Raw genomic sequence first — 71,518 nt, 5'->3', positions numbered from 1 at the left:
TCGTAAGAGGGTCGGGGATTTAATAAAGGGGCCGTTCCTTGTAGCTGCACCTGCATAGCTGGTACATTTGGTCTCAGAGGTGCAGGAAAGTTGGGTGCCGCCTCTTTAATGACGGGACGGAATACATTTTCTGACAGATGGGATCATTTACTGCTGATATTTTTGTAATTTACAGTAAAGTTGCAGTTTAGTCTTCTGCGGCACGCAGAGATCGCTATCACCAGCCGACTGTTAGAGATGTAGGATAACATCAATCTTCTTAGAACCATTATGGTACAACATCACGCTAAAGGCTCGTGAACACGGAGGACACGTGAATACGCAGTACATACAATGGCGGCATCCAAAGACGTGCCGGTGAGATCTTTCTCCTCAGTCAAAAATATTTGAAAAGTGGCAGATAATGTATAATCCTTCTGGAATGGAAATCCCATCTCGGTGCGCTGAGCCCGTGCTCAAACACAACAACCAGCCTAAGCAAGCAGAGCTGCGGTGTAAAGCATGGGGGAGTAACAGAGCAGCAGCATGAAACTGATGGAACTGGAAGGGAATGCCAGGTTACCCCAAACTCCAATGGACAGTGCCACAAAGCAGGAGCCAAGACTGGAGGACATACATAGCAGGTAAGTACTACTATAGGAAAGCTGTGAAATAACGACTTACAGCGGAGAATGAGGCCAGGGGCAACCGAGACACGGAGGATCCAGAAATAAATCCCCTCCCCCACTAATAGACGGGCGCCAGCGCACGCAAGTGAGAAGAAGGAGAGGCGTATATGGTCCCGTCTTACGGTGCGGCCACAGACCCCCCCAATATTAGTGCGCGGTCACAGACCCCCCCAATATTAGTGTACGGTCACAGATGCCCCCATATTAGAGTGCGGTCACAGACCCCCATATAAGTGTACGGTCACAGACCCCCATATTAGTGTGCGGTCACAGACCCCCATATTAGTGTGCGGTCACAGACCCCCTATATTAGTGTGCGGTCACAGACCCCCCCAATATTAGTGTACGGTCACAGATGCCCCCATATTAGAGTGCGGTCACAGACCCCCATATTAGTGTGTGGTCACAGACCCCCCCATATTAGTGTGCAGTCACAGACCCCCATATTAGTGTGCAGTCACAGACCACCATATTAGTGTACGGTCACAGACCCCCATATTAGTGTACGGTCACAGACCCCCATATTAGTGTGCGGTCACAGACCCCCCCATATTAGTGTGTGGTCACAGACCCCCCCCCCCCCATATTAGTGTACGGTCACAGACCCCCCCCATATTAGTGTACGGTCACAGACCCCCATATTAGTGTACGGTCACAGACCCCCATATTAGTGTGCGGTCACAGACCCCCATATTAGTGTGCAGTCACAGACCCCCATATTAGTGTACGGTCACAGACCCCCATAATAGTGTGCGGTCACAGACCCCCATATTAGTGTACGGTCACAGACCCCCATATTAGTGTACGGTCACAGACCCCCATATTAGTGTGCGGTCACAGACCCCCATATTAGTGTGCAGTCACAGACCCCCATATTAGTGTACGGTCACAGACCCCCATAATAGTGTGCGGTCACAGACCCCCATATTAGTGTACGGTCACAGACCCCCATATTAGTGTGCGGTCACAGACCCCCATATTAGTGTGCGGTCACAGACCCCCATATTAGTGTGCGGTCACAGACCCCCCATATTAGTGTGCGGTCACAGACCACCATATTAGTGTACGGTCACAGACCCCCATAATAGTGTGCGGTCACAGACCCCTATATTAGTGTGCAGTCACAGACCCCCATATTAGTGTACGATCACAGACCCCCATATTAGTGTGCGGTCACAGACCCCCCATATTAGTGTACGGTCACAGACCCCCATATTAGTGTGCGGTCACAGACCCCCATATTAGTGTGCGGTCACAGACCCCCATATTAGTGTGCGGTCACAGACCCCCCATATTAGTGTGCGGTCACAGACCCCCCATATTAGTGTGCGGTCACAGACCCCCATATTAGTGTGCGGTCACAGACCCCCCCATATTAGTGTACGGTCACAGACCCCCATATTAGTGTGCGGTCACAGACCCCCATATTAGTGTGCGGTCACAGACCCCCCCATATTAGTGTGCGGTCACAGACCCCCATATTAGTGTGCGGTCACAGACCCCCATATTAGTGTACGGTCACAGACCCCCATATTAGTGTACGGTCACAGACCCCCATATTAGTGTGCAGTCACAGACCCCCCATATTAGTGTACGGTCACAGACCCCCATATTAGTGTGCGGTCACAGACCCCCATATTAGTGTGCGGTCACAGACCCCCATATTAGTGTACGGTCACAGACCCCCATATTAGTGTGCGGTCACAGACCCCCATATTAGTGTGCGGTCTAAGACCCCCATATTAGTGTGCGGTCACAGACCCCTATATTAGTGTACGGTCACAGACCCCCATATTAGTGTACGGTCACAGACCCCTATATTAGTGTGCGGTCACAGACCCCCATATTAGTGTGCGGTCACAGACCCCCATATTAGTGTACAGCCACAGACCCCCATATTAGTGTACGGTCACAGACCCCCATATTAGTGTGCGGTCACAGACCCCCCCAATATTAGTGTGCGGTCACAGACCCCTATATTAGTGTACGGTCACAGACCCCCATATTAGTGTGCGGTCACAGACCCCCCCCATATTAGTGTACGGTCACAGACCCCCATATTAGTGTGCGGTCACAGACCCCTATATTAGTGTACGGTCACAGACCCCCATATTAGTGTACGGTCACAGACCCCTATATTAGTGTGCGGTCACAGACCCCCATATTAGTGTGCGGTCACAGACCCCCATATTAGTGTACAGCCACAGACCCCCATATTAGTGTACGGTCACAGACCCCCATATAAGTGTACGGTCACAGACCCCCATATTAGTGTGCGGTCACAGACCCCTATATTAGTGTGCGGTCACAGACCCCCCCATATTAGAGTGCGGTCACAGACCCCCATATTAGTGTACGGTCACAGACCACCATATTAGTGTGCGGTCACAGACCCCCCATATTAGTGTGCGGTCACAGACCCCCCCAATATTAGTGTACGGTCACAGATGCCCCCATATTAGTGTACGGTCACAGATGCCCCCATATTAGAGTGCGGTCACAGACCCCCATATTAGTGTGCGGTCACAGACCCCCCCATATTAGTGTACGGTCACAGACCCCCATATTAGTGTGCGGTCACAGACCCCCCCATATTAGTGTGCGGTCACAGACCCCCATATTAGTGTGCGGTCACAGACCCCCATATTAGTGTGCAGTCACAGACCCCCCATATTAGTGTGCAGTCACAGACCCCCATATTAGTGTACGGTCACAGACCCCCATATTAGTGTACGGTCACAGACCCCCATATTAGTGTGCGGTCACAGACCCCCATATTAGTGTGCGGTCACAGACCCCCCATATTAGTGTGCGGTCACAGACCCCCCCCATATTAGTGTACGGTCACAGACCCCCATATTAGTGTGCGGTCACAGACCCCCCATATTAGTGTACGGTCACAGACCCCCCCCATATTAGTGTACGGTCACAGACCCCCATATTAGTGTACGGTCACAGACCCCCATATTAGTGTGCGGTCACAGACCCCCATATTAGTGTGCGGTCACAGACCCCCATATTAGTGTGCGGTCACAGACCCCCCCATATTAGTGTGCGGTCACAGACCCCCATATTAGTGTGCGGTCACAGACCCCCATATTAGTGTACGGTCACAGACCCCCATATTAGTGTGCGGTCACAGACCCCCATATTAGTGTGCGGTCACAGACCCCCATATTAGTGTGCGGTCACAGACCCCCATATTAGTGTGCGGTCACAGACCCCCCATATTAGTGTGCGGTCACAGACCCCCCCATATTAGTGTGCGGTCACAGACCCCCCATATTAGTGTGCGGTCACAGACCCCCATATTAGTGTGCGGTCACAGACCCCCCTATATTAGTGTGCGGTCACAGACCCCCATATTAGTGTGCGGTCACAGACCCCCATATTAGTGTGCGGTCACAGACCCCCCTATATTAGTGTGCGGTCACAGACCCCCATATTAGTGTGCGGTCACAGACCCCCATATTAGAGTGCGGTCACAGACCCCCATATTAGTGTGCGGTCACAGACCCCCATATTAGTGTGCGGTCACAGACCCCCATATTAGTGTGCGGTCACAGACCCCCCATATTAGTGTACGGTCACAGACCCCCATATTAGTGTGCGGTCACAGACCCCCATATTAGTGTACGGTCACAGACCCCCATATTAGTGTACGGTCACAGACCCCCCATATTAGTGTACGGTCACAGACCCCCATATTAGTGTGCGGTCACAGACCCCCATATTAGTGTGCGGTCACAGACCCCCCCATATTAGTGTACGGTCACAGACCCCCATATTAGTGTGCGGTCACAGACCCCCATATTAGTGTACGGTCACAGACCCCCATATTAGTGTACGGTCACAGACCCCCATATTAGTGTGCGGTCACAGACCCCCATATTAGTGTGCGGTCACAGACCCCTATATTAGTGTACGGTCACAGACCCCCATATTAGTGTACGGTCACAGACCCCCATATTAGTGTACGGTCACAGACCCCCATATTAGTGTACGGTCACAGACCCCCCATATTAGTGTGCGGTCACAGACCCCCCATATTAGTGTGCGGTCACAGACCCCCCCCCATATTAGTGTGCGGTCACAGACCCCCATATTAGTGTACGGTCACAGACCCCCATATAAGTGTACGGTCACAGACCCCCATATAAGTGTACGGTCACAGACCCCCATATTAGTGTGCGGTCACAGACCCCTATATTAGTGTGCAGTCACAGACCCCCATATTAGTGTGCGGTCACAGACCCCCCATATTAGTGTGCGGTCACAGCCCCCATATTAGTGTGCGGTCACAGACCCCCATATTAGTGTACGGTCACAGACCCCCATATAAGTGTACGGTCACAGACCCCCATATTAGTGTACGGTCACAGACCCCCCCCATATTAGTGTGCGGTCACAGACCCCCATATTAGTGTACGGTCACAGACCCCCATATAAGTGTACGGTCACAGACCCCCATATTAGTGTACGGTCACAGACCCCCCCCATATTAGTGTGCGGTCACAGACCCCCATATTAGTGTGCGGTCACAGACCCCCCATATTAGTGTACGGTCACAGACCCCCATATTAGTGTGCGGTCACAGACCCCCATATTAGTGTACGGTCACAGACCCCCATATTAGTGTGCGGTCACAGACCCCCCATATTAGTGTGCGGTCACAGACCCCCATATAAGTGTACGGTCACAGACCCCCATATTAGTGTACAGTCACAGACCCCCATATTAGTGTACGGTCACAGACCCCCATATTAGTGTGCGGTCACAGACCCCCCCATATTACTGTGAGGTCACAGACCACCATATTAGTGTACGGTCACAGACCCCCATATTAGTGTGCGGTCACAGACCCCTATATTAGTGTGCGGTCACAGACCCCCATATTAGTGTGCAGTCACAGACCCCCCATATTAGTGTGCGTTCACAGACCCCCCCATATTAGTGTACGGTCACAGACCCCCCATATTAGTGTGCGGTCACAGACCCCCATATTAGTGTACGGTCACAGACCCCCATATTAGTGTGCGGTCACAGACCCCCCCATATTAGTGTGCGGTCACAGACCCCCCATATTAGTGTACGGTCACAGACCCCCCATATTAGTGTACGGTCACAGACCCCCATATTAGTGTGCGGTCACAGACCCCCCATATTAGTGTGCGGTCACAGACCCCCCCATATTAGTGTGCGGTCACAGACCCCCCATATTAGTGTGAGGTCACAGACCCCCCATATTAGTGTGCGGTCACAGACCCCCATATTAGTGTGCGGTCACAGACCCCCATATTAGTGTGCGGTCACAGACCCCCCATATTAGTGCGCGGTCACAGACCCCCATATTAGTGCGCGGTCACAGACCCCCCATATTAGTGTACGGTCACAGACCCCCCCATATTAGTGTGCGGTCACAGACCCCCCATATTAGTGTGCGGTCACAGACCCCCCATATTAGTGTACGGTCACAGACCCCCATATTAGTGTGCGGTCACAGACCCCCCCATATTAGTGTACGGTCACAGACCCCCCATATTAGTGTGCGGTCACAGACCCCCCCATATTAGTGTGCGGTCACAGACCCCCATATTAGTGTGCGGTCACAGACCCCCCCATATTAGTGTGCGGTCACAGACCCCCATATTAGTGTGCGGTCACAGACCCCCATATTAGTGTGCGGTCACAGACCCCCCCATATTAGTGTGCGGTCACAGACCCCCATATTAGTGTGCGGTCACAGACTCCCCCATATTAGTGTACGGTCACAGACCCCCATATTAGTGTGCGGTCACAGATCCCCCCATATTAGTGTACGGTCACAGACCCCTATATTAGTGTGCGGTCACAGACCCCCCCATATTAGTGTGCGGTCACAGACCCCCCCATATTAGTGTGCGGTCACAGACCCCCCCATATTGGTGTGCGGTCACAGACCCCCATATTAGTGTGCGGTCACAGACCCCCATATTGGTGTGCGGTCACAGACCCCCCATATTAGTGTGCGGTCACAGACCCCCATATTAGAGTGCGGTCACAGACCCCCCATATTAGTGTACGGTCACAGACCCCCATATTAGTGTGCGGTCACAGACCCCCCCATATTAGTGTACGGTCACAGACCCCCCATATTAGTGTGCGGTCACAGACCCCCATATTAGTGTACGGTCACAGACCCCCCCATATTAGTGTACGGTCACAGACCCCCATATTAGTGTGCGGTCACAGACCCCCCCATATTAGTGTACGGTCACAGACCACCATATTAGTGTGCGGTCACAGACCCCCATATTAGTGTGCAGTCACAGACCCCCCTTATTAGTGTGCGGTCACAGACCCCCATATTAGTGTGCGGTCACAGACCCCCCCCATATTAGTGTACGGTCACAGACCCCCCATATTAGTGTACGGTCACAGACCCCCATATTAGTGTGCGGTCACAGACCCCCATATTAGTGTACGGTCACAGACCCCCATATTAGTGTGCGGTCACAGACCCCCATATTAGTGTACGGTCACAGACCCCCCCATATTAGTGTGCGGTCACAGACCACCATATTAGTGTGCGGTCACAGACCACCATATTAGTGTGCGGTCACAGACCCCCCCATATTAGTGTACAGTCACAGACCCCCATATTAGTGTGCGGTCACAGACCCCCATATTAGTGTGCGGTCACAGACCCCTCATATTAGTGTGTGGTCACAGACCCCCATATTAGTGTACGGTCACAGACCCCCCCATATTAGTGTGCGGTCACAGACCCCCATATTAGTGTGCGGTCACAGACCCCCATATTAGTGTACGGTCACAGACCCCCCCATATTAGTGTGCGGTCACAGACCCCCATATTAGTGTGCGGTCACAGACCACCATATTAGTGTGCGGTCACAGACCCCCATATTAGTGTACGGTCACAGACCCCCCATATTAGTGTGCGGTCACAGACCCCCATATTAGTGTGCGGTCACAGACCCCCCCATATTAGTGTACAGTCACAGACCCCCATATTAGTGTGCGGTCACAGACCCCCCATATTAGTGTACAGTCACAGACCCCCCCCATATTAGTGTGCGGTCACAGACCCCCCCCATATTAGTGTACAGTCACAGACCCGCATATTAGTGTACGGTCACAGACCCCCATATTAGTGTACGGTCACAGACCCCCATATTAGTGTACGGTCACAGACCCCCCATATTAGTGTGCGGTCACAGACCCCCCCATATTAGTGTACGGTCACAGACCCCCATATTAGTGTGCAGTCACAGACCCCCATATTAGTGTACGGTCACAGACCCCCATATTAGTGTGCGGTCACAGACGCCCCCATATTAGTGTGCGGTCACAGACCCCCATATTAGTGTACGGTCACAGACCCCCCATATTAGTGTACGGTCACAGACCCCCATATTAGTGTGCGGTCACAGACCCCCATATTAGTGTGCGGTCACAGACCCCCATATTAGTGTACGGTCACAGACCCCCCCCATATTAGTGTGCGGTCACAGACCCCCATATTAGTGTGCGGTCACAGACCCCCATATTAGTGTACGGTCACAGACCCCCATATTAGTGTGCGGTCACAGACCCCCATATTAGTGTACGGTCACAGACCCCCCCATATTAGTGTACAGGCACAGACCCCCCCCATATCAGTGTGCGGTCACAGACCCCCATATTAGTGTACGGTCACAGACCCCCATATTAGTGTGCGGTCACAGACCCCCCCAATATTAGTGTGCGGTCACAGACCCCCATATTAGTGTGCGGTCACAGACCCCCATATTAGTGTGCGGTCACAGACCCCCATATTAGTGTACGGTCACAGACCCCCATATTAGTGTGCGGTCACAGACCCCTATATTAGTGTGCGGTCACAGACCACCATATTAGTGTGCGGTCACAGACCCCCATATTAGTGTACGGTCACAGACCCCCATATTAGTGTGCGGTCACAGACCCCCATATTAGTGTGCGGTCACAGACCCCCATATTAGTGTGCAGTCACAGACCCCCCCATATTAGTGTGTGGTCACAGACCCCCATATTAGTGTGCGGTCACAGACCCCCATATTAGTGTGCGGTCACAGACCCCCATATTAGTGTACAGTCACAGACCCCCATATTAGTGTGCGGTCACAGACCCCCATATTAGTGTGCGGTCACAGACCCCCCATATTAGTGTGAGGTCACAGACCCCCCCATATTAGTGTGCGGTCACAGACCCCCCATATTAGTGTTCGGTCACAGACCCCCCCATATTAGTGTTCGGTCACAGACCCCCCCATATTAGTGTGCGGTCACAGACCCCCCCATATTAGTGTGCGGTCACAGACCCCCCATATTAGTGTGCGGTCACAGACCCCCCAATATTAGTGTGCGGTCACAGACCCCCATATTAGTGTACGGTCACAGACCCCCCAATATTAGTGTGCGGTCACAGACCCCCCATATTAGTGTACGGTCACAGACCCCCCATATTAGTGTGCGGTCACAGACCCCCCCATATTAGTGTGCGGTCACAGACCCCCCCATATTAGTGTACGGTCACAGACCCCCATATTAGTGTGCGGTCACAGACCCCCATATTAGTGTACAGTCACAGACCCCCATATTAGTGTGCGGTCACAGACCCCCATATTAGTGTGCGGTCACAGACCCCCCATATTAGTGTGAGGTCACAGACCCCCCCATATTAGTGTGCGGTCACAGACCCCCATATTAGTGTGCGGTCACAGACCCCCCCATATTAGTGTGCGGTCACAGACCCCCCCATATTAGTGTACGGTCACAGACCCCCATATTAGTGTGCGGTCAGAGACCCCCATATTAGTGTGCGGTCACAGACCCCCCCAATATTAGTGTGAGGTCACAGACCCCCCATATTAGTGTGCGGTCACAGACCCCCATATTAGTGTGCGGTCACAGACCCCCCATATTAGTGTGCGGTCACAGACCCCCATATTAGTGTGCGGTCACAGACCCCCCCAATATTAGTGTGAGGTCACAGACCCCCTATATTAGTGTACGGTCACAGACCCCCATATTAGTGTGCGGTCACAGACCCCCCCAATATTAGTGTGCGGTCACAGACCCCCATATTAGTGTGCTGTCACAGACCCCCCCAATATTAGTGTACGGTCACAGACCCCCATATTAGTGTGCGGTCACAGACCCCCATATTAGTGTGCGGTCACAGACCCCCATATTAGTGTACGGTCACAGACCCCCCCATATTAGTGTGCGGTCACAGACCCCCATATTAGTGTGCGGTCACAGACCCCCCCATATTAGTGTACGGTCACAGACCCCCCCATATTAGTGTACGGTCACAGACCCCCCATATTAGTGTGCGGTCACAGACCCCCATATTAGTGTGCGGTCACAGACCCCCATATTAGTGTGCGGTCACAGACCCCCATATTAGTGTACGGTCACAGACCCCCCATATTAGTGTGCGGTCACAGACCCCCATATTAGTGTACGGTCACAGACCCCCCATATTAGTGTGCGGTCACAGACCCCCATATTAGTGTGCGGTCACAGACCCCCATATTAGCGTGCGGTCACAGACCCCCATATTAGTGTACGGTCACAGACCCCCATATTAGTGTGCGGTCACAGACCCCCCATATTAGTGTGCGGTCACAGACCCCCATATTAGTGTGCGGTCACAGACCCCCCATATTAGTGTACGGTCACAGACCCCCATATTAGAGTGCAGTCACAGACCCCCATATTAGTGTGCAGTCACAGACCCCCATATTAGAGTGCAGTCACAGACCCCCATATTAGTGTGTGGTCACAGACCCCCATATTAGAGTGCAGTCACAGACCCCCCATATTAGTGTGCAGTCACAGACCCCCATATTAGAGTGCAGTCACAGACCCCAATATTAGTGTGTGGTCACAGACCCCCATATTAGTGTGCGGTCACAGACCCCCCATATTAGTGCGCGGTCACAGACCCCCCATATTAGTGTGCGGTCACAGACCCCCCATATTAGTGTACGGTCACAGACCCCCATATTAGTGTACGGTCACAGACCCCCCATATTAGTGTGCGGTCACAGACCCCCCATATTAGTGTACGGTCACAGACCCCCCCATATTAGTGTGCGGTCACAGACCCCCATATTAGTGTGCGGTCACAGACCCCCATATTACTGTGCGGTCACAGACCCCCATATTAGTGTACGGTCACAGACCCCCATATTAGTGTGCGGTCACAGACCCCCCCATATTAGTGTACGGTCACAGACCCCCCCATATTAGTGTGAGGTCACAGACCCCCATATTAGTCTGCGGTCACAGACCCCCATATTAGTGTACGGTCACAGACCCCCCCATATTAGTCTGCGGTCACAGACCCCCCCATATTAGTGTGCGGTCACAGACCCCTCATATTAGTGTATGGTCACAGACCCCCCCATATTAGTGTGCGGTCACAGACCCCCATATTAGTGTACGGTCACAGACCCCCCCATATTAGTGTGCGGTCACAGACCCCCATATTAGTGTACGGTCACAGACCCCCATATTAGTGTGCGGTCACAGACCCCCCCATATTAGTGTGCGGTCACAGACCCCCCCATATTAGTGTGCGGTCACAGACCCCCCATATTAGTGTGCGGTCACAGACCCCCATATTAGTGTACGGTCACAGACCCCCCCATATTAGTCTGCGGTCACAGACCCCCCCATATTAGTGTACGGTCACAGACCCCCCCATATTAGTGTACGGTCACAGACCCCCATATTAGTGTACGGTCACAGACCCCCATATTAGTGTGAGGTCACAGACCCCCATATTAGTGTGCGGTCACAGACCCCCATATTAGTGTGAGGTCACAGACCCCCCATATTAGTGTGCGGTCACAGACCCCCATATTAGTGTACGGTCACAGACCCCCATATTAGTGTACGGTCACAGACCCCCATATTAGTGTGCGGTCACAGACCCCCATATTAGTGTACGGTCACAGACCCCCATATTAGTGTACGGTCACAGACCCCCATATTAGTGTGCGGTCACAGACCCCCATATTAGTGTGCGGTCACAGACCCCCCCAATATTAGTGTACGGTCACAGACCCCCATATTAGTCTGCGGTCACAGACCCCCCCATATTAGTGTGAGGTCACAGACCCCCATATTAGTGTGCGGTCACAGACCCCCATATTAGTGTGCGGTCACAGACCCCCCCATATTAGTGTACGGTCACAGACCCCCCCATATTAGTGTGCGGTCACAGACCCCCATATTAGTGTGCGGTCACAGACCCCCCATATTAGTGTGAGGTCACAGACCCCCATATTAGTGTGCGGTCACAGACCCCCCCATATTAGTGTACGGTCACAGACCCCCCCATATTAGTGTACGGTCACAGACCCCCATATTAGTGTGCGGTCACAGACCCCCATATTAGTGTGCGGTCACAGACCCCCCCATATTAGTGTACGGTCACAGACCCCCCCATATTAGTGTGCGGTCACAGACCCCCCCATATTAGTGTGCGGTCACAGACCCCCCATATTAGTGTGCGGTCACAGACCCCCATATTAGTGTACGGTCACAGACCCCCATATTAGTGTACGGTCACAGACCCCCCCATATTAGTGTACGGTCACAGACCCCCCCATATTAGTGTACGGTCACAGACCCCCCATATTAGTGTGCGGTCACAGACCCCCATATTAGTGTGCGGTCACAGACCCCCCCATATTAGTGTACGGTCACAGACCCCCATATTAGTGTGCGGTCACAGACCCCCATATTAGTGTGTGGTCACAGACCCCCCCATATTAGTGTGAGGTCACAGACCCCCATATTAGTGTGCGGTCACAGACCCCCATATTAGTGTGCGGTCACAGACCCCCATATTAGTGTACGGTCACAGACCCCCATATTAGTGTGCGGTCACAGACCCCCATATAAGTGTACGGTCACAGACCCCCATATTAGTGTGCGGTCACAGACCCCCATATAAGTGTACGGTCACAGACCCCCATATTAGTGTGCGGTCACAGACCCCCATATTAGTGTGCGGTCACAGACCCCCCCATATTAGTGTACGGTCACAGACCCCCCCATATTAGTGTGCGGTCACAGACCCCCATATTAGTGTGCGGTCACAGACCCCCCATATTAGTGTGAGGTCACAGACCCCCATATTAGTGTGCGGTCACAGACCCCCCCATATTAGTGTACGGTCACAGACCCCCATATTAGTGTGCGGTCACAGACCCCCATATTAGTGTGCGGTCACAGACCCCCCCATATTAGTGTACGGTCACAGACCCCCCCATATTAGTGTGCGGTCACAGACCCCCCCATATTAGTGTGCGGTCACAGACCCCCCATATTAGTGTGCGGTCACAGACCCCCATATTAGTGTACGGTCACAGACCCCCATATTAGTGTACGGTCACAGACCCCCCCATATTAGTGTACGGTCACAGACCCCCATATTAGTGTGCGGTCACAGACCCCCATATTAGTGTACGGTCACAGACCCCCCCATATTAGTGTACGGTCACAGACCCCCCCATATTAGTGTGCGGTCACAGACCCCCCCATATTAGTGTGCGGTCACAGACCCCCCATATTAGTGTGCGGTCACAGACCCCCATATTAGTGTACGGTCACAGACCCCCCCATATTAGTGTACGGTCACAGACCCCCATATTAGTGTGCGGTCACAGACCCCCATATTAGTGTACGGTCACAGACCCCCCCATATTAGTGTACGGTCACAGACCCCCCATATTAGAGTGCGGTCACAGACCCCCCCATATTAGTGTACGGTCACAGACCCCCATATTAGTGTGCGGTCACAGACCCCCATATTAGTGTGCGGTCACAGACCCCCATATTAGTGTGTGGTCACAGACCCCCCCATATTAGTGTGCGGTCACAGACCCCCCCATATTAGTGTGAGGTCACAGACCCCCATATTAGTGTGCGGTCACAGACCCCCATATTAGTGTACGGTCACAGACCCCCATATTAGTGTGCGGTCACAGACCCCCCCATATTAGTGTGCGGTCACAGACCCCCCCCATATTAGTGTGCGGTCACAGACCCCCATATTAGTGTGCGGTCACAGACCCCCATATTAGTGTGAGGTCACAGGGGGGTCATCGGTTGCTGGTGATCGCAGTCATGTGACTGGCAGGGTCAGAGGTCAGGCTGATGGCGCCGGGCTCTGGCTGATGGCTCGCCCCATCTCTGACCTCCGGACTCCCGGCTGTCTCGGCTCTGACGGTCACTTCCAGGCGCCCCCGGTTCCCATGGCAATAAACCACGGTAGTCAAGGGACTGGTCACTTCCGCTGACGTCAGCAGGGACACGTGGATCCAAGATGGCGGCCGTTGCGGTAAGTGCTGGGGTCGGTGTCTCCGGCAGCTCCGGGGCTCAGTGTTGGAGGAGAGATGGCGGAAAGGGGGAAACCGGGGCTGCAAGAGAGAACCGGGGGCGGCACGGAGCGCTGGGGGGGACTAAGCGGAACCGGAAGTGGAGCGGAGGGGCTGCTGTCCCGGAAGTGGGGAGCACAATAACCCCCCAATCCTGTAGGGGGTTATATATAAGGGGGAGCAGCTGCCGGCAGAGCCTCCACGGAGCCCCCGAGGGGGTAGTATAGGGGAGACCCCTCTAGTTCAAAGACATACCCCACATACTTCCAGAGACCCCTGGACTGCAGCGACTGACCCCCCCAATGTTATACGGAGACCCCTGGAGTGCAGCAACCGACCCCCAATGTTATACGGAGACCCCCGCAGTGCAGAGACTGACCCCCAATGTTATACGGAGACCCCTGTACTGCAGAGTCTGACCCCCAATGTTATACGGAGACCCCCGCAGTGCAGACTGACCCCCAATGTTATACGGAGACCCCTGGACTGCAGCGACTGACCCCCCAATGTTATACGGAGACCCCTGGACTGCAGCAACCGACCCCCAATGTTACACGGAGACCCCCGGAGTGCAGCGACTGACCCCGAATGTTATACGGAGACCCCCGGAGTGCAGCGACTGACCCCGAATGTTATACGGAGACCCCCGCAGTGCAGCGACTGACCCCGAATGTTATACGGAGACCCCCGCAGTGCAGCGACTGACCCCGAATGTTATACGGAGACCCCCGCAGTGCAAAGACTGACCCCCAATGTTATACGGAGACCCCTGTACTGCAGAGACTGACCCCCAATGTTATACGGAGACCCCCGCAGTGCAGAGACTGACCCCCAATGTTATACGGAGACCCCTGGACTGCAGCGACTGACCCCCCAATGTTATACGGAGACCCCTGGACTGCAGCAACCGACCCCCAATGTTACACGGAGACCCCCGGAGTGCAGAGACTGACCCCGAATGTTATACGGAGACCCCCGCAGTGCAGCGACTGACCCCGAATGTTATACGGAGACCCCCGCAGTGCAAAGACTGACCCCCAATGTTAAACAGAGACCCCTGGAGTGCACCGACTAACCCCCCAATGTATTCCGGAGACCCCCGGAGTGCAGAGACTGACCCCCCCCATTATTGTATGGAGACCCCTGGACTGCAGCGACTGACCCCTGTTGTTATAGGGAGACCCCCGGTGTACAGCGACTGACCCCTGTATTTGACTGACAGCCCCGCTAAATATTACATCAGTGCCCCCCATAGGAGACCCCTGTGAATTACAGTCCTTACAGCAGCCTCCTCTGTATAAGCCCCGCCCCCTCACTCAGGCCGCAGAGCCCGTTTTTCTTTACAGCACGCGGTGGTGAATGTGATGTTTCCGCATCTTTCCGGAAAGATTTGCGCTAATTTCTGGATGGGCAGCGTATGAATTTGCCGCGTGTTTCCTCCGCGGTCCATGTAACACTTTGCTGTGAATCTGCAATACGTTTTTTCCTGTTATTCCTGCGGGTCGCCGGACGCCACGTTCACGCGGGATTTTCTGCACGAAGCGACCCGCAGCGCCTCCGTGGGAAAATCCTCGTCCGTTTCCACAAGACAACGATAGGCTGCAGAATATCTGCACGGATCCGCAGAGGAAAATCCGCATCCACAGCCGCAGAGTATCCTGAGGGGATGGAACCCGCTGCGGTCGCTGACTCAAGACGGATTCAAAATCCGCCGTGTAGGACAATTTCTGCCGCCTTTTTTAGTTGCACGGTGTGTGGGCGGGGCTTATAAAAGGTGTGACCGCGGCGGGTCCGTCCGGTGTGACCGCGGCAGAGCTCGCCTTATCAATTTAGCATCAAAAACCCGCATCAAAATCTGCGGCTTTCTACGACCGTTTTTGGCGCGGTTTTACACGTGGATTTAGTTTGTCGTTGACCAAAACCCGCGTGTAAAACTGCTGCGGAGACGAGCGTTTCTGCGTCGAGGTAAGACGTCACTTTGTCTCGCAGAGATCTGTGGAAGCTCCTCAGGACTCCTCACTTAGATTTTGTCCTTTCACAGCTCTAAATCCGCGTGTGAAACCGCGCCAAGAGCGGGCAGAACATCTGGGGCCTCCACCGCTAAAGACCGCAGGAAGTCACAGTTTTTAGGGACTGAAGTTGCGCAAAAAAACTAAACCGTGCGTTCTGCCGTGTGACCGCGACCAATCAGTATTATCACACGGAAGTCGCTGCAGAGCTTTCTGTGCGCATTCTGCCTGAAAATGCGCAAAAAACATATATTTCTGTCTCGGATCGGCTCGCGGATTTATCCCTGCCAATGCGTAAAATTTGCGTGTGGATTTCTGCCACGTTTTCACCTCCAGAAGCCACGCGTCAAATCTTACTGAATCCTAGAATGGTAGAGTTGGAAAGGTCCTCCAGGGTCATCGGGTCCAACCCTCTGCTCACTGCAGGGTCACTAAATCATCCCAGACAGATGTCTGTCCGGCCTCCGAAGACTTCCATTGAAGGAGAACTCCCCACCTCCTGTGGTAACCTGTTCCACTCATTGATCACCTCACTGTCTAATATCTAATCTGTATCTCCTCCCTTTCAGTTTCATCCCATTGCTTCTAGTCTTTCCTTGTGCAGATGAGAATAGGGCTGATCCCTCTGCACTGTGACAGCCCTTCAGATATTTGTAGACGGCTATTAAGTCTCCTCTCAGCCTTCTCTTCTGCTAAACATTCTCAGATCCTTTAACCGTTCCTCATAGGACATGATTTGCAGACCGCTCACCATCTTGGTAACTCTTCTCTGAACTTGCTCCAGTTTGTCTATGTCTTTTTTAAAGTGGGGTGCCCAGAACTGGACCCAGTATTCCAGATGAGGTCTGACTAAGGAAGAGTAGAGGGGGATAATACATCCCAGAATTGTGTTTGCCTTTTTGGCTGCTGCATCACATTGTTGACTCATGTTCAGTCTGTGATCTATTAGTATACCTGTCTTTTTCACATTTGCTGCTGCTTAGCCCAATTCCTCCCATTCTGTATGCGCTTTCTTCATTTTTCTTGCCCAGATGTGGGACTTTGCATTTCTCCTTGTTAAATCCCATTCTGTTAGTCGCTGCCCACTGCTCAAGCTTTTCTAGATCTTTTTGAATCCTCTCCCTCTCTTCCCTGGTGTCAGCTATCCCTCCTAGCTTTGCGTCGTTGGCAAATTTGATCAGTTTCCCCTCAATTCCCTCCTCCAGATCATTTATAACAACACTGGGCCCAGGACAGAGCCTTGTGGTCCCACTTGATACATTCTTCCACTTGGATGTGCAGCCATTTATGACCCCTCTTTGCGTACGATCACTCAGCCAGTTGTGAATCCACCTAACAGTTGTCTTGTCAATCCCAGATTTGGTCATTTTCTCAATAAGTATAGAATGAGATACTTTGTCAAATGCTTCACTAAAGTCAGTATATACTATATCCACCACATGTCCCTGATCACCCCAGTCTTTTTTCCCACATGTGGACAACATCCGCATTGTACTGTCTGCGGCGCGGAGTCTAATTAGCGCAATGAATACTTTAAGGCCGGCTTCATACGAGCTCACCTGCAGTAGCGCGGCTTTTTTGTGTGCGCATGTTTTATTGTACTTTTTTGCAGCCCCTGTTGCATCGTTGTTTTTTTTTTTGCGCCGGACACGAACTCGCGCTGAATGAAGAGGCTGATTCGTCTAAGGGCTTCCAGATGTGTTCTTTTCCTGCGCAGTTAGGCGGTGCTTTTACGCATCTCCTTGCATGTTGCGCTCACATTTGCGCTCCACGCCCTGAGCTCTATAGGGGCCTTAGGCCTAATTTCACTCGTCCCAATATTGCGCTTGTACACGCGCGATGTCTCGCAGATTCAAGGCGTTCTTGTGTCAAAATCTCCTCCCATCACTGCAGCTCTGTTTACAATGGGAAACCTCGGACGCTTGCCCCTCCCACGCCATGCGATGTTTTTCACGGCCCCATCGGTAACCGTAGGACGGGCCGCAACTTTTTTTCTCCTTGAAATCTTTGTAAAATTTGAGGCAAAATCGGCAGTGTGAGCCCAGAATGCGGCGGGTTCATGCGGCTTATTGCGTATTTCGGTTTGTGAATGCGCTAATTCTCTACGTGTTTCTGCCTGTCGGCAATTCTTTGACAATGGAAATGCGCATTATTTTTTTTTTGTTTTTTTTAAAAACGCAACTCGGAAAGGCTTCCTGCATCTTCACTGCCGCCCATCGACGTCAGCGGGGTATTTCGGTATGTAATATCAACAAATATAAGAGGCTCTGCGGTTGTTTTTTGCTTGTTTTTTCACGCGGCCGTATTGATAAAACACTGCGGTTTACCGGTGTCTGCCGGCATAGACCGTGTATGGCTGCGAGTCTACTGCCCGTGTATCGCACGCACATGTACACGGTTCGATGAAAGTCCATTGACTCCATTCACTGCGGGTCACGCGCCATGCAACATACGTGTAATACGCGGTAAAAAAACCGTCCGTGGACACGAGCCGTCATGCGCATAAAAAAAACAAACGTGCGAATTACGTTGTGGTTTTACATCCGTGTGAAGGATTCCTCAGAGTGACTTATACCGCGGCAGCGGCCGACATCCGAGCGTTGGGTACAGTCACACAGATGGGAAAATCGTGCGTTGCGAGGCGCCCGCGACTCACGCAGAAGAGCGGCGTTTACTTGGTAGGTTTTTCTCTCGCAGTGATGTTGCAAGTCGGCAAAATCGCAGCAAGTTCTATTTTGCGCGGGTCTCCCGCTCGGCACGCAGCTGGGGGGTCCGTGTGATGTAAGTTGGGCGTGACTATAATGTGGCCCCCTTGTGAATACACCCTTTAAGGGCACCCAGTGACCCCTCCCACGCGGTGTCACACGTCACCTGCTGGGCGCAGTCCTAACGGGGTTAACAGGCGATCGCTGGGTTTTAAACCCGTAATGTGCACAGCGCAAGAGCCGCTCAGATGGCCTGATGATCGGGTGAGGGCGGGCTTTTGCGCAATCGTTTGCTGTGTACGCAGACCCCATGGCCGTGCCGAAATTGTACATCTCCCCCTGTAACATGCAGATCCACATAGTGATCCGGGACAAACATGAACCGTCGCTTGACCCATGTGACCATAACTAACGACCGCCGTGTTGGTTGGCGCTGCATGACGCGGATTATCTAAAAAGAGTCCGTATTTTTGCGCCATAGTGCCTGAGAGTCACATGTGATGTAAATGACAGGAGGTGTGAAGTCATGGAGCTCTTCTACACCTCCTGTCATTTATCACACGGATGAACACTCAGGTCACAATTTCTCCCAGGATGATAACAGAGCAACAGCGTGAGAGCGGGCAGCTTCATTATCCAACCGTGTATTATAATAGCCCTTAGCAGGAGAAGCTCACAGCGTGTAAGGAAATATTACCGCCATTATACGTCACTTCCAGTCAGATTGTCTGTACAGGTATTTATTACCTCTATACATAGGGGGCAGTATTAGAGTAGTTATATTCTTGTACATAGGGGGCAGTATTATAGTAGTTATATTGTTGTACATAGGGGGCAGTATTATAGTAGTTATATTGTTGTACATAGGGGGCAGTATTATAGTAGTTATATTGTTGTACATAGGGGGCAGTATTATAGTAGTTATATTGTTGTACATAGGGGGCAGTATTATAGTAGTTATATTCTTGTACATAGGGGGCAGTATTATAGTAGTTATATTCTTGTACATAGGGGGCAGTATTATAGTAGTTATATTCTTGTACATAGGGGGCAGTATTATAGTAGTTATATTCTTGTACATAGGGGGCAGTATTATAGTAGTTATATTCTTGTACATAGGGGGCAGTATTATAGTAGTTATATTCTTGTATTTATGGGGCAGTATTATAGTAGTTATATTCTTGTACATAGAGGTAGTATTATAGTAGTTATATTGTTGTACATAGGGGGGCAGTATTATAGTAGGTATATTCTTGTACATAGAGGTAGTATTATAGTAGTTATATTCTTGTACATAGGGGGCAGTATTATAGTAGTTATATTCTTGTACATAGGGGGCAGTATTATAGTAGTTATATTCTTGTACATAGAGGCAGTATTATAGTAGTTATATTCTTGTACATAGGGGCAGTATTATAGTAGTTATATTCTTGTACATAGGGGACAGTATTATAGTAGTTATATTCTTGTACATAGGGGGCAGTATTATAGTAGTTATATTCTTGTACATAGGAGCAGTATTATAGTAGTTATATTCTTGTACATAGGAGGCAGTATTATAGTAGTTATATTCTTGTACATAGGGGGCAGTATTATAGTAGTTATATTCTTGTACATAGGGAGCAGTATTATAGTAGTTATATTCTTGTACATAGGAGGCAGTATTATAGTAGTTATATTCTTGTACATAGGAGCAGTATTATAGTAGTTATATTCTTGTACATAGGGGGCAGTATTATAGTAGTTATATTCTTGTACATAGGGGGCAGTATTATAGTAGTTATATTCTTGTACATAGGGGGCAGTATTATAGTAGTTATATTCTTGTACATAGGGGGCAGTATTATAGTAGTTATATTCTTGTACATAGGAGCAGTATTATAGTAGTTATATTCTTGTACATAGGAGCAGTATTATAGTAGTTATATTCTTGTACATAGGGGGCAGTATTATAGTAGTTATATTCTTGTACATAGGGGGCAGTATTATTGTAGTTATATTCTTGTACATAGGGGGCAGTATTATAGTAGTTATATTCTTGTACATAGGGGCAGTATTATAGTAGTTATATTCTTGTACATAGGGGGCAGTATTATAGTAGTTCTATTCTTGTACATAGGAGCAGTATTATAGTAGGTATATTCTTGTACATAGAGGGCAGTATTATAGTAGTTATATTCTTGTACATAGGGAGCAGTATTATAGTAGTTATATTCTTGTACATAGGGGGCAGTATTATAGTAGTTATATTCTTGTACATAGGGGGCAGTATTATAGTAGTTATATTCTTGTACATAGGAGGCAGGATTATAGTAGTTATATTCTTGTACACAGGAGGCAGTATTATAGCGGTTATATTCTTGTACACCGGGGGCAGTATTATAGCGGTTATATTCTTGTACACCGGGGGCAGTATTATAGCGGTTATATTCTTGTACACCGGGGGCAGTATTATAGCGGTTATATTCTTGTACAGCGGGGGCGGTATTATAGCGGTTATATTCTTGTACACCGGGGGCGGTATTATAGCGGTTATATTCTTGTACACCGGGGGCAGTATTATAGCGGTTATATTCTTGTACAGCGGGGGCGGTATTATAGCGGTTATATTCTTGTACACCGGGGGCAGTATTATAGCGGTTCTATTCTTGTACACCGGGGGCGGTATTATAGCGGTTATATTCTTGTACGGTCCTGATATAAGATGTGAAGTTGCTGCTGTTTGTCCCTGCTGATTCCTTGAAGATGACCTGTCCTACACATACGGGGTGAGGTGGATCTTAGAGGTCGGTTCTCTGTGTTCTTCTCTTGGTGTGGGTCAGTGAACTAGTTTTCTTCAATTAAGTGATTTTAGGGAGCGAATAAGACTTGCGTACTAACAGGTCTTCATAGATCATGATGAGAGCATATAACTATATAGGAGCCGTGGCACATGACACCAGCATTTATTCCTGGGGGGGTTAGCATAGCGTTATGACTTTTATTCTTGTCCTCCTAACCTTCTAACTTGTCTTCATGGTACTCGGGTTGATTCTATCCTTCAGTTTCAGCGCAGTACATTGGCCACATAGTACTGCATTTATCTTGCGCCAGTTTTGACTTCTCTGCATGGAATCTACCTGAAATATTAAGGGCCTTTGCAAATTCTTTGCTTTATAATCTTGACTTGCATCTTATTTTATACTCCAGTCACAGCCGGAGCTGCGGTGACAACAGTGAATGCTGCAGATGGTGGCAGACATTACTAGTCTCCTATGGATAAGTACATCATCCCCCTCTGTTTGTGTCTTGCAGGTGAGCTGCTCGTGGCTGCTGCTCGGCTTCGTGCTCCTCTATGAAGCCACCGCGTTCTACGTCCCGGGCGTGGCGCCAATGAATTTCCACCAGAATAAGCCTGTAGATATAAAGGTAAGTTGGCCTCTGGTTCGTTGTGGCTGCTAACGCCCCGCAGGTAGCTTATACTTGTGATCTGCCCCTCCTGCAGGCTGTGAAGCTGACCAGCTCCCGGACTCAGCTGCCTTATGAATATTACTCCCTGCCGTTCTGCCGACCCAAACCCATCACCTACAAGGCGGAAAACCTGGGTAAGGGGGCGCTATGGGTGGGGTATGGGTTACATTGGTGACCAGCTTGGGGTCGGCACATTCTGAGATCTCAGGTTTGTAAATCGGAAAACAAGATCTATGTTTAACCCTTTAATGACGCAACCTCTTCTTCTTTTTTTTGGATGCCATTCGGTGTAAACCGCAGTCGGTCGCTTCTGAACGACTGTCGCTTTTATGTGAATGGAGGCGGGCGGATAAAAGGAACGCTCCCTGGCCGCTCCGCCTCCATGTTGGCCGCGCCCTGAGTGATGATACTATATAACAGCCCAGCAGCCCGCATCACCGGGACGAGCGTCGGGCATCGTATTACTGTCAGCTTGTCCCGGGCAGATGACCATTAGAGCTGATTTCATGAGGGTCTCGCTGAGCTGGTGGTGGGGGGCATTACATGGTGCCCAGTATAATCACTCCATGTCCGTGCTATGTACTCCGCACGCTCCTTACCACAGCTGGCTGACTATGGGGCCACGCTTTTAGGAGACCCCCTTCTCCCCTCCATATGATGTAGAAGGTTGTGATCTCCTTCCATCCTTGTGCAGGGAGGATCCGATGATGTGAATGTAACACAATCTCTTCTTTCCTCGTCTCCAGGTGAAGTCCTGCGGGGCGACCGAATCGTTAACACCCCCTTCAAAGTGTTGATGAACAGTAACAAGAAGTGTGAGATTTTATGTAACGCCCCCAACGCCCCTCTGGTGCTGAAAATCGAAGACAGTAAGCTTATCGCGGAGCGGATACAGGAGGATTACTACGTGCACTTGTGAGTCTGACGCCGCCATCGTTGTCATATCACAAGCTTAACCCCTTAGTGACCAAGCCTGTTTGCGCCTTAATGACCAGACCAAATTTTGGAAATCTGACGTGTCACTTTGACATAGCATAACTCCGTAAAGGTTTTGCTTATCCAAGTGATTCTGACATTGTTTTTCGCCACATGTTGTACTTCATTTAGGTGGTGAAAATAGTCCGATAGAATTTGTGTATATTTATTAAAAGCGCCAAAATTGGGGAAAATTTTGAGAAAAATTTCATTTTTTTCAAATTTTCAACTGCAATATCTCAAATATGTGCGAACATACTGTACACATTCTTGATAAGATATATATTTCCATCTGTTTACTTTATTCTGGAAGCACATTAGAAAAAGTTCTGTTTTTTTTTAACCATTTAAGAGACGTGCAAATTTAACATTGATTTTCAGCATTTTGAGGAACACTTTATTTTCCGGCACCAAGCCAAGATTACAAAGGCTCATAGGTGTCAGAATGATAGATACCCCCACAAATGACCCCATTTTAAAAACTACACCCCTTAATGTATTCACTGAGGGGGGTCAGGAGGATTTTTACTTCACAGATTTTTTTCAGGAATTAATGCAATTTAGAGGAGAAAAAATGAAATTTCATGTTTTTGCAAATATGCCATTTAAAAGATGGGATTTTTTTTCTGTAATGCACATGAAAATGCGTATTTGCACCCAAAATGGATCCCCCCGTTTGTCCTGTGTTCAGAATCATACCCATTGTAGCCCTAATCTTGTGTCTGTATGCACAACGGGGCCCAAAACGAACAGAGCAGACGGTGACTTTCAGAACAGTCATTTTGCTTGAAGGCAATTTCAGCCCCATTGCCCAATTGTAGAGCCCTTGATGGACCAAAATGACAGAGAACCCCACAAATGACCCCATTTTGAAAACTAGACCCCTTAACGAATTCCTCTAGGGGTGTACTGTGTATTTTGACCCCACGGTTTTTGAATGAATCTAAGCAAAGCAGATGGAAAAAATTACGATTTTAATTTTTTTGGCAGTTGTGTCATTTTAAAAACATTTTTTTTTTGTATAGCGTACATAAGAATGAAAAAGTTCACCCCAAAATGGATACCCCCTTTTGTCCTGTTTTCAGAGACATACCCATTGTGGCCTTAATATTATGTCTGTATGCACAACAGGACTCAAAAGGAAAGGCACATCAAATTTCAACTGTGTCTTAAATTTTACGTAATCGCCATAATCTATTGGATAACGGCGATCACGTGACCGGGGACCGCTCACTGCGACACTCGGTCACTACTCCAGGCTCTTGGCTACATTTAGTAGCCAGGAGCAAGGAGACTTTGAATTTCCAGGGCCCTCAACAGCTTTTGCGCTTGCGTCCGCCATTTTGCTAATGGGCACATGCGCCAAAGTTGGGGAAAGGTCTGTGGATAAAGATCCCGTCGGGGGACATCGCTGGAGGCCTTAGATAAGTAATTTCACCTCCTCTCACGAATCCATCGGATAGCAGCGATCATGTGACCGGCAACCGCATACAGCGGCTCCCGGTGACATCCCTCTGCTCTCAGCTACACATGGGAGCCGGGAGCAGAAGGATTTTTAAATCTCCCGGGCCGCGCGTACCTTGTGAGCGCGCGCCCGACGTATGACGTCTGGCGCGCATGAGCAGAAGGCGCTGACGGGACCTGGAGGCTGGGACACCGCCGGTCATTGGGGCGAAGGCGGTTGAGTACTTTCAGCTGCCCCGATGAATCCGATCTACCGGGGCAGCTGAATCTTTCACTTTTTTAGCTTTTTACTAACTTTTATATGATCGCCGGCATTCGGTAAATGCCAGCGATCATGTGACCGGGGGAGGGGACCCGCGGCCCGGAATGGCAGCTCCAGGTTGCCGGCTACTTCCCAGAGTCGCCAGCATGGAGCTGCCACGTCCTCAGCTTGCAGGGCCTTAATCCCTGCAGGAAACATATTTCTACGTCCTCAGGGAATAAGGCCCAGCAAGTGAGGACGTAAAAAGACTATGGGCCGGTCGTTAAGGGGTTAAAGGGGTTGTACCACAATTACAAGTCCTCTCCTATCCACAATTTAGCCACAGGATAGGGGATAGCTTAATGATTAGTGGGGGTCTCGTTGCTGAGACCCTCTCCAATCTCGAGAATGAGGGTTCTGTCTTCGTCCTCCTCACTGCAGGGTTACTGAACCCCCCCCCCCACGGCAAGGAGGGGACTGAATGGTGTGCTGGTCGTACTAGTGCTTCATTCACTCTAAGTGGGACTATGGAGATACCCAAGGCCCTTCGCTGTGGTATTTCCATCGGTCTCATTGAAATGGATGGAGCGCCACAGTGACAGGAGAGTGGGAGTCCCGTTCTAGAGACTGGTAGGAATCGGCAGTGAGACCCCACTGATCAGCAAGATATTCCCTATCCTGTGGCTAAATTGTGGATAGGGGCTAACTTGTAATTATGGTACAACCCTGTATGCAGCGATGTCCGGCTTACATCACCCCCCCCCCCCCCCCCCCCCCCCCCCCACTCATGTGATACGGTAGGCATTTCCCATCAGTCATGAGATGGGGGATCCTGAAGATGACTTGTATGAGTGTAGGCGGCGCATGCACACCGCCTCTCAATTCATCTCAGTGGCAGTTCCAGAAATCGCGGAGTATACGCTCGGCAATCTCCAGCGCTCCTCGAGCAGTGGCATGTGTGTTGGATCTCCTCTCCACACCATTTATGAGGGCATCTTTGGGACTCTGTTCTTGGGATTGGAGGTTCCAGCAGTCGGCCCCTGACCGATTATATTCCTTATCGCGTGAGTCGGGGGGAAATAGTTTTATGTTGCTGCACAAGCTGATAATCTGTGCGACGCCACACTTCTTCTACGCTGTGATGGATCATCGGCTCCTGTAATGATATAACTTTTTGTGTCTTCCGGGACTCAGAATAGCGGACAATCTGCCAGTGGCCACCAGGCTGGATGCCCATCTTGGCCATGATGAGGATGACAAGAGGAAGGATCGCGACGTTCAGTTTGAGCACGGCTACAGACTGGGGTTCACCGACGACAAAAAGGTGACTGAATTAAGATTTCATTAATATCGGACCACAATTGCAAGTTATCCCCTATCCACGGGAGGTGGCCACCGAGACCCCGCCGATCTGCAGAACAGCACTTCAATGTCTCATTATGTCTGTCGCTGCGGGGTCCCTTCTCCTGCACTGACGTTGGCACGAAGGGAGTGCAGCCCGAGCATGTACATACAGCCCTCCATGCAGTTCAATGGAGCTGGCAGAAGTATCCAGGCCGGTGCTGCTCGGGTATCTCTGCAGTCCCATTAATAGTGAATGGACTGCCAGTGCATTTGCACAACCATTGCTTTATTCGGTCTCATCGTTTGGGTGGGGTGTAGTTACTGCACCCCTGCACTGAGGGGGGTGGGGGACACAGAATCTCCATTCTCAAGACTGGTGAGACCCTCACGACCAACAAGTTATCCCCTTTGGGGATGAATGATTGCTAGTGTTACCATTTGCCCCCGTAGGCTGGCTATACATCTTTCCATTGTTATGGGAAGCTTTACTGCCAATCGGCGAAGTCTTTAAAGGCGTTGTCCCGCGCCAAAACGGGTTTTTTGTTTTTTTTAAACACCCCCCCCGTTCGGCGCGAGACAACCCCGATGCAGGTGTTAAAAAAACAAACCGGAGAGTGCTTACCTGAATCCCGGCGGTCCGGCGTCTTCATACTCGCCTGCTGAAGATGGCCGCCGGGGTCTGCTCCCTCCGTGGACCGCAGCTCTTCTGTGCGGTCCATGGCCGATTCCAGCCTTCTGATTGGCTGGAATTGGCACGTGACGGGGCGGAGCTACACGGAGCCAGCATTCTGCACGAGCGGCCCCATTGAAGACAGCAGAAGACCCGGACTGCGCAAGCGTGGCTAATTTGGCCATCGGAGGCCGAAAATTAGTCGGCACCATGGAGACGAGGACGCCAGCAACGGAGCAGGTAAGTATAAAACTTTTTATAACTTCTGTATGGCTCATAATTAATGCACAATGTACATTACAAAGTGCATTAATATGGCCATACAGAAGTGTATAGACCAACTTGCTGCCACGGGACAACCCCTTTAAGCTTACCGACCGTCGGTGGTCTGATGTTGGCTGAGGGGTTGCTCGTTCATCAGTTGATCGTTGCCAGTTCTACTCTGCCCAATTGTCATGGATACAAACCATCGGAGGAAGGTTTGTGCCCAATAATGGGGTCGTGTTAAACTTCACTCCCTCCGTTTTCATTTCTTGATGACCAGCAGAAGGAGTGAGATAACCCGTGACCGCAGGACCGCAATGCCGCGGGGGGACACTGGTCAGCATATGGGGGCACAAAATGCTGGACATTCGATATACAGTTGCCTCTGTTTTATTTTTAGATGCACCCTAGCAGTAAAAGTTTGCAAAAGTATTCACACCCCTTTTTAACCGTTCTTCTTTTTTTTTTTTTAGTTTTACATCCACAATCACTTGTCGTTCTTTTTGTACTTCCATCGGGAAGAGGTGGAAGAAAACCAAGCGCCCACGTTTAGGGTTGTGAGGTTCGAGGTCGTACCCCAGAGCATCAAAATGGAAGGTAATGAGAAGCGGTGCAAATCTTCCATCCAAAATCTAACTTAGAATTGTTGTGCAGAGGTGGCGGTTGTACGTAAGCCCGGACGCTTACCCTCTCACATAAGACAGCAGTATTATAAATGAAGGGGGGGGGGGGGCGTTAAAGATTTTGCTGTTAACTCCTTGAATGACGTAGATCTCAAAGGAACGCAGGATGGAAGCTGCACCGTTCCAGATGGCGCCAACTCTGCCCCTCAGGAGATCGACCCCTCCAAGGAGAACAAGCTGCTGTTCACGTACTCCGTCCATTGGCAGGTGGGAGCAGATTCTGACTTATGCGGGCAGTGAGATTGGAGAACTTCTTGCACTAAGACCTTTCTTCCTTCCCAGGAGAGCGACATTAAGTGGGCCTCCCGCTGGGACACCTACCTGACCATGAGCGACGTGCAGATTCACTGGTTCTCCATCATCAACTCTGTGGTCGTCGTCTTCTTCCTGTCCGGTGAGGCCCTGCTAACGATACTATCGTAGTGATGCTGAGTTACATTTTGGTCTTCTACTCCAGTCACATCTAAAGCAGTTTTCATAATTATGCAAACATAAACTGCCTCCAGAGTTTCATACCCGCTTGTTCATATCAGATAAATTTGTGATTGCAGCTTTGGATGTGACTGGAGTATAAGCCCAGATCTGTGTAGGTTGTGAGGAGGGTCCTATCTTCTTTACTCAGACATCGTCTTCTTGTCCCCCAGGTATTCTGAGCATGATCATCATCAGAACCTTGAGGAAGGATATCGCAAACTACAACAAGGAGGATGACATTGTAGGGTTCCGTTCACTGACACCGTCACTGTTGCTGACTTTGTTCTCTTCTGACGCTTCTCTTCGCTTTCTCCTGCCAGGAAGACACAATGGAGGAGTCGGGCTGGAAGCTGGTGCATGGTGACGTCTTCAGGCCTCCCCAGTATCCCATGATCCTTAGCTCCCTGCTGGGGTCCGGGATCCAGCTCTTCTGCATGGTGCTGATTGTGATCTGTGAGTGTCTACTGATGTTGGGGGGCTGGGCGGCTGGAGACCACCCTGTCATTTACAGCATTGGTTTCTTTGCCCCCTTCAGTTGTGGCCATGCTGGGAATGTTGTCTCCATCGAGCCGAGGAGCCCTGATGACCACCGCCTGCTTCCTCTTCATGTTCATGGGGTATGACTATCCTGTAGGCGACGGATCTATTTTCACAATGCTGTCTAAAGTGTCTGCAGGATAAAGAACTAAGCCGCATCACTCACCTGTATCCCTCCGCCAGAAAAATCTGCGGATTCAGTCAAACTTTGTTAGAGATGTATCCAGTCTAGACAATTATCTGCACCCCAGACTGATACATTGTAACAACAGGAGGGAGATTTGTTCTGTTGCTGCGCTTTCCTCCCCTGATCCGTTGCAGCAAACCTGACAGTTGTGCGTGCTGGACGGGATCAGGGTGGGGTTTCTGACTGTAAATGATGAACATTGACAGCAAGCAGAGATCTTCAAAATGGTGAGGAAGTAAAAAAGTTGCAAATTTTTTGCACAGGTGGAAATTTGTGTAAAAATTTGTGACTCGTTGGCGTTTTGCACCAGCCTTGCCACCTTAGCAATAATAGGCAGGAGGTGCCAGGATGCGCCTAATGCCTGCGTATCTTCATGTATTAAGTGCATTGTGTGCCAGGGGAAATTATACTAAACCCAGTGGGCTTGTCTAAAAGAATTACCCAATCGGAGCACAGCTTTTTTTTTTTTTTTTTTAATGGTCCTTTTTGAAGAATGGAAGCTGCGCTGTGATTGGTTGCTTGCAGCAACAGAGCTGGATTTATTTTTTTTTGTAAACGACTTCATAAATGTCCCCCCTTGTGTTTCATTTCCCCACCATTTTAAAGATCTCTGCTTTCTGTCAGTGTTCATTGTTTACAGTCTGAAAATCCAGCTTAATCCGGTCCTCTATACAACACTGATAGGTTTGGTACAATGTATCTGGGTGGGAAATCACAGCAACAGAACAAATCTTTCCTGTTTGTTACAATGTATCAGTCTGGAGTCCAGAGGTTTGTCTAGACTGGATACAACTGTAACAAACCCTCAGATGTGAGAAACATTCTAGTCTGGAAAAAAAAAAGGTTAATTTAGGCTTGCGGAATCCATGTGGCTCACCTGCATGGATGATCTGCAGTTTAATACGCCCATAGACTATCATTTGGCATCCGCAGGTATTTAAATACCTGCGGATGTCTTTTTTTTTTTTTTTTTTTCTTCCCGGCGTGCGGATTGCAAGTGGGGAAAAAAAACGTAGCATGCTCCATTTTTCTGCGGATCCTGCAGGGACGGCTTCCATCGAAGTCAATGGAAGCCATCTGCTCCGCGGCACACCCACAGCTGACACTGCGACCTGCTGCGGATCCGTGGTAAAACAGGAGATTTAAAGAAAAAAGGCACGGCACATGGCACGCCAGTTGGCATGCCGGGCGCATCCGCTGTGCAAAAAAAAGATCCAGCCTCAACGGAGGAGACCTGTGTGTGGACAGGTGAGTAAATGTATTTTTTGCCTCATGTCTGCGGGTACGGCAGGAGTCCACTGCGGGATTCCACACCCAGAATCTGTGCGTGCCCATCAACATGAGGCCTAAATCATCAGATTTTCCTGCTAGCGGGGTTCATGTGAGTCCTTTATCCTACACAGATTATAATAACTTCCTTATACGGTTTTCTTACGTTGAAGGGGTTATAACGTTATTCCCTACCAAGAGTCTCACATTATGATCCGACTGCTGGGACCCCGACTGATCTGGAGCTCCATTGATTTCAGGACTGCCGAGCTCTTGTGCTAGGAAAGCTCCAGCGCTCCCATTGAAATGAATGGAGAGGTGGTGCGTGGCTTCAGCTCCATCATGCAAAGACCTTTAGGCCCCCCCTTCTTGGGATTGTTTAAGGGTCCAAGCAGTCGGGCCCTCACCTATCCTGTGAATAACACTAAAGTTGGTACAATCTCTTTAAGTTTATGCCCCCTTTTCTTTACACTGCTTTTACGCCTTCCCAGGGTCTTCGGAGGATTCTTTGCCGGCCGTTTGTACCGTACTCTAAAGGGTCACAGGTGGCGCAAAGGAGCTTTCTGTGTGAGTAACCGAATTCATGGAGTTTATAACAATGCTTACGTCCTCGAGCATCATGCTTTATACTCCATCCACATCCAAAGCTGCCTTCAAAGTTCTGCTAGCTGCCATTGTGCTGACAGACCGGCATAAGCAAGCAGCTGCTGTTCAATGTGCTGGCAGGATGTTAGCTGAATAATGAATGCAGCTCTGGAGGTGATTGGAGTATTAGACGACATGCAGGTGAATGAGGAACAGATGTTTTTGGTGCATAATGTGATCTCCTATCTTGCAGACGGCGACTCTGTACCCCGGAGTGGTGTTTGGCATCTGCTTCGTGCTGAACTGCTTCATCTGGGGAAAGCATTCCTCGGGCGCGGTGAGTCCGGTGGTCCTGCTCCTGGTTCCTGCGACCCGTCCTTGTGAGCTCGCTAACCCCTGTCTGTGCCCTGCAGGTCCCCTTCCCCACCATGCTGGCTCTGCTGTGCATGTGGTTTGGCATCTCGCTCCCGCTCGTCTACCTTGGATATTACTTTGGTTTCCGTAAGCAGCCTTATGACAATCCTGTCCGGACCAACCAAATCCCCCGGCAGATCCCGGAGCAGCGCTGGTACATGAAGAGGTTTGTCGGGTAAGTTTCTCTCTACAGCCGGAATCGCCGATGAGTTGGGGGAAGCTTCACACGGCGGAGTCCAACGTAGATCTTTGTGTGGACTCTGCCTCTAAAAACTGCTGCGGGAATCTGCAAATATTGGCCTTTAATCGGCATGCAGATTTAACCCTTTAATGGGGGAATCCTCTTGTGGAATCCGTAATAGAGCGTGACATGTCGCTTATTTTTCCGCACATGGATTTGAAGTTTTTGCGCCTTATAGACTATGGCGCCGATTGCTATTGAAAGCAACGAAATGCAGAATCGGCACAGATTGCATAGCGGAAATCCGCCATGTGAGCCTATGCCGATGGAGAAACACAAGCTGCGGGCAATGTAGTCTTAATGCCCTATAGGTAGTCATCAGGGCATTTTTGTGTCAGGATTCGGTAGCGGTGCGACACAGATGAGCCAAAATCTGGCCTCCATGATGGTCTAGGTCAGTGAGGGGAGTCTTTGCATACCTGGTGTTGAGCTGGTTACCTGCGTCTCATGGCTCTTTCATTGTCGCCGGTCCCTGGCACTCTGCCCTCTCCTACCCTCTATGCCAATCGCTGATCTCTTGCATGGACTTTGTAAGGTGCAGTACGTCTTTGAGTCTCTGCTTCTCTGCTGTTTGACCAGTCATGTTTCTTCCTCAGAATCCTGATGGCCGGGATCCTACCGTTCGGCGCCATGTTCATTGAGCTCTTCTTCATCTTCAGTGTAAGTTGTCTTGGAAGACCCCCAAAAAGTCAGTGATCCCTTAAGGGCTTCACGACGAGTAATACAGCGGCGATCGGTGGTGATTTAGGAAAGATGAAGTCATGCGTACGCAGTAAAAGACTGGTGCTGTCATGGCGATAATCATTCTCCTCCTTTTTCTTTTCAGGCCATCTGGGAGAATCAGTTCTATTACTTGTTTGGCTTCCTGTTCTTGGTGTTCATCATCCTTGTGGTGTCCTGCTCGCAGATCAGCATTGTCATGGTCTATTTCCAGCTATGTGCGGAGGTGAGTAGCTTACCACATGCAGAATTCGGCTCAATAGGAGCCATGTTCATTGGAGCACCCTCTAATGGTGGCTGTATATGTCTGTATGCAGTGAGCTCCCTCTGGTGGTGGCTGCTGGCAGTGATTATCATGTACAGTAACATAGTTTGTAAGGATAAAAAATGATGACCGCCAAACATTTTATGTGCGCAAACCTGCGTATTTGTGTACGCTAAAAAGAACGCAGACGGGTTCATTGTAATTGTGCGCAAACCTGCGTAGTTGTTCCGCCCATTCACTTCAACGGCCTATTGCATGCGTAATATGCACCAAAATAGGTCGGGCCGTGCAGTTGCACATTGCATTAAAAAAAATACTCTCGTGTGAACGAACCCGTTGATATTAGTGAGTTCTATTCACTGTGTGTTCCGTGTGCCAAAATTGTGCTTGTAATACACTACATAGATACCCTCATGAGAATGAGACCTTACTATACAATTAGCCCTTTGAAGGCAACCATAAGTCTAATGTAGCCCCCTGCAAAAATTAGATTAACAACCCTGCTCTAGACATAGAGAGCGCCCCCTTGTTACAGTCCTGGATATAATAGATGATAGCAGAGATCTCTGTACTGACCTCTGATATATTATACATAGTTATTAGAGCGCCCCCTTGTTACAGTCCTGGGTATAATAGATGATGGCAGAGATCTCTGTACTGACCCCTGATATATCTATACATAGTTATTAGAGCGCCCCCTTGTTACAGTCCTGGGTATAATAGATGATGGCAGAGATCTCTGTACTGACCCCTGATATATCTATACATAGTTATTAGAGCGCCCCCTTGTTACAGTCCTGGGTATAATAGATGATGGCAGAGATCTCTGTACTGACCCCTGATATATCAATACATAGTTATTAGAGCGCCCCTCAGCCAACTTTTTCTAAACTAAATAACCCCAATTTTGATGACCCCTCTGGGTATTGTAGTCCTCCCATTCCATTTATTACGTTAGTTATCGCCTTTGTACCCACTGAAGCTCTGATATGTCCTTCTTCTTGAGTACCGGTGGCCAAAACTGTCCACAATATTCCATGTGTGGTCTGACCAGTGAATTGTAAAGAGGAAGAACAATGTTCTCCTCATGTGCCCCACAGACCTCTTTTGATGCTCCCTATGATCCTGCCTGCCTTGGCAGCAGCTGCCTGACACCGGTTGCTCCAGTTTCTTCATACTTGTACTAGTGCTTTTCTTTGGCTCCTGGCATTGTATATGATGATTTGCACTAATTCCAGTCTCTGCATCCTGCAGGATTACCGCTGGTGGTGGAGGACCTTCCTGGTGTCCGGAGGATCTGCTTTCTATGTTCTGGTTTACGCCGTCTTCTACTTTGTGAATAAGGTATGTATTTGCCCCCATTTATTGGTGACGTCCCCCATACCCCTCAGCTCTATCTGACCCTCCTGTCTCTCGCAGTTGGATATTGTGGAGGTCATCCCTTCCCTTCTGTATTTCGGCTACACTACCCTCATGGTCCTCTCCTTCTGGCTGCTCACTGGGACCATCGGCTTCTACGCCGCCTACATGTTCATTCGCAAGATCTACGCGGCGGTGAAAATAGACTGATGCCAAGCTTCACCGCAGCACTTCCAGCACAAGGCAGAGCCGGTTTCCTCCGCCAAGACGCCTCCATCAGGGGACAGTAACCAATTCAAATCAACCACGGCTACCACCGCCATCATAATTATCATGATCCAGAATGTATAGTTGGGTACTGTGTCATGGACGGGCCGGGCGTTGTATCTATAACTGCATTTTAACCTTTTTGGTATTCCCATTTTCCAGTGCGGGTTTTTACTTTTTTCGCCAGATGGTTCCCGCCTTTACCGGTCTGTCCGCTTTTTTTTTTTTTCTCCTCCTTCAGATTTTTGTTAACTTATTACTCTACCTGTGTGTTATTGATGATTGGGCACGGGGTGCGGGCGCTGGAGACACGCGGACTTCTTGGTGGTTGGGGGCTCATGAAGGGGAGGAGCTAACTGGAAAACTGGACTGGCCCCAGTGAGGCTTCTACGGTTCTCCTGGTCATGTGATAAGCTGGCGTGTACCGTTCAGTGCTGCCAACTAGTAACGCATGCCAGCTGAAGGAAGGGGAAATCTTTGCCAAGGACTGTGACTAGAACTATCACGCATGCTTTCGATGGGGGAGAAGGCTGCCGGATCCTGTATTGTTGGACTTTCTTGGGAAATTCCCATGTTTTTTTTTACAGCAGTCCCTGGCTGAAGAGTGAACTGTTAGAGAATGGTTTAGTCCTCACATGGTTTGTGCCACGGACAGGGGGTGGGAGGGGTTCCGACTCACTTTTGTTTTCCCTTACAGGTGGAAGGAATCGGACTTATACAGCACATGATGACACGGACTGAAAGGGGGGTCTCTGGGTTAATGGAAATGAAGCTTAAAGACAAACTGTACTTTTAAGAAACTTTGGCCATGTCAAAAGTTTTTATCGGTGGGTGTCTGGGTGTCGAGACCCTTGCTGATCGCTGAAATGAAGGGGCAGAAGCACAGCTGACCGCTATACTACTACAGCTGCAATGGGTACTGGTCGGCTCTGCTGGGCAGCTGAATACGGACGCATAGACTTCTGTTGATTTCTGTGTGCCTTCTGCTGCCAAAAAGCCCAACAGGTTATGCTCGTAGCTGAAGCGTCACAGTGCTCAGTCCGCGCTGCTGTTTCTTAGTTCCAGCGGGGGTTTCGGGCCTGGGACCCCCACTGATGAAAACTTTTAACATGTTAGAGTAATATGTCAAGTTTCTTAAAAGTGCAGTTCCTCTTTAATAAGGTATAATGAAACTTTCTGCAACTTTGTGTTTCAATTCTTCCCCATTTTCAAGATCTCTGCTTGCAGTCAGCGCGTGGGAATGTTCTTGTTTTACATCCCAAAGCTGAAAACTCATCCTGACCGAATAGTTCTCACAGCTGAGGGTTTGGTACCTTGTACCCAGATAATCCTTGGTGAGGTACACCCAGCAGCAGCACCAATCTCTCTCTCCTGTCTGCATAAGTTGATACATGTTACCTGCATGGATACATTGTAACAATCTGTTTAAAGGTGTTGTCAGGGACTTTTTCAATTGATGACCCATCCGTAGGATAAATCATCAGTCCATGATTGGTGAGGGGCTACCGCTTGGGATCCCTGCTGATCAGCTGATTCCAATCACTGCTGTCAGTAGGGACAGAGTAGGCAGCAGATACCGCAGTCTGTATTGCAGCGCCTGGGTTGGTATTGCATTCAATGGGAGGCTGCATTCCCAAACCGAGTGCTGTCTGTAGTGCGGCGGCCGTCTGACTGCGGTGTTGGTGATGAGCTGATCGGTGGTGATCCTGAGCAGTGAACGCCCACCGATCGCCCATTGATGACCCATCTGGAGGAGAGTTCACTATAGAAAAAAATTGCAAAAAGTCCCCGACAACGGCTTGAACACACAGAGGATTGTCTAACCTGGATACAATTGTAACAGCACTCAGCTGTGAGATGTATTGGGTCTATACTGGGTTTCACCATCTGGATGTAAGCAGTGACTACTTCTCTTCACTGACAGCAAGCAGAAATATTGGAAGTGGTGAGGAATTAAAATGTGTTTTACAAAATTGCAGAACTTTGTTATACGGTGATTAATTGTTCCTTACATAAAAGTGGACCATCCCCCCCCCCTGAACGCACGGGAGGCCGACATGGCGGAGCGCTGCTGGATTTATGGTTTTTTCCTGCCAAAAACTGGTTGGGGGCGCTAATCTGTCTGGACTGCAGATACTGTAATGTGAATGCTCCCTGTTTACTTAAAGGGGCAGATACACATGGCAGCTCTCTTCCAACCTCAGCGCCACCCTAGTCCGTGGGTTGTATCTGGAATTGCAGCTCAGCTCCCATTAGGTGGAGTGGAGCTGAGCTGCAGTACTACACCCAGTACTATGGTGGCGCTGTGCTTAGAAGAAAGTAGTCATGTTTTTCTAGCCCTGGACAGTACATAAAAGGAGACTCCATCTCAATGGATTATCTGTGCCTCAAGATAAGATTGCGTTGTCGGCCTGTAAATGGAGATTTCTGATTCACGGAGCGCCGCGTCTTCACACCTCCGCTTCCTCGGGGGCGGGAAGAGAAGGATGATTGATCGGCTGCAGCAGCATCCCCTCCCTCTCCCCATAGACATTACATATGGCCATAGTTCGCTCTTTAGTTGACGTTTATGGCTGCCTTCATTCCATATCTGCGCTGACCTCAGAGCTCCGCCTCCTCGCGGGTGACGAGTTCACTTTAAATTATTTTCCAGTTTTTAATGAGGATCCTCCTGCGATTACTGATTTGTCTTTATATATTTTTTTTTTACTGTCGTCCATCTTTATGTCCTTTTGTAAATAAATGCCCCTTCAGGTGTTTCATGCTGGTGGACGATCGTCTCTGTAGAACGCGAATACTGCAGGATGGGGTACGGGCCGCATGACCAGCGCTCCCCAATGGTAGGATTTAAAGGGGAGGTTGCTGAAACAGCGTCACATCTGTATACGGGTTTCTGACCTTGCAGCTTAACTCTGCTTTGAAGGGAATGTTGCCGAGCTGCAGTACCACATACAACCTGTGGACAGCGCCAGTATGCTCCTGGGAAGCTGGCCTTAGCGGGCGTTCACATGTTGCTAATCTGCACCAACAGCTGCAGCAGTAAGCCGCACGGACTTGCATCAGCGGCGGGGCTGTCGGCCATATTGCTGCAACAACCCCTGTGTGGCGCCGCACCCTGAAGGAAGATGTGACAAAAGGTAACCTGGCCGGGGCAGAGACGGCCCAAGATACGCCAAATGTATTAAAGGCTTGTGCCTCTTAAAGGGATCCTGTCCAGTACTACGGGCCCCTACATTATGGTCTCTCTGGCTGCAGCATCCCGGGGTCTGCTTTTAGTCCCTGTTGTCTCGCTGTCCGCCTGAACGCTGGCGCTCCGTCCGTCCGATTCATTTCTTTTACTGCACGGACGTATTTACTACAGCCGCCATTTATACGGTCTCGGTAAACTATGAGTGAGCGTAGATGCAGCGAATGGATTAAGAGGCGTAAGCTCTTTAATACGGTTGTTGCATCAGACCGCACCCACATGCGATAGAAACCGCCGCTGTACTACAATGTACCCCACTTTCTGGTGTAGACTTTAGGGGACGGGTGGGCGATCCGGCCCCCTCACCCACTGGGACAGAACAAGAATTGATAAATCTGCCCCACTGTTGTCGGCACATGCGGATCCTCTGACTGAAGAGATGAGGCTGATGCTGCGACAGAGTCCTAGCGGCCCATGTGGACGGCGAGGGAGCGGGGAGGTAGGTGTGCACTAAAGGAGGTTGGACCAAGATCACCGGATCTCCATATTGCTGATCGTGGGGTCTCGCTTTTCCCTGGATGGAGCGCTGGCTGAGCAGGTATGTTCGGCGGCCCCTTCATAACAGCGGGACTGACGGAAAACCAGGAGTAGGTGATTCTCGGCTATCGGCACTGAAAAGTCGGTGTGATTGTGCAACCCACGTTCCATTCAGTCTCCTTCTCACTGTGAGGGGTGCAGTAACCCCTTAGTGAGGAGGGTGGGGGACACGGGACCCCCGTTCTTGGGATCAGCAAGTTACGCCCTATCCTGTGGAGATGGGACCCCTTTACCCTACAGCAGCAGATAGGAGTCTTGCACCTAAGTTGCTGAGATGAGACTCCTATCATTCTAAGCTTCCACCCAGCGCAGCCTTCAGGTATGGCGGCTGGGACCCTCCATTAACGTCAATGGAACTGCTGCAGCTTGCGAGCCCCTGTACTTGATCAGCAGTTATCCCATGGAAGTGAATGGCACACTGGGGCACAAATGATGCCATAACTGCGCCGGGGATGGAATACCGTAGTGCTACAAGACCCCTCTAATACATTTGGCGCATCTCAGGCCGTCCATTCGCCATAATCTGAAATATACAGCAGCTACAATGTATTTGTTGTGTGAACAGTAATGTGGTCTGCGGGGGCCGCGGCACAACAGCCCCGCACCAACATGTGCAACTATTTGCCGCCAGGTATCTGGTGTGCTAAGTGATAACAGATCCCCCCGTGGTATATAGGTGTATTCATCAGTGCGCCGTGTCCTCCTCCAGAGACCTGCAGCGCTGAAGGCAGATCACAAGTATGGAGACCCCCCCCCCCGTGTCCAAGTTATTGTTGACGGACAATCATACAATGATCTGGAGCTCGCTCTTAATGCGTTCGTCATCATTCTGCTGGAGCACGAGCGCACTGCACTCATCTAATGTCTACACTGCCACCTAGTGGAAGGCAGCATTCCTGCAAGTCACTGTCAGACTTAAAGGGGTTGTCCCGCACCGAAACGGGTTTTTTTTTTTTTCAATAGCCCCCCCGTTCGGCGCGAGACAAACCCGATGCAGGGGTGAAAAAAGAAAACCGGATAGTGCTTACCTGAATCCCCGCGCTCCGGTGACTTCTTACTTACCTGCTGAAGATGGCCGCCGGGATCTTCACCCTCGGTGGACCGCAGGTCTTCTGTGCGGTCCATTGCCGATTCCAGCCTCCTGATTGGCTGGAATCGGCACGTGAGGGGGCGGAGCTACGAGGAGCCGCTCTCCGGCACGAGCGGCCCCATTCAGAAAAGAAGAAGACCGGACTGCGCAAGCGCGTCTAATCCGGCGATTAGACGCTGAAAATTAGTCGGCACCATGGAGACGAGGACGCCAGCAACGGAGCAGGTAAGTGAATAACTTCTGATAACTTCTGTATGGCTCATAATTAATGCACAATGTACATTACAAAGTGCATTAATATGGCCATACAGAAGTGTATAGACCCACTTGCTGCCGCGGGACAACCCCTTTAAACAAGTTTTGTAACAATGACTGGAATATGAGCCAAAGACATTGAATTGCAGGAACGCTGCCTTCCACTAGGTGGCGCTGTAGAGGTATTGTTTCATCTTCCCATAGAAGCATGCATGCGCTTATTAGTCTCTTCACACCTTCTAGATGCTCCCCCTAAGGGCTCTTTCTCACGAGCGTACATTTGCCGCCGTTTTCACGACCGGCCCATATACACTACTATCTGATGCATTGGATTTCAATGCATCAGATCACATGGTCATATTCCCGCAGCGTAAAAGCGCCCAGCCGGGCTAGTATAGCGCCGGGCGCTTTCAGGCCGGGCCAAAAGATAGTCCTGGAACTATCTGTCCAGAATACGTCGACCGCTGCATGGGTTCCTTTGGGAGCCAATGACAGCGGTGGGAGGGAGTTTAGCAGCGGGACTGCTGAACTCCCTCCCCTACGGCAGTTTGCAAGTTGAGGAGGTGGGATGGGGGTGGAGCTTTTCTGGTTGCAGACTAGGGGTGGGTGCTTAGCTCCGCCCCCACCCACTCCCATTGCAAACAGCCAGAGGGAAGGAAAGAGGAGGTGAGTCGGCGAGGAGGAGGCAACGGCATTGCGGCCTTGGCATATATGCTCCGGGGCCTGTGCCGTCTGAACGGGTGCAAAAATGGTAGATTTGTGCATCCGTTCACACGTTTCTACGGCGCCGGCGGGCGCACAAAAAAATGCCTACGGCCTAAGGAGACTCAATACCCTCCCTGACCCACCTGCTCTGCTCACTTCCATCCTCCAACACTCCTGGAGTAACCTGAGAGTGCCGCCATGAATATGCCGCTGGTGTTCTTGCCGGTGCGGTGGCCGTTGTGCTGCACATTAATGACTCGACGCCTCGTTTCCTCTAGTAAATGTTTATTTAACAAACTTCACTCTTTAAACCAAAAAATAGAACAATATTTCTGCCCCAAATTACAAAACAAATTAAATGATTTCCTCTAATCGATCCAAAACTATTTATATCAAAGTGCTACGATGTCAGTGATTGGGCGGCAGTGCGAGGACGATGCTACCGGCTCCACATGGAAGGGGGGAACGTAGGGCCATACACTCTATACACAGGAGAGCTCTGCCTGTAACAGACGGCACACAGAGGGGCGCTACCCGCACTCTACAGCTACGGCATGCAGAAGAGCGCTACAGCTGGCGGGTTTTCGTATTGCAAGTATTTGAGGTTTCCGTTAAAGCGTAAGAACCATGTAGTGTTGGCGGCGCAGTCATACCAGATCTATGGAAACGATGATCCACGTAGGGACAGACAGACAAGTAAAGAAAAGTTATGGTCATGTGACCAGGCTACTTCAAAAGAGTAGGGCAGGAGATGGGATCTGCCTAATTAAAGGGGCCTTTTACTATTGATGACTTGTCCTCAGGATAGGTCAGCAATAGTTGAGCAGTGGGGGTCCGCCGCTCAGGATTCCCACCGATCAGCTGACTGATACTGAACTACTCTCACACAAGCACTCTGGTCTTTTCAGAGACTGGGCTGCACTACCGGCCACAGCCACTATACAATGTACAGCGCTGTGCCTAGTAGCACAATTACAAGTTATCTCCTATTCACAGGATTGACCCCCTCCCACCACAGCGATCTGCAGGCCTCCCGTGTACCATTCTGCCCGTCGCTGCGGGGTCGCTTCTCCCTCCCGCAGTGACGTCAACATGAAGGGAGCGCTGGCCGAACATGTGTGGTCAGCGCTCCATTAATTTCAATGGGGCTGATGGAATATCTGAGCAGGTGCTGCTCTGGTATCTCTGAAAGTGGAGTGCAGTAACCACCACGAGGGGGACACGAGACCCCCCCATCCTGAGATCAGTGACCGTCCCAGGAGTGAGACCCACACTGATCAGCAAGTTATCCTTTACCCTATGGATAAGGGCCTAACTTGTAATTTTAGTACAACCCCTTTAAGTGGGAGCCGCACTCGCCTGCATGCTGCAACCTCTTTAATGAAGTGAATGAATGGTGGGGAGATGAAGCGGCGGACCCCTGCCGATCAATTACTGAGGACCGGTCATCAATAGTCCTGGAAAACCCCTTTAAGTATAAAAGCTGCCATGTGCAGTAAAGGGGCTGCACTTCCTGTAAGGGTCTTCTGCACCTACGGAGATCGGTAGTATGGTCTGACCTGACCACAGGTACATATGATGCTTGACGTTGGGGTCTAGAGACCTGGGGTCAGGCCGGGACACACTACTCCTTATGTTAAAGGGAAAGTGATGAGAGTGTGGATGGACCTTATATCCTTCCTATTGTAGTACCACCTCTCCTTGGTAGCCCCCCAAGAACAATGCCTTGTGTCCCAAAGCGTGTGGGTAACAGTACTCAAAAAAGTAAGGGGAACTCGTGAATCTGCAAAATTAGGCAAAAACCCCCTCAACAAAACTTATACAAAGCATGGAAGCCTACTCAATTCTTGTCCCATTCAATAACCACCAGGGGGCGCTGCAAGCAGAACAGCAGCTGAGACTAGGATCCGATAGGCCAGTTGTAGATAGGATATAGAGATGGTTAAAGGTATATTCTTGACGCGGATTTGCGGGGGTTGTGACAAGGTGTGAAGCTATCCCCCAGCCACAGGGTAACAATATGATTGTGGGGGTCTGACCGCTGAGACCCCTACTGATCCCAAGAAGGGGGTTCCAGTTGGTCCACAAGTGATTGGAGTAGCCAGGATGCCACAACTCCGTTCACTTCAACGGCAATAGAGATGAGAGTTCAAGCACTTCGGCAATGTCTGCTGCGGTCGTTGAAGTGAATGGAGCAGCAGCGTGCACTAAGGGAGCGGACCCCTGTTCCTGGGATTGGTGGGGGTCCCAGAGATCGGACCTCCACTAATCATAAAGTTAGCCCCTATCCAGTGGATGAGGGATAACTACATATCTTGGCACAACTTCTTCCATATTCCAGTCGCACCTGAGAAACTTGGGTGTACCTTGCAGTGGCCGGCGCACCGACCGCGGACCCTCGGCCCACCGACCGCGGACCCTCGGCCCACCGACCACCACGGACTCTGCACGGTCCACATGCCATTTCCATTCATGAAAACCAACAAGAATGGGACATGCAGTGACTATTTTGGGAATAACGTCATGGGTTATAATGGAGCCGTGTGCCGGCCGTGGAATACATGCACCGACTATATGCGCATGTGAATGGGCCCCAAGAAAAGGGGCCACATACATCTGGATGTTTTCTAGTGGTTTTCGTGTTTTTTCTAAGGAGGTACCCGCGGTTAGAAGAACATGGCCGCTGTCCACGGAGGACCTGGTATTGTAACTGAGCTCGACTGAACTGAAAGGGGCTGCAGCACCACACCCGTCCTGTGGCTGGCTGTGGCGCTGTTCGGGATGAAAGCTGCCATGTTTTTCTAAACATGCGTGAACGTTTACTTATCTTCAAAAACAGGTTAATCAGGGAATGAAATAGTTAATAGCAATAAACGGCCGATACGGAGGTTTATATTCTGGGAAGATGGAAAATATTAAATAACATTTTTAAGGCTTTAAGTGCTGATATGAGAAAATCCACCCGAGTCTGAAGACGCCGAGATCAGAAACTAATGTATTCCTTTAGTCCTAACAGCAGCACAACGATGGGGTAAATCTGCTGGTGAACTAGTATGCAATTTTGGCACAACCCCTTTAATGAAAGCCGCACCTGTGGTTACCAGCGCCGGCAGCTACACAGAGGTCAGAGCAGCAACTGCCGCTATGTAACCATAGAATGGTAGAGTTGGAAGGGTCCTCCAGGGTCATCGGGTCCTCCAGGGTCATCGGGTCCAACCCCCTGCTCAATGCAGGATCACTAAATCATCCCAGACAGATGTCTGTCCAGCCTTTGTTTGAACACTTCCATTGAAGGAGAACTCCCCACCTCCTGTGGTAACCTGTTCCACTCATTGATCACCCTCACTGTCTAATCTGTGTCTCCTCCCTTTCAGTTTCATCCCATTGCTTCTAGTCTTTCCTTGTGCAGATGAGAATAGGGCTGATCCCTCTGCACTGTGACAGCCCTTCAGATATTTGCAGACCACTCACCATCTTGGTAACTCTTCTCTGAACATGAGTCAACAATGTGATGCAGCAGCCAAAAAGGCAAACACAATTCTGGGATGTATTAAGAGAAGCATAGAGTCTAGATCATGTGAGGTCATTATCCCCCTCTACTCTTCCTTAGTCAGACCTCATCTGGAATACTGGGTCCAGTTTTGGGCATCACGATTTAAAAATTGTAGCGGTGATGACATTATGCACCAGATCAGCCGGGTCCTGAGCAGCAGACCCTAGCTGAACAAATATTGATGACCCATTGATAAGGTGAAGACACCCACAGTATTTCCCTGGAAAATCCCTTTAATTAGTGTTTAATTTGATTCATTAAAATGCCATCTGTGCGACTATTACATGGAGGCGAAATACCCCAATATTGTGCTGCTGTTAAGACGTAAGCGAAATAAACGTGTCTGGGCTCTAAGAGGTTAATCTGATGCTGAATGTACAGTGCGCCAATGATGGAAAAGAGGTTGTCGCTCGCAGGGACCAAGTGGCTTTATAAAATCCGAACCTTAGAGCAGCGATCTCCATCCTGCGTCCTACAGCGACCTTAAACTGTCAGATCCACCATAACAGAGTATTCCGACCCGGACCTTACATTCCCATCCGCGGTGCGGAGCGTGGAGTTCTGCTGTGGATTTTCACGCAGATTCAGCCCAAGTCAATGGAGAAAATCCAGGTGGGGCGGCGGACGCAGATTCCACGCCAAGAATCGATCTGTTAATCCTTTTTATCCCGTACGTCCGCATGCAGAGAAACCCGCAGCAGCATTCAAGAGAATACTAAAACGGCGCAGGTCCTGGCATGGAATCTGCGCCCAAACCCACAGCAGTAAGCGCACATCTGGCGGGTTCATCGCAGACGCCGGACTCGCTACTGAAGATCGGCTGCAGTCATGTGAATGGGGAGGTTTCTGCAGCAAATCTGCCGCGCGTCAATTAGAAGTGCACCGGTCCTCTGCACACAGCCAGTGGAGCCCCCTAGGGACAGGATCGGTCCCACTGACTCCATTACAGGACCCCTTTCAGCTTTTAACCTCAAGGTGGCGCTGAAAATTGAAGTACTGCCCCCCTTATAGTTTAGGCGCCAGGACGACGCAGAGGCCGCACTAGACTGGGTGTTTGCTGATAAACTCAGCGTAATGATAGCGTCATAGGCCCAATATGGCGGCCACCGCTGTGTACGGGACCGGCGCACTTCTATATATATAGTTTGTACACCTACGCCTATACACAAGGCATTTGCTGGACTCACCTGTAGACATGTACTGGGACCGCGGCGACACGGTGATCTGATCAGGTGGGGCGTCGCTCAGGTCATTGGGGGCTGTCGAAAATTCCACAAACATTCCCAACCTGCTGCGGTCCAGCAATCGCCGGACGTCGTGTAAAGCGCCCCCTGCTGGCATGACAAAGTAGCGGGACGAAGCCGTCTAATGTGAAAGTGGCCAGGTAACAGAGAACAATAGCTTATACTGTCCCTAAAGACTCGCCCAATCCTATGTAAATTATCGTAATCAGTCATATAAGTTTCGAATGCGCATTTAAAATCGCTCAGCGTTTTTCAGGATCACTGCTGGCTGTCAATGAACAGAAACACGGTAAGGCCTCATTGGATGAGAGCTTTCTATTGTCGGGGTTTTCACCTTCTGGAGGTTACCATTCACTGACACAAGCGGAGATCTTGAAAACTGTGAGAAAGCACAAGGTTTATTAGAAAGTCGCAAAACTTTTCATTCTACTAAAAACGGACGCTCCCCTTCTTCCTCAGCAACTCAGTGGCGATCCGATCCGTCTGAGTCACGGCTGACAGGTCTGGTTGCTATGGATTTGTTACGTAACAACCATTTTTTTGCTGTTTTTTAGCAACCTGCCAGCATGGAGGAGGGGCGCAGGTAGAGCCGAGACTGGATTGGCGGTTATGACTGGCCGATACCTAAAGCAACCAATTGGTATTTAGTTGTTAAAAAGGGAAGTGGGGGTACTGTGGGCATAACGAGAGCATTTCCTAAAGTGCCCACTGGGGGGCGGCAGAGCTCAGCGTGGTAGCATACGTCATGACTTGCACTGTAAACGGCGTAGTGAGGTAATACGAATGGCGCTAACACCGAGATTAGTAAACAAACCCGTTGGAAACGGCTCCAACCGGTCTCCTCCGCGAGGAATTGTCTCTATACGGGCGCAGATCTGGAAGAGGTAGATGAGATTGGCACTGGCACTATGTAAGAGACGACTGGAACGGGTGGGGGAAGGGGCAGTCATCGTAGAGATGCAAGTCTTGTGCTTTACGAACGTCGTCCACCATCTTGTTCCGCGCTCCCCTCCCCGCCACCGTCTTCACATTTTTTCTTTTTAGGGGGATCGTTCTGGTTTCCAGCGGGCGTGGAATGGCGCAGTCTCTGATCCTGAGGTAAATGGAAGAGGATAGCTTCAAAACCGAACGAGTCATTCCAAGGCCTCAAATACAGGAGAAAAAAAAAAAAAAAAAGGCGCCAAGATGGCGCCAAACGTTCTCTCTGGGCATCGTATGAGGTAAAGTAAGAAACGGTCTCACCGGTTTACTTGAAGGCTTGGTGAAACTGAGGCAACATCGTAGGGTTAATGTCTGAGGTATAATGAGGCAGGTCGCCGCCCCCGCCACCCGGCGCCAGGTACGGCTGACTTTCCCCCACGGGTATCTCGGCAGGGAAATTGACGGGTAAGAAGCTGAGGAAATGGTTGAAGTCTACGCCCGCGGACAGGGGATCGCAGAGGGCAGAGAGGTAAGACTCATCCTGCGGCGTACATGGCGCCAGCTCGGGCGAGGTGAGGCACAGCCCCCCCAACCCGTCGGACACAAAAGGATCCATTTCACTTTTGGGGAGGTATGAGGTAGACGTGAACTGGAACCGGCTCGATGGGTCGGTGGAGAAGGTGGGCACACTCTCGGCGGGGTAACTAAGTCCTAAAGACAAGGAGGTTGGCACTAAGGCCTGGGCAATGCCAGCGTTGGGTATGGGCTGGAATGGCGTAGTGTACATCCCCGGGGGAATCATGTCTCTTGGCGGCATGCACACGATGGACCCCCACTCTTCCTTCACAACTGTTGACTGGCAGCTCATGTGACTCAAGTCGTCTTGGGGTTCCATCTTGATCCGAGGGGCTTCCTCGCAATGGCTCTTCTTCATGTGCCGCGTCAGGTGGTCCTTGCGTCCGAACATCTGGGCGCAGCAGTGACACTGGAAGTCCTTGCGGCCGGTGTGTACCACCAGGTGGCGGCGGACGTCCTTCCGTGTGTAGAAGCAGCGGTCGCAGTGCTCGCAGGGGTACTTCTTCTCGCGGCTGCCCATGGATGGCCGGTGGTTGTGGCTCTTCAGGTGCTCCAGCACAGACTGGCGGTCTCGGAATACCTGGAGGCAAATGGCGCAGCTGAGGTCGCCCCTGGCGATGGCATGTAAGGCGAGATGGCGGCGGTGTCCGTATTTGGTGCTGTAGTTCTTGCTGCACTCCGGGCACTGGAGGGCCACCCGGTTGGGGTTGTGGGTTTGCAGGTGATTCTTCAGGTGGTCCTTCCGGTGGAACGTTTTGCCGCAGTGCGAGCATTGGTGCGACTTCTGCAGGGAGTGAGTGGCCATGTGCCTGCGGGCAAAACGAGACGCTGATGTCACATAATAGTCGCATCACTTTGTATTTACAATTTCCTGCCATTTTCAGGATCTCTGCTTGCTGTTAGTGAATACAAACATTCTTATCCATCTGGAAGCCTAAGGTCTTGGTCACATGGTGCAGTACTGGAGCGGATACCGCGCAGGAATCAGCATCGGAGATAAAAAATAGCGAGAGGTCAATTCGTGGCGCGGTTTCCGCGTCGGACGGTCGCATGGGGGATCTGCCCCTCTGACTGCGTCCGAATCCAAGGCGGATCTGCGAATTTAGTGTCAGATCCACGGCGGAAAAAAAAAATCAGACGTGGATCTGACAAATCATATAGATGAGGCCGAATACTTCTCACAGCTGAGGGTTTGTTGCAGTTGTATCCACTCTACACAATCCTCTGTGCGGCAGACTGAATCATTGCAACAAACTATCAGGACCGGAGAGACTTGGGCTGCTGATGTGTTCCCCTCCAGACTGATACATTGCGACAAACCTGCAGGATTCCGTCAGGGGAGGTTTGTCCTGGAAATCTTTCTATTCACTGACAGCAAGCAGAGGTAGTAGTTAAAGGCGGTGTGGCCTGAGCTCTCCTAGTGGCCACGGTGCCGCTTTCACATTTATGGTCAGAAATGTAAAGTCAAATGTAGCCCCGCCCCCTTTGCGGCACGTATCGCGTACGCGAGCGGACACTTCGGGAAGAAGTGGCGAGCTGCAGAGAAACCCGCCCCCTCGCTATATAGCTGCTAGCTTGTGTTTTTAGTAGGTCAGTGAAGTCCAGTGCGGTGGCAGTGAAAGGGTTAGTTTTAGAGCACAATGACGCGGTGTGTCACGTATCTCCTTGCGTACTGCACACACATTTGCGCGCCCCCCATAGACTTCTACGGGGATCATTGGTGCACAAATATGCAGCAGAACAGAGCGTGCGCAAAATCCATGCCTGTGACCGAACCCGCTAACATCAATAGGTTCTCTTCACTGCGTATCGCACGCGCAAATCTGTCCGTGTGAAGCCGGCCCAATGCGCAGACACCATACACCCGTGCGAGTTGCGCCACTAGACGCTCTGTGAACTCCGGCTCATCAAGACTGGTTTTGCTCCGTGTTTAACGGACTCCTTCTAATCGCTGTTCGTGTTCGCGTTACACCAATTTACGTTTTGTGTCCGTTTTTTTACTTCCATGTATGATCTGTCTTTTTCTGTGACCTCATTCTTTCCAGCTTTGCTTAAGGGCTCACGGCCGCGAGGTTCGCCACGGATTTACGCCACGGGAGGACCGCGATTAAAAACAAAAAAGTGCCTGCGAGTGATGGCGGATTTCCACGGTCCCCATTAACGCTATATCAATGGAGACCTCCCGTGGCGTAAATGTGCGGAAAATAGATCACGCTGTGTGTGACACGGACGTCCTCTGGGGGGCGCTCCATATTTTTCTGCGCATCCCGTGACCCGGACGGTGTTATCCGCGCAGCCGGACGAGAATAGGACTTTTTTTTTTATAGTCCGAGAAATAAACCTGCGCCCGCCCGTCCGTCCAGCTCCACCGACTGTGATGGATCAGTGTGCAGTCACCAAATTGTGCATCACGGCCGTGGCGGGAAGCCTGTCTAAATTGGCGCTACGGCTGCGGATTTTGACGTATTTTTGTTGCAGATTCACCCCAAAAACAGCATAAAAATCTGTACCAAAAGCGCGGATTTTGACAGGTTTTTCTTGCCGTGGTTGTGATGTGGAGCGTCCGCTGCGGACAGTCTGCGACATTTGCCGCTACGTGGAACACACCTCCTACTGGTAGTGTGTATGTGCTCATTATGTACCCGCTGGACAGTGTGTAGTGTCCATGGTGAGGCTGCAGGGGGCGCCTTCTGACCCCTCTAACTTTTTTGTTTTACGGTCAATGGGTTTACCTCTCACCGGACAAGCTGCGGCTTCTACTGGTATTATTTTGGGGAACATACAACTTTTGCGCAATTCCGGCATTGTGTATTTCTTTTCTGATCTCATAGATCTGACTCTTACAGACGTGGCCACCCCAAATAGGTTGGTTTTTATTTGGGGGTTTTAAACTTTTAAGAATTTTTTGCAAGTTTACAAAAATGTTTTTAAAAACTTACTTTTTTAACCCCCAATAGGAGAGGTGAACTTGTGATTGCTTAGATGCTTATTAAATAGACTGCAGTACTTCAGTCATGCCATATATTGGACTTTTGAAGGTGTCCTATTAAGCCCGACCTCAGGCAGGGCTTAATAAGCAGCAATAAACGTTAGCCTGGGGGGCCTCCATTAGGCGCCAGGCTGCCATGACACCTCATAATCTCACTGCACAGGAAATCATTCAAAAGGCAGAGGGAACATCCCCCCCCCCCCCCCCCCTGCTCCCTTCATCGTGGGTTCCTGGAGGTTGGCCCCAGTCCCCCAAAGTATAAAGTGATCCCCTATCCTGTGGGTAGGACATAACTTTTCGGGACAACCCCTTTAAGGTCCTTATAGACAGAAGCCCGATGATCAGCTGACCACAATGGCTGGATGGGAACGACTGAGCGGAATCACGCTCGTTCGTCCCGTCCATCCGCTCTAAGTATTAGCGGGCGCGGACCGCCATGCGCCCGTCTCCGTACCTGCACAGCTTGTACTTGGATGCAAAGGTCTTGTCGCAGAGCAGCTGAGGGCAGGTGAACCTGCGGGGGAGCGGGGGGCTCTCCTGCTCGCTGCTACCAGGGGCATCCGGTCTGGTGGCGTCATGCGGGAGCTTTCTTTCGTCCGGGTCGCCCTCCGCTTTCCACTCGGCGCTGTGATCGTTATTTGCAGCATCAAAGAAAAGCGTCTTCATGGCAGAACCGCTGGGGACTCGGCGACGGACGATGTCATTTCCTCATCGGAACCAACGCAACGCGCGTCCTGCACAACGGAAAGCAGCGGTCAGAGCCAAGCCGGCAGGGAAACAATCAGCATGTATGTCACATGACACCACAGGGGGCTCTTACCTGCGGCTGGAGCTCCGGGATCACCCCTCCGGGAGGCAGCGCGGGAAACGCCGCACCATCTTCCCACCTGCAGGTAGAAGACACCAGAATCAGTCATCAGGGTGCGCCCACACATCACCAACGGACTCCACCTCAAGGAAATGTGGCGCAAATCTGCAGCTGAGCGAATAATCGGCCGCGGATCCAAACGCAGGATAAGCCCCCTTTTAATGAGAAGTTGCCGTGCGCAATTCCCAATGTGGAAGGCCAGATATATCTTATAGGCCGGGGGGTGCGGGGTATATAGGTGGAGATGGGGAGGTGCGGGGTATATAGGGGGATGGGGAGGTGCGGGGTATATAGGGGGGGATGGGGAGGTGCGGGGTATATAGGGGGGGATGGGGAGGTGCGGGGTATATGGGGGGGGATGGGGAGGTGCGGGGTATATGGGGGGGATGGGAGGGTACGGGGTATATAGGTGGAGATGGAGAGGTGCGGGGGCTATGGGGGGGGGGGATGGGAGGGTTCGGGGTATATAGGTGGAGATGGAGAGGTGCGGGGTATATAGGTGAAGATGGAGAGGTGCGGGGTCTATGGGGGGATGGGAGGGTGCGGGGTATATAGGGGGATGGGAGGGTGCGGGGTATATAGGGGGGATGGGAGGGTACGGGGTATATAGGTGGAGATGGAGAGGTGCGGGGGCTATGGGGGGGGATGGGAGGGCGCGGGGTATATAGGTGGAGATGGAGAGGTGCGGGGTATATAGGTGGAGATGGAGAGGTGCAAGGTCTATGGGGGGATGGGAGGGTGCGGGGTATATAGGTGGAGATGGGGAGGTGCGAGGTATATAGGGGGGATGGGAGGGTGCGGGGTATGTATGTGGGGGATGGAGGAGGTGCAGGGTATATAAGGGAGATGTGGAGAATATATGTGGGGGATGGGGAGGTTCGGGGTATATAAGGTGGGGTGCTGGGGTATAGAGGGGGGAATGAGGAGATGCGGGGGATGGGGAGTAGATATGTGGGGGATGGAGGAGGTGCAGGGTATATAGGGGGGATGGGGAGATGTGGGGTGTATAGGGGGGTGCAGGGTATAGAGGGGGGGATGGGGAGTATATATGTGGGGGATGGAGGAGGTGCAGGGTATATTGGGGGGATGGGGAGGTGCGGGGTATATAGGGGGGTGCAGGGTATATATGTGGGGGATGGAGGAGATGCAGGGTATATAGGGGGGAGGTGGGGGGGATGGGGGTGCAGGTTATATAGGGGGGATGGGGAGATGTGGTGTATATATGTGGGGGATGGAGGAGATGCAGAGTGTATGGGGGGGGATGAGGAGGTGCAGGGTATATATGTGGGGGATGGAGGAGGTGCAGGGTATATAGGGGGGATGGGGAGATGCGGGGTATATAGGGAGGATGGCAAGGTGCGGAGTATATAGGGGGGTGCATGGTATATATGTGGGGGATGGAGGAGATGCAGGGTATATAGGGGGGAGGTGGGGGGGATGGGGGTGCAGGTTATATAGGGGGGATGGGGAGATGCGGTGTATATATGTGGGGGACAAAGGAGATGCAGGGTATATAGGGGGATGGGAAGGTGCGGGGTATATATGTAGGGAATGGAGGAGATGCAGGGTATATAGGGGGAGGCGGAGGGATCACATATAGAAACTGATGCAACGTGGGGGTCTCGTGCGATCTTTTGGGGTGTACATGTGGGGTCTCGTATAGAGGTGCAGGACGATATACGGGGGCGGCGGCCATGTAACGGGGGTCACAGACCTGTTAGCGTGGTATTGAGGTTCATGTGACCAGCGGTGACTTATGGGGGCACTAGGAAGCTACACAGGGTAGTTTTGGGGTGCAGGTTAGTGGGGGGCAGGGCTCCTCGGATGCACATGTGGGGGTACGCTGGTATTGGGGGGCTTTACGTACCCCGTTTCTCTGCTTCCCGCCGGTTCCGTTATCCCGGAGCTGCTGCCGCGGAGGATGCTGGGAGGCCGGGGTGAGGGGCACCGGGGCGGAAGAACCTACCGGCTGGTGAAGCGCTGCCTGAGGCCGGGCCCGGAGTCCTGCGTGTCACGGCCTCCAGTCACCGCCTGCCTCCACCAACATGGCGGCTCCTCCCGCCCGGCCGCTGCTCTGCCTCTGATAACATGGCGGCGCCCGGGGGAAAACTTCCGGCCGAGATGGAGCCGCTCGTCGTCCTCCTGCTGCTGCTGAGTCTCCCGGGACTCCACCGGGCGGAGAGGGAGTGGGATCCGGCGGGCTACCTGCTGTACTGCCCCTGCATGGGTGAGAGCTGGGGACACCGAGCCCTCCAGACTAGGGGGGACACTGTACACCGAGCCCTCCAGACTAGGGGGGGGACACCGGACACCGGACACCGAGCCCTCTAGACTAGGGGGGACACTGTATACTGAACTTTTGATACGGGGGAGGACACTGTATACTGAACTTTTTATATGGGGGGGATACTGTACACTGAGCTTTCTATAATGTGGGGGGGGACACTGTATACTGAGCGTTTTATATGGGGGGGACACTGTACACTGAGCTTTCTATAATGTGGGGGGGGGGGGGGACACTGTATACTGAACGTTTTATATGGGGGGGATACTGTACACTGAGCTTTTTATATGGGGGGACACTACACTGAGCCATCTATAATGTGGGGGGGACACTACACTGTGCTTTCTATAATGTGGGGGGGACACTGTACACTGAGCTTTTTATACGGGGGGAGGACACTGTATACTGAACGTTTTATATGGGGGGCACTGTACACTGAGCTTTCTATATGGGGGGATAGAAAGCTTTCTATAGGGGTGGCACACTATACACAGCTTTTTATACGGGGGGCACACTGTAAACAGCTTTTTATAATGGGGGGGGACACTACACTGAGCTTTCTATATGGGGGGGTAGAGAAAGCTTTCTATAGGGGTGGCACACTATACTGAGCTTTCTATATGGGGAGGACACTATCTTTTTTTATTGGGGGACACACAGCTTTCTATATGGGGGGGGGGTAGAGAAAGCTTTCTATAGGGGTGGCACACTATACTGAGCTTTCTATACTGGGGGGAGGGACACTGTTGAGGTCCCTATACTGAGGTAAACCCCATACACTGAGCCCCTTATATTGGAAGGGGTCACCCCATACACTGAGCAGTCTCCCAGGGGGCGGGTTGACAACCCATATACTCAACCCTGTCTGGGGAGGTAAGGGACCTCACCTTTAGCCCCGAGCCCTCTCTTTGTTGGAGTAGGGGGCACTCTTTACATTGACATTTTTTGAGGGGGGTGACGCCTGCCTCGTCTCCATGAATCGAGCCTCTACATACTGAGCTATGACGTTTAGTCATCCTTGCCCTCCGCCCTTCTTTTTCTTGCCCCCGGGGGGCATCTCCACCCAGTCCTGCGGCTCTCGGCTGCCAACCCTCCGCCTGCTTCAGATGTCATGGAGTTGGTGTATGAAGCTGGAATAAGGGGGGGGGGGGGGTGCAGCGTTCACAGACAGATGGGGAAGGGCCCGGGGGCCGAGTACCGCAGCAGTAATGTCATCGTGTCACTCATTAACCCTTTCATTATTTTGTGCAGGGCGGTTCGGCAATCAGGCGGATCACTTCCTCGGCTCTCTGGCCTTTGCCAAGATGGTGAACCGGACCCTGGTGGTCCCGCCGTGGATTGTTTACAACCACCATCGTCCGCCGTACACCAATGTGAGTGGTGGGAATCAATGACCCTTCAGTGTCCCCTCCAACCGTTGGCGTTTGGGGACCCCCTAGACTTGCTCTGATTGGCGCCTGTTTGCTTCCCTGCAGGTTCACGTGTCTTTCGAGGAGTTTTTTCAGCTGCCCCCCCTCCGGCAGTACCACCGAGTGATGAGTATGGAGGACTTCATGGAGACGTTGGCCGCCAAGTACTGGCCGGCCGAGAAGCGCGTGGCTTACTGTTTCACGGCGGCTGCTGAGAGGAGCCCTGATAAGAAGAGCTGCCCCATGAAGGTGACTGGTAGTTGTGGGCACGGTGCCTCAGTGCCATGGATCCTCCTGGTGCCACAGGGCAACCGTAGCGATTCAATACTAGAGCTGCGTCTTGGCGGTGAACCTCGTCCGCCCGGAATGGGGCGCTTGATTGCTATTGATGTCCGTTGTGATGTCACTGACTACTACCACTAAAACCCGCCGCTGTGCTGATGTGCGCCGCCTCGCAGTCCCGTTAACCCTTGGTGTATTCTCCTTCCAGGATGGGAACCCCTTCGGTCCTTTCTGGGATCATTTCCACGTGGACTTCGCTCGCTCGGAGCTGTTTGACGGCATTAACTTCAGCGCTTATTACAAAGATGTCTGGCGAAGCCGGTGAGTATCGAGGAAAGTGTTACCAAACGCCCCGAGAAGACGCAACGCAAGCTGAACATGTCCTTTTTGTCCATGACAACCAATCGGATCATGAGGAGTAGGGGGTCCTCAGTACGGCGTCATTAAAGCTTTAGGGTCCGTTCACATGCAGCGCGATTGGCGTGGAAAATGTTCACGAAAATCGGCGTCAAAATCCCAAACTGTTTTTGTTGCGGATCCCCAAAGTATATTCTGAATTTCGGCGTGGATCTGCAACGTGTGAACGTAAACTTAGACTACGCATTAACCCTTTCCAATCCGCTGTCTGACGTCTTCCTACATTCTGATTAAAGATTGTAGAGCTCCAATGTCAGAAGACGTCCGACAGGGTATTCTTACCGTCTATTGCCAGCCACTCCGCTGTCGGAGCCTCTCAGGCGCACACACACTGGCTTTAGCCAGCAGATGGCACTGTTGCATAACAGCAAAAAGAGAAAGCCTTTTAGGAAACTCTGAATCCAAAATTGGATTGGAAAGGGTTAATTCCACCTCTAAAAGTCACGCCAAAATCTACGTCTTTCTGGCGTGTTTTTTTTTTTGGTCCCCGATCTGCGTGCTGTTTCACTCCTGTCAACGGGAACAATCTGCAAGTGGAATTAAGATATGAAAATTAGCGTGTCCGTGTCAAGAAGTGACATGTGGGAATTGCGTACGCCGGTGTTGCCCATTGGCGGGGCTAGATTTGCGCGTGAAACTGAGGCAGAAAACCACGGAATTTCACGTCGTTTTTAGAGGTTGTATTCTCGCGGTAAACTCCGCAGTGAATTCTGCCATCTGCGCGCATCTTGCGGTACGATCGCATGGCGGAAGGCACAACGGAATTGGGTGTGAATTTCGACGCTAAAAACTGCTTCACAATCCGTAGCTTTCTGTTCGTTTTATTTGCCATGGATGCGGGGGGGGGAGGGGGGACACAACGTGGTGGGTGTCTGCGGTCAGATCATAGACAAGTTTGGGGGGGGGAAATGGGATTTAATCATTCAGGCTTTACTTGTGCCGGTCAGACCTGTGAAATTGTTCAGGCAGTGGAAGGGTTAACCCTCTGTTAGTCCAGTAAATCTGATAATTCAGCACTAAAATGAGGTGAAAACCTGACATTTCTGGTTAACCTACAAGGTGATCAGCAGATCTCCGCTGACGTTACACTTTGACCCTTTCTATACCCGCAGTCCGATAATCCGGAATATTTGCCAGTCCGGCACACCGATAGATGATTCTTGTTGCATGTTTTGCCCCCTGATTGGTGGTGTACATGTGTGTCCTCACATGTATCTGATTTTGTCAGGTACCCGTCCTCCACGGACCCCGTACTCGCCCTCCCAGGGGCCCCGGCGCAGTTTCCTGTGCTGGAAGAGCACAAGGGTCTACAGAAGTACATCGTGTGGTCTGAAAAGATGGTGCAAGAGGGAGAGAAGCAAATGAACGCCCTGCTCACCCGACCGTACGTGGGCGTCCATCTAAGGATCGGCTCCGACTGGGTGAGAACTTACTGATGGGTAATGCCAAAATAATTGCCCCCAGAACAGACGGTGACAACTAAGAATTTGCCCCCTGCTGGTCTTCAGCTGCAGTGACGCATGGACGATGTCCAGTCAGAGGGACATGTGACCATTGCGGGTAGTCACGGGCCGAAATAAGATTTGATTGGCTGTAGCAGTCACATGTTGGTGGCGTCATTGCCGGCTCACCGCAGCCAGGAGGGAAGACCCGAGTCGGGCCACCGGGGGAGGGGACTTTGCCTTTGGGGGGGCAAATATCTCTCCCCCCTGATAACCCCTTTAATTTTTGGTCCCCCTACAGGTCAATGCTTGTAAGATGCTGAAGGATGGCACGGCCGGTTCGCATTTCATGGCTTCCCCTCAGTGCGTTGGGTACGATCGCCAGAGGGCAAAGCCGCTCACCATGAACATGTGTCTACCCGACCTCAAAGAGATCAAGCGGGCGCTGACGCACTGGGTGAGGAAGACCAAAGCCAGATCCGTATATATAGCTACGGACTCCACGTCTTACACAGCCGAGCTCCAGAAAGCGCTGGGCGAGAAGGTGAGCAACTGGAGAGCTTCATCATACCCCTCTACTCCAGTCACATCCAAAGCTGCATTCTCAACAATACCTTATCGCTGCTATGTGGCGCATCATGCGTGGGGGCAGCCGTGAGATGTTTAGTGCTGCAGAGTAAGAATGCTTCCAGAAATAGAAGGGTTAATAGTTTACTTGACAATTAATAAAATGCAAAGTGACTGAACAAAAGAGAAATGTAATCCCATCAGTATTCGGTGTGACGCCCTTCACCTTCACAACAGCATCAGTTCTTCTAGGGACACTTGCACACAGTTTTTGAAGCACTCCGCAGGGCGGTTGTTCCAGACATCTTGGAGGACTTGGCACAGATCTTCTGTGGGTGACGGCTCGCTCCAATCCTTCTGTCTCTTCATGTGATCCCCGGAAGACTAGATGAGATCAGGATCCTGTTGGGGAACCATATCAGCACTTCCAGGACTCCTTGTTCTTCTTCTTTAGGGCGCCCACCCACTGGCGATTTTTTTTTTTTTTTTTTTTTTTTTTTTCCTTTGCGTTTTGCGTTTTTTCTCAAGAGCAATTAGTATTGAATGTGTTCTTGTCCACTGGCGTTTTTTTTTTCGGTCCGTTGCAATTTTTAACATAGGAACTGTCAGTTGCATATGTGTCCTTATTTTTCTCTTAATGCACCCATGAATGTCAATTGAAATTAACGGAAAAGCCGCGAGAAACGCGCGGAAAACGCTGCGTTTTTCACGCACGAAAATCGCAAACGCCAGTGGGTGGGCGCCCTTACACTGAAGATAGTTCTTAATTAATTCCTCATTATTGTTCCGCTCTCCACCATGCTTCACTGCTGCCCACAGACACTCATTATTGTACCGCTCTCCCCCATGCTTCACTGCTGCTTGCAGACACTCATTATTGTTCCGCTCTCCACCATGTTTCATTGCTGCCTGCAGACACTCATTATTGTACTGATCTCCACCATGTTTCACTGCTGCCTGCAGACACTCATTATTGTACTGATCTCCACCATGTTTCACTGCTGCCTGCAGACACTCATTATTGTACCGCTCTCCCATATGCTTCACTGCTGCTTGCAGACACTCATGATTGTACCGCTCTCCACCATGCTTCACTGCTGCCTCCAGACACTCATTATTGTACCTCCCTCCCCCATGCTTCACTGCTGCCTGCAGACACTCATTATTGTACCGCCACCACCATGCTTGACTGCTACCTGCAGACACTCATTATTATACCGCTCTCCCCCATTCTTCACTGCTGCCTGCAGACACTCATTATTGTACTGCTCTCCACTATGCTTCACTGCTGCTTGCAGACACTCATTATTTTACCGCCACCACCATGCTTGACTGCTACCTGCAGACACTCATTATTATACCGCTCTCCCCCATTCTTCACTGCTACCTGCAGACACTCATTATTGTACTGCTCTCCACCATGCTTCACTGCTGCTTGCAGACACTCATTATTGTATCGTGGAATATATGGCTGTAGTTCTTCCATCAAGCCCACTTCTGGCCTGACTTCTCCGTACAGTAGATGGGTGTTCCTGGGTCCCGCTGGTTTCTGCCAGTTCTGAGCTGATGGCACTGCTGGACATTTTCTGATTTTTGAAGGAAAGTAAGCATGATGTGTTTTTAATCTGCTGCACTACGTTTCCTTGGCCGACCGCTGTGTCTACGGTCTTCAACGTTGGCCCTTTTTGTGCTGCTTCATAGGAGTTTGGACAGCACATCATGAAACCTCCGTCTGGTGTAAAATCTTTGCCTGGGAGAGACCTTGCTGATGCAGCATGACTACCTTGTGTCTTGTTACTGTCCTCCAGTCTTGCCATGGTATATGACCTGTCACATGAAACTGTCTTCCACAACCTCACCTTTGTAGCAGAGTTTGGCTGTTCCTCACCCAGTTTTAAGCCTCCTACACAGCTGCTTCAGTCAATGACTGCGCATCATCCTGCATATGAAAATGATGATGATTATCACCTGTTTGGTATAATAATACACCGGAATAGAGTCCTGCAGAATCCCTGTGCGAGTGAACCTGGAAGAACTGATGGCAGGTGAAGGGCGGCACCCCAAATACTGATGGGATTACATTTCTCTTTTGATCAGTCACTTTGCATTTTGTTAATTGACAAAAATAACCTATTAACCCTTCTATGATGACCGTGTTCTTACTCTGCAGCATTTTCCCACGCCTGCCTAAAACTTTTGCACATATTGCAGACTGAGAGCTGAGATTGTGGCAGCAGCTCTGGAAGTGACTAGAGTAGGAGTTAATAAAACCTTTTTCCTCCCCTTGTAGGTCAGAGTTGTGAGCTTACAACCAGAGGTGGCGCAGATAGATCTGTATATTCTGGGACGGGCGGATCATTTTATTGGCAACTGCGTGTCGTCGTTCACAGCCTTCGTGAAGCGGGAGCGCGATGTTCTAGGGAGGCCCTCCTCGTTCTTCGGGATGGATTCGGCGGTTAGGAACCCGGATGAGCTATGAGGGAGGGGGCCGAGGGGCGGACGCCGCTGGGGCTCCTTGCCTGGGACCGATCGGACACCTCCATTGACACTGGCACATAAACAATCGGATTCGTCTCGCAGATACAAGCCCTCGTACGGCAATACTGACGGAGAAATTTAAAATCGTGGCGCCTGGAAGGCGGGGCTGAAAAACGGACAACGAAAAAGGAAAACTGGCTGCGATGCCAAGTGTGGCGGGTTCTCAGATCTTGAACTTCTATTAAAATGGACTTGAGACTTCCTCCGCTCCTTGGACCCAAGTAGAGCTGAACGTGACCTGAAGCCACAACGCATTCCAAACGGAGAGGAAAAAAATGGCAGTCAGATCGGCAAAGGGTCCCCAGCGTAGCGGGACAGTTGTGGCGCAGAACTCATCCAGGGTTGACAGTCGCAGGCACATACATCTTATAGCAAATTCCGATAATTTTGTACTTATTTGTTTAATAAAATATTTAAATCCACAATTTCTCTGTCTCTTCCTGGGAAATGAGGGGGAAAGGATCTCTGCTTGCTGTCAATGAATGCAATCACCTAGTTAATGCTCTGAGGCTGAAAGCCCGTACCGACCTCCCAGCTAAATGGGGTTGTTACAATTGTATCCACTCCTTTGTGAGGCGCTCACATCAGCTGCACAAGTTCCTGTCCTGACAGTTCGTTACAATGTGTCAGTGCAAGTAAGATATCAGTCTGAGGCCCTTATTCACACGACCGGTTTATCAGCGGCCGCGGTGAAACGGCTGAAAATCACGACCACCTGAAGCATCGGCCTCCAATGTATTCATTTAGATGAGCAGCATCAAAACGTCGCGATAATAGAACATTGCGGCCAAATACGTCAGCCGATGTTTTGACGCAGACGGAAAATAAAGGTTGTGCCCTATCTTTTGGCCGCGATCAGCTGGCAGCTCCCATAGTCCTCTATGGGAGCTGCCAGTAAGGGGCGGGGGAGGCTTTTTCTTCATGCAGTTTTTGGCCACGATGCAGCCGGACGAAAAATGCATCACCCGTGTGAAAGAGGCCTGAGGCTGAACAACGTGTGCGTGGGACCGCCTGATGCTGAATGGACGGAACCGTTATTTCCCCAGTCGTCTCCACGACAGCACCAATTGAGATTGCCTCCTCCTGATAGGACAGGAACACACTGAGAGGTTAAAAGCTCCCCCACTTTCCTCAGTGTCTTCCTGTCCTGCCAGGAGGCAGGATCTCTGAGAGGGGCTGGTGGAGAAGCCAGCCAAAGCCTACTCACGGGCGGATCGGAGGGCAGTGGGTCAGCCTGTCCTCCCTTCCCAGCCAGACGACTCCCGGGACGCCACATGGGGTGGTAACCCCCGGGCCAGGTTCCTCCCGCGGCGGCCCATGGGGGGTACAAAGCGGGAGCCTCAGTCCCCCTCCTCCTCCTCGTATAGTCACAGCGCGGCGCTCCAGGAAGCCCTTTGATGGCGGGGCGTCGCGTCACGTGTCCAGCGTGGTGATGTCAACACGCTCGCATCACGAGACGCACGTAGGGGGCGGGGCTTAGCGCAGGAGCGTGAAAATTCAAAATAAGGAACCTGAGAGAAGCCAGAAGGTGGACCAGCACTACAGGTCGCAGGGTGTCTGCAGCACCGGTACAGTAATGAGTGCTCCAGCCCCAGAGACAGCTGAAACCTCAGCCTCAGCGGCCGTAAGTAGCCAGTGCGGCAAAAACACAAATGCAAAATCCAATCTATTGTGTATGGAAAATTGCATATTTACCCGCAAAAATGCTCTCTCTGGTCAGGGAGATAAAAAAAGACGCCCCCCCCCCACTCCCCCAGAACAAAACTCAAAAAATGCGTGGAGTGCGGGACAAGACTGCCAGCTACGTACCAGAGGCCTCTATGCAAGGCATGCGTAGCTAGGCTAGTCAGAGAGGAATCGGGGGGATTCATGAATGACGTTAGGAAGCTGGTGAAGGAGGAGGTTCGATCAGCCCTAACGTCACAGCTGGCGCCGCCAGCTAAACGCCAGAAAAATGGGGAATGTTCCCGAGGAGCCTTCTGACTCCAAGTTCTATCGGGTCGGAGCAAGAGGAACCAGCGGCCGAGGAGTCCTCAGATGATGACTACAAAAAGTACCTATTTCATCAGGACGACTTAACGGAACTGATTGTCAGTCAGGGCTACCCTAAAAATGGAAGAGCCCAGGGAACCACGCACCCTGCAGGATGAGATATTCGGGGGATTAGGGGAGAGGCGTAAGCATACCTTCCCTGTCCACAAAAACATCACTAGAATTATTCAAAAAGAGTGGAAGAAACCCGACGCAGGTTCCTTCTCCGCTAGAGGGGTAAAAAGAAGGTACCCATTCGAGGAGGAAGTTTGCGCAAGCTGGGAGGAGGTACCTAAGGTAGACGTCCCAGTGGCCAAAGTAGCTAGGAGGACGACCCTGCCCTTCGAGGACGCCGCACAATTTAAAAGATCCCAGGGATCGCAAAGCTGAAGGCCTGCTAAAAATATCATGGGAGGCAGCGGCAAACAAACTCAGGCCAGGGATCGCAGCCACTTGCGTGGCGCGGACTCTGGGGGTATGGCTCGAACAGCTGGAGCTACATTTAACCAATAAGACGCCAAGGAAACAGATCCTAAACTCGCTCCCTATCCTGAGGATGGCAACAAATTTCCTAGCCTCTAAAAATAAGCTATGCGCCCTCCCGTTCTACGGCCAGTTTCTGTTCGGACCGGACTTAGACAAGATCCTGGAGAAGGCAGCCGACAGAAGGAGGGGGTTCCCGGAAGAAAAGCCACAGAGAGGGAAGACCTTTTTCCGTGCCCCAGTGCAACAGCCAGAGGCCTACCGAGGCAAGGGCAAGACACTGTATACTGAGCTTTTTATAGGGGGGGCACTGTACACTGAGCTTTCTATATGGGGGGATAGAAAGCTTTCTATAGGGGTGGCACACTATACACTGAGCTTTTTATACGGGGGCACACTGTAAACTGAGCTTTCTATAATGGGGGGACACTGTACACTGAGCTTTTTATATGGGGGGGGGGGGTAGAGAAAGCTTTCTATAGGGGTGGCACACTACACTGAGCTTTCTATAATGGGGGGACACTATCTTTTTATATTGGGGGACACACTGAGCTTTTTATATGGGGGGGGGGACACTGTAAACTGAGCTTGGAGTTACCCCGAGGGGGGCAGAGAAAGGAATATCCTCTTTAACCCCCACCAGGGGGAGCCAAAGCAGAGACCCTGACGCCATCCCCGTAGGGGCAAGGCTGGGGAGCTTTGCAGATCAATGGGCCGCGATTTGCGAAGGCACATGGATCCCAAAGATCTTACAGCAGGGATACCGGATAGAGCTGGTGTCCCTCCCCAGAAGGAAATTCGTTACCACAGGAGGTTCAGGGCAACAGTTACACCTACTAAGGCAAAGCGTTCGGGAGCTACAACAACTAAATGCAATATCCCCCGTACCGCAAAACGAGGAAACCCAGGGCCATTATTCCAGGCTCTTCCTAGTAAGAAAACCCTGCGGGAAACAGCGGATGATAGTGAATATGAAGCCTCTGAACACCTGCATCAGATACAGAAAATTCAAGATGGAGTCCATCTCCTCAAATATAAAGTTGATTCCCAGAGGAGCCTACATGGCATCCATCGATTTAAAAGACGCTTATTTCCACGTGCCGATCCACAAGGGGTCCCAGAAATACCTAAGGTGGATATGGGCGAAGGAATAGAGCACCATCAGTTCAGATGCCTGCCTTTCGGGATCTCCTCAGCACCCAGGATTTTCACCAAAATTATGGCAGAGGTAGCCGCCTACCTGAGGAAGAAGTCTATCCTAATAATACCCTACCTGGATGATATTTTGATAGGAGCTCCCTGGACTCTGCTATTAACAGAATACATGGAGATAGTGCTAGAACTTCTCCAATCCTTAGGATGGATCATAAACTGGGAAAAATCCAGCTTAAACCCCGGCAAGGAAAAACCGTTTCTGGGCATAGCGCTCAACTCAGAATCTCAATGCTCCTGCCTGCCCGAGGAAAAAATACAAAAAATACGACGGCTGGTCAAAATCTTCCTACGGAGACAATCATGCACAATTCGGGAAGCCATGTCTCTCCTGGGAAGCCTGACGTCATGCATTCCCGGAGTAGCATGGGCCCAGGCTCACACCAGAGCTCTACAGGCCTCCGTCCTATCCACGTGGGACAAAAGGCAGTCCTCTCTAGGGGCAAGAATGTACATCCCAAACACAGTAAAAACATCCCTGCGTTGGTGGACATCCCCAGCGAACCTGCGGAGAGGGGTTCATTGGCTACAAAACCCAGCCACTCACATCACAACGGACGCAAGCGCCTGGGGATGGGGAGCGCATGTGGGGGACCAGTTCCTTCAGAGGCTATGGCCACAGAGGATAAGAGGCCAATCCTCAAACTACAGGGAACTACAGGCCGTATGGCAGGTCCTACAGCAGTTAGGAAACTCGCTACAGAACCAGCACATAAAGATATTGTCGGACAATACCACCGTGGTCGCCCATATTCGGCACCAGGGGGGCACAAGGTCTCCCGCCCTGCAAAACATCGCGCAAAAAAATTTCCGCTGGGCAGAGGGTCAGATCCTTTCGATCACGGCCACACATTTGAAGGGGACACTAAATCAAAAAGCGGATTTTCTCAGTAGGAGGCAGTTAGACCCAGGAGAGTGGTCTCTCTCCCAGGAAGCATTCAAAATCCTGGCCAACCGGTGGGGGACCCCACAATTAGACCTGTTAGCAACCAGGGAGAACGCCAAAGTAAGCAACTTCTTCTCCCTCCGGCCAGGAGATCGTCCTACAGCAATAGACGCCCTAGGCCAGGACTGGGGAGAGGGGCTGGCGTACGCCTTTCCTCCGATACCGCTGATCCCCAGGGTCTTACAACATTTCAGAACCCAGGTATGCACGCTAATCCTGGTGACCCCCTTCTGGCCCAAGAGAAGTTGCTTCGGTCTCCTGACAACACTGAGTGTCCAGGACCCAGTCAACTTTCCTACCTGGACAGACCTGCTATCACAGGGGCCACTGAACCACCCGGGCATAGACAGGCTCCATTTAACAACATGGCTCTTGAGGAATCCTCACTTGGGGAAAAAATTAAATTTAAGCTCCTACCCCGGCAATTCGTTAGAATCCACTGAGGAAAGTGGGGAGGGGGGAGCTTTTAACCTCTCAGTATATTCCTGTCCTATCAGGAAGAGGCAATCTCAATTGGTGCTGTCGTGGAGTCTACTGGAAACCCGATTATCGGGTAGGTATAATCTAATTTTTTCTATGGGTTTATACACACAGGCGATTTTTGGGCAACCCTGTTCAATAAGCCCCATTTATTTCCTATGGGTGCGCAAAAAAATGTTGCGTGCCATGTGATTTGTATGCAAGTGTGAAGCATATTTCTGTTTTAACCATTGTAGCCTCACATATATGTATTTTTTCTTCACGCGTGTACGTTACATTGACGTGTTTTTTTAGGCTGTTTTCACACGGGCTGCAAAATCACACGACTTGGTAGCGATGCGGCGGTGCTATAAAACGCATGTATGTGAAGCCCGTGCTTTCCAATGGGTTCCTCCACATTGGCGATGTTTTGTCGGACCCAATGTTCTTAGAAAAATAAACGCGGCGCGCTCTGTACAAGCGCAATTTGTGATGTTTCGTTTCTCTAAGGAGCCTCCTTGTTTATCGCTTCGCATAGAACGAACTTGATGATGAAATCGCGAGTAGCGGCGGCGCGATGCGAGATTGTTTCAGAAGAAAAAAGCACCACTGACGCTACAAAATCACGTGCACAAAGCTGCCATTTTTGTAGCGCCAATATCGCAGTCGCTCGTGTGAAAGAGGCCTGAAAGTCAAAACGCATCGCTATCCCAGATTTACGGGGGCGATATCTGTCCAAGTTTTTTGTACCGATGTCGCAGTCGCTCATATAAACATGGCCTGAAGTCCGGAGGATTGTCTAGACTGAATGCAATTGTAACAAACACTCAGCTGTGAGAAGTCCTGAGCCTGTAAAAGGGATTCCAGCCTAAAGCTGTAAGTAAAAGTGTTCCAATTTATTGACATGAAGCAGAGATCTTGAAATCGTGAGGAATTGTAGCACAAATCTCCTTGACCGAGTGGGAGGGGCAGCTTCACACGAGCGGACGCATACTTGTGCACGTTTTTGCGGAATGAATGCTGCATATTTCTGCGTTTTTACTATACTTTTGGCTCGCACAATTGCGCATATAAAAAAAAAAAACGCACCAAATTTCTCAATAAGTGTCTGACGCAAATGTGCAGGAAAATGGAGCGTACGGCGTTTTGCTTTTTTGCGTAACACAAGATGCAGTAAGATATGTGCTTGTGAATGAAGTTATTGAAATCAATCAGCTCTATTTTCTGCGAATCGCGCGTGCACGACTTCATGTGCATTTGGGGAGAGAAGAGGCCGCACTGCGGAAGGACCTTCACACGGGACAACCATCCGTAGAATAATCCCTCGAAAAAGAGCGCATTCAGACGAAGGTTGTTCAGGGTAAACATGGCCGCCGAGCGGTTCACTAGTCGTTTTATTTCAGCTTACTAAAAAAAATAGTTGCTGGTTGTTGAGTCGTCGGATGTAAAGTCGCGGTTCGTATTCAAACACTTCCTAAACGGATTTCTATGGCGATCCCCTCTACGAATGATACCGTAGCGAACAATCATCGCTCGTCGAAGAAACGAACGGCTGTCAGTCAGGCGCTTCAACGACCTTTCTGACTTGTCTGAATGACAGTTGCTCTGTGTAGCGGTACCTCAAGTCACCTTCTGGCCCCGGGGGATGAGGGGTGCAGGCATTTGTCTCCCTTAGGCCGCATTCACATGACCGGATTTGCGCACGCAATACACAGTATGCAGCACATTTATGCAGGGAAATAGAACCAATGAAACTAATTAGCCGTTTCGGCGTACGGGACCGCGGCTGCCGGTTATTTTGCGCGTGCAGAAAATACAGTTGAAAATGCAGTTTTGAGTGCAAGTAAGCAATGCCCGATGCGCAAAAACATGGCAGAAATACACGTACAATCATGAATCCGGCCTTAAACCGCTTCAGATGAGACGGCAGCAATCCGCTCTGCTATGGGTCACACGGTCAGTTACCGCCACGATTGTGACTGTCACCAACACCGCAGAGACGCACCTCACCTGCGCTGGTGGTAATGTGGCTCTTCGGTTTCCAAGGTCCTGTTACTTGGGCGTATGAAAAGAGTCGCCCTTGCCTAAGGGCCGCCTGCAGACGAGCGGAAATCCCGCGGTGGGATTTCCGCCGCTGCAAGCCTGCATAGGATTGCGTTAACAAACGCAATCCTATGCAGACGGCCGCGGCATGTCCTATTTCTGTGCGGGGCTCTGACTCACCCTCCGCCGGCTCCGGTCTGCGCATGCGCCGGCACATCAAAAAGCCGGAGCCGCAGACGCGGGTAAGCCGCCGCCGGATCCGACCCGCCCGTCTGCAGGCGGCCTTACTGAGAGCCGACCGGAGGCCCAAAGCCTGAGGCTGCTGACAACATGTCTGTGGAGGCCGGGGGGATCAATATCGCCATCTCTGTGATGGCCGTCGCACGTTCTCCGTCGGTAGCGAGGTTCTTTCGCTCCTCTGATGGGAACCTTTGAGATTTTTGCCGCCTTTTATTCGCTCTGTACGCTCTGCTGATCAAATAATCGACAGCGGTCGTCCACATTCACACAAGTGTATTACTGGCCAATGTTTGCGTCCACCTTGCGGGCGAGTGTTCGGGCGGGCGGCCATACCTAGGCAGTACTTTACTTGTGGGATTTAAGGAACACAAATGATAGACTTAAATGATCAAAACCGTCTCGTGGTAAAACTGTCTTCATTGCCGATAGCAACCAATCAGAGCTCGGCTTTCATTTTACCTCAGCAGTTTACCCGCCTCCCCCCTCCTATTTTTGGCTTTTTCTCCCCACTTTCAAAAAATTTGGACTTTTTAAAATTTTTCTGTAACACAGAAAGGGAAATATAAAAACAATCACTGAAAACGGCCATATACTTACTGACACAGGAGGGCAAACACGTGCACCACCTCAGCATGCAGGCAGCCATACTGCCAAATGAGGGAGCCAATTACACCTGTGGAGGGCATCAATGAGAAAGCCACTTCCACAACCTCCTAATAGAGGGGTGGCTGCTTGGTGTATACTCCTACACAGAGTAGATACAAAGTGTCAGACCTTCTGATACATGTAGTCCACCATGCAGACTAGCAACCTGGTAATGACACCATAATAGTGGGGGGGCTGCCCTGCACCTTAAAAAGTGGACCACATTGGTACTGTCACCCTGGGCCCCCCGGCGTTTAAAGCCGCACTGTATGTGAAGAATACGTAATAAATGCGAGGTATTAGTTGGATTTTGGCCAAAATACTTGAGCTCACAAGCCAATCGTCAAAGCTTCTCACGTTTTGTGAGTCCCTACACTAATATAAATGTATCACAGAAAGGGAAATATAAAAACAGACAATCACTGAAAACTGCCAGATACTTACTGAGGCTTCTTTCACATGAGCGCATATATATATATACACGCTACGTTGGGAGAGGAAAATCTGGTGAACGGGCGCACAAATCAAATGTTTGTGCGCCCGTTCATATGTCCTGGTGAGGCCAGCACAAATGCGCTGAGCTCACCAGGCCATCGCCCATTTCCACTCCCCATCGCAGGCTCACCTCTCGTTCCTTCCTGCTCATTCTGTGCAATGGGAGGGGGCGGAGCTAAGTGCTGGTCTATCCGCCTCCTTTCATTGATTGCTATGGACAAAGGGGCGGGGAGAGGGCGACTGTTTAGTTCCGCCCCATGTCCATAGCCATCAATGGGAGCAGGCGGGGCGGTGCTTAGCTCCGCCCCACCCCCTCCCATTGCACAGAACAAGCAGGGAGGAAGGAGAGGTGAGCCTGCATGGGGTGGGTGGAGGAGAAGAACAGAGGGAGGGAGTTTAGCAGCCATTGGAGCCCATGCAGCGGCCGACGTATTCCTGGCTCAAAAGATAGTTCCAGGACTATCTTTTGTCCTGACGTAAAAACGCCGGTGCTATATTGGCCGGCCGGGCGGGCGTTTTTACGTCTCAGAAATACGCCCATGTGATCTGATGCATTGGAATCCAATGCATCAGATCACAGCGTATATCGGCCGGCTGTGAGAACGGTGTCCGATATACGCTCGTGGGAAAGAAGCCTGACGCAGGAGGGCAAACGTGTGCTCCACCTCAACATGCAGGCTGCCAAACGTGGGAGCCAGTTACACCCGCGGAGGACACCGATGAGTTTTTTTTGTTTCCATAGCTACATGAGGGCTTGTTTGTTTTTTTGCGGGACAAGTTGTATTTTTCAATGGAACCATAGAATGTACTGCAAAACTTTTTTTTTTTAAATTTCCAAGTGGAGTAAAATGAGAAAAACACAATTCCGCCATCTTTGGTGTGGGATTGTTTCTACAGCGTACACATTGCAGCAAAAATACCTTTACTCTGCGGGTCGGTACGGCTACCATCATAACAAATTTATACAGTTTTACTTTCAAAAAATAAAATATCTTTGGGAAAAAAATAAAATTATTTTCTGCCGCCATCACCTTTTTAATTCTTCTGTTGATACAGTTGTGTGAGGGCTCGTATTATGTGGGCTGCGCTGTAGTTTGTACCATTTTGACAACTTTTTGATTGCCTTTTATTCAATCTTTTCTGGTCTTTTTTCTTTGTTTTTTCTTACGACATTCACCGTGCGGGACTGATAATGTATTAATTTGATTGGACTTCTATGGATGCGGCAATACCTAATAGTAGGCTTTCATTTTTTTATTATTAATATAGAAGTGTTTTTTTTAACTAAACTTTTTCTTCCTGTATTTTTTCCACTAATTAAGAAAAAAAATTGCATCTAGCTCTTTTTTTTTTTTTTAAGCCCCCATAGGGGACTTGAACTTGCGATCATTTGATCACTAATACAGTATAGTGTAATACCGTCGTATTACATTATACTGCATTTTGACAGGCATACTATGAAAGCATGTTACAGGCACGGCTTCATGGGCATTTGTTTATGGCAGCCCTTAGTGGTCTTCAGAAGGCCCCCGGCTGCCATGGCAACCAAATGGCATCCTGCGATCGCAAATGATTGGGGCATTTAGAGGAGTAAAATGATTGTGCGATGAGTTTTTCATGCGGTCTGCGTGATAAAGCTCAGTAGCAAGTGCTGCCTCATTGACTATTATGGGTCTGTATCCTGTCCATGTGGCCTTTTTTTTCACGTTCAACACGCAGATAAAAATATTGCAATGTGTGAGACCTTAGAGAGGTTTAGTAACTGTGGTGTGAACACAATGGCACTAAATAACCTTTATACAAGAACTAGCTGCTACACCCAGCCTCACCCGAGTTAATTTGATACAGGTGTTTACGTGTTGTTTGCACGGAAAATGTTATGAAGTCAAGCATACTTTAGAGGAACCAAGGAATAAAATGTGTATACACATAGAGGAAGATTCTCCTCAGACTGCATGTACTGATGTCCCTCTGCAGAATGTGCCACCCCTTCCACTCTCCTCACTTAGGACCTAAAGAATGCTTGCGTCCAATTTCACACTTGTACGACACCGAGAAGTTACATTACATAGGGGTGCCAATACTTTTGCACTTAGCATTGAATAATTAAGTTGTGACTCCTTTACTTTTCCTATTTAGGACCTAAAGAATGCTTCTGCCAAATTTCATGTTTGTACGACATCGGGAAGTGAGAGAATTAGTGGCGAGTCAGTGAGTGAGGGCTTTCACTATATCTATATATATATATATATATATATATATATATATATATATATATATATATATATATATAATCCTCCACAACTGCAGTTTTTGTCTGGTTCGCTATGAAATCTGTCCTGAATGAAGACTACGGAGCAGATTTATGAAACTTGTCCAAAAGAGTAACTGTCTGTTGCCTGTAGCAACCAATCAGAGTAGCTTTAAAATTTTCTGGGGCGCTATAAGCTGTAATTAGTTGCCATGGGCAACAAGGGCGATTTCTGTTTTAGGGTACAATCGCACGTAGCAGAAATGCTGCAGGTTTTCCATAGCAAAATTGGATAATTTCCGGACTTAACAGGAGCGCGTCAACAGGAAAATAGAACAAACCGTTCCGGCTGTCGGGGAAGGCGAATAATTCCACGAGGTTTTATGTTTTTAAAAGTAGTACAGCAAAATAATAATAAAAAAAAACTCTATGCATTTTGGATCCTACTGCCCCCTAGAATAAAACAACCCAACAACCCCTCCTCCCGCCCCTCCAAGAGGGGGAAATTGGGGTTTTTCCTATTTCACTCTACTTCCATTATATGGAATATTTAATAATCCCACTGAAAAACGAGTCATCAGACGGCCGCATCGATGGAGGAATGAGAGAGTTCGGCTTACAAGTGGGGAGGTGAAAAGGGGTAAACTGGAGGTTGTTGCCATAAGATGTCTCCACCGGTAAGGATGCTGGAGGCGCCATGTGAAGGTAATTAAGGGTCAATTCTCATCAGTAAGTAGTCAGCGACTGTTCACACAGCCGCTTGTGCTCCGCTGTGGGATTCTGTCGGGGATTCCTGCGCAGCTGCTGATACGGCGCGGAGCCCTGGAATAGAACCAGCCACATGTCCCCGGACAACCATCCACAGGCGCATGCAAAATGGAACTAATAGGAACCACAGGATGTCCCGCATGGGAAAATAGGTTCTGGGACTTTGAATGCAGCGAATCAAAAAAAAGGGTTTCAATAAAAAGAGGTTTTTATTGTGAATAACAGGAAAAAAATATATATAACTTTGGTGTAATCGCCCCGACCTGCAGAAAAAATGTATCATGTCATTTAGGGCTTATTGACACGTCTGTATATTAGCCGGGTTTCCACGCCCAGCCGATATACGGTATCCCTCTCTGCAGAGGGAGGAGGCTGGAAGAGCTGGGAGCAGTGCTCTGAGCTCCCGCCCCCTCTCCGCCCCTCGCCACTGTTTGCAATCGGAGGGGCGGGATGGGAGCAGAGCTAAGTTTCACCCCGTCCCATCCCATTGCAGGTGTTGCAGAGGGGGCGGGAGTGCTCTGCTCCCCACCCGGCCCGCCTCCTCCCTCAGCGTATAGCAGCCGGGTGTGATATACAGACATGTGAATAAGCCCTTATGCTGCATAATAATTGACAATGATAGACTTCAGGCGTTTTCTCTCTCTGCCTCCCAAAAAGTTAAACAATAAATTATATGTACCCAAAAAATGATGCAAATAAAGACAACCGCTCGCTACGCAAAAAACATCGGCCGCGGCGAAGGGAAAAATAACGTTATGGATTTTGAAAAGTGGAGATGAAACTCCCCAAAAACTGTCGCACCCCAAGGA

At 50.5% G+C, this 71,518-nt stretch overlaps 3 protein-coding genes across 4 annotated transcripts; 2 read left to right on the top strand and 1 right to left on the bottom strand.

The window, feature by feature from the left end:
• Positions 1-13,913: 13,913 nt before the first annotated feature.
• TM9SF4 (transmembrane 9 superfamily member 4) lies at positions 13,914-36,979 on the top strand. The gene is made up of 18 exons (XM_066587378.1): positions 13,914-14,052; positions 22,098-22,211; positions 22,288-22,387; positions 23,000-23,168; positions 26,128-26,257; positions 27,685-27,808; positions 27,983-28,101; positions 28,177-28,288; positions 28,539-28,609; positions 28,689-28,821; positions 28,904-28,985; positions 30,853-30,928; positions 31,200-31,283; positions 31,360-31,535; positions 32,198-32,261; positions 32,428-32,547; positions 33,841-33,930; positions 34,006-36,979. The coding sequence occupies exons 1-18, from the start codon at positions 14,038-14,040 to the stop codon at positions 34,153-34,155; spliced, it is 1,929 nt and encodes a 642-aa protein (XP_066443475.1). The 5' UTR covers positions 13,914-14,037; the 3' UTR covers positions 34,156-36,979.
• A 3,335-nt stretch (positions 36,980-40,314) lies between these two features.
• On the bottom strand, positions 40,315-52,281 carry PLAGL2 (PLAG1 like zinc finger 2). Of its 2 annotated transcripts, none has more exons than XM_066587265.1 (4): positions 52,065-52,281; positions 50,150-50,216; positions 49,784-50,063; positions 40,315-47,149 (listed from the first exon to the last, which is right to left on the bottom strand). In XM_066587265.1, the coding sequence occupies exons 3-4, from the start codon at positions 49,993-49,995 to the stop codon at positions 46,090-46,092; spliced, it is 1,272 nt and encodes a 423-aa protein (XP_066443362.1). In that variant the 5' UTR covers positions 49,996-50,063; positions 50,150-50,216; positions 52,065-52,281; the 3' UTR covers positions 40,315-46,089. The 2 variants fall into 2 exon arrangements, with proteins under 2 accessions (XP_066443362.1, XP_066443363.1); XM_066587266.1 differs by having other exon boundaries at positions 52,164-52,277.
• Positions 52,202-59,561, top strand: POFUT1 (protein O-fucosyltransferase 1). Its single transcript, XM_066587267.1, has 7 exons — positions 52,202-52,424; positions 53,733-53,854; positions 53,957-54,139; positions 54,381-54,493; positions 55,818-56,010; positions 56,333-56,575; positions 58,889-59,561. Exons 1-7 carry the CDS (start codon positions 52,286-52,288, stop codon positions 59,075-59,077), a joined length of 1,182 nt encoding a protein of 393 aa, XP_066443364.1. The 5' UTR covers positions 52,202-52,285; the 3' UTR covers positions 59,078-59,561.
• The last annotated feature ends 11,957 nt before the right edge of the window (positions 59,562-71,518 follow it).

This window comes from Eleutherodactylus coqui, chromosome 13 (genome assembly GCF_035609145.1).
Source record: "Eleutherodactylus coqui strain aEleCoq1 chromosome 13, aEleCoq1.hap1, whole genome shotgun sequence".
Lineage (NCBI taxonomy): Eukaryota > Metazoa > Chordata > Amphibia > Anura > Eleutherodactylidae > Eleutherodactylus > Eleutherodactylus coqui.
Note: the sequence above shows the minus strand (reverse complement) of the source record. Positions and strands in the feature narration are given on the sequence as shown.

What these genes read in the sequence shown, in the direction of transcription:
- TM9SF4 (XM_066587378.1), top strand. An exon ending in CCAGAGCATCAAAATGGAAG is followed by an intron (nt 27,809 to 27,982) that starts GTAATGAGAAGC and finishes TGAATGACGTAG; the next exon opens with ATCTCAAAGGAACGCAGGAT. An exon ending in ATTTCCAGCTATGTGCGGAG is followed by an intron (nt 32,548 to 33,840) that starts GTGAGTAGCTTA and finishes TGCATCCTGCAG; the next exon opens with GATTACCGCTGGTGGTGGAG.
- PLAGL2 (XM_066587265.1), bottom strand. Translation starts at nt 49,995, where the DNA reads ATGAAGACGCTTTTCTTTGATGCTGCAAATAACGATCACAGCGCCGAG. An exon ending in TCCAAGTACAAGCTGTGCAG is followed by an intron (nt 47,150 to 49,783) that starts GTACGGAGACGG and finishes TTTTGCCCGCAG; the next exon opens with GCACATGGCCACTCACTCCC.
- POFUT1 (XM_066587267.1), top strand. Translation starts at nt 52,286, where the DNA reads ATGGCGGCGCCCGGGGGAAAACTTCCGGCCGAGATGGAGCCGCTCGTC. An exon ending in GCTGTACTGCCCCTGCATGG is followed by an intron (nt 52,425 to 53,732) that starts GTGAGAGCTGGG and finishes TATTTTGTGCAG; the next exon opens with GGCGGTTCGGCAATCAGGCG. An exon ending in TAAGGATCGGCTCCGACTGG is followed by an intron (nt 56,011 to 56,332) that starts GTGAGAACTTAC and finishes GTCCCCCTACAG; the next exon opens with GTCAATGCTTGTAAGATGCT.